The sequence below is a fragment of the Dama dama genome, chromosome 5 (assembly GCF_033118175.1).
Source record: "Dama dama isolate Ldn47 chromosome 5, ASM3311817v1, whole genome shotgun sequence".
Taxonomy (NCBI): domain Eukaryota; kingdom Metazoa; phylum Chordata; class Mammalia; order Artiodactyla; family Cervidae; genus Dama; species Dama dama.
The window spans coordinates 78,309,298-78,380,497 of record NC_083685.1 but is presented as its reverse complement, the minus strand read 5'-3'; the positions used below and the strand labels follow the sequence as shown (position 1 = coordinate 78,380,497).

The 71,200-nt window shown below is 51.2% G+C and overlaps 1 protein-coding gene across 2 annotated transcripts; it reads right to left on the bottom strand.

Moving 5' to 3' along the window:
* Window positions 1-31,921: 31,921 nt before the first annotated feature.
* Window positions 31,922-65,904, bottom strand: AKAP1 (A-kinase anchoring protein 1). 2 transcript variants are annotated; one of them, XM_061142596.1, is made up of 11 exons: window positions 65,765-65,904; window positions 46,482-47,994; window positions 44,044-44,177; window positions 41,997-42,123; window positions 41,365-41,492; window positions 39,663-39,840; window positions 38,257-38,407; window positions 37,802-37,869; window positions 36,913-36,986; window positions 36,663-36,725; window positions 31,922-36,291 (listed from the first exon to the last, which is right to left on the bottom strand). In XM_061142596.1, the coding sequence occupies exons 2-11, from the start codon at window positions 47,968-47,970 to the stop codon at window positions 36,217-36,219; spliced, it is 2,487 nt and encodes an 828-aa protein (XP_060998579.1). In that variant the 5' UTR covers window positions 47,971-47,994; window positions 65,765-65,904; the 3' UTR covers window positions 31,922-36,216. The 2 variants fall into 2 exon arrangements, with proteins under 2 accessions (XP_060998579.1, XP_060998580.1); XM_061142597.1 differs by lacking the exon at window positions 65,765-65,904 and adding an exon at window positions 53,589-53,866.
* Window positions 65,905-71,200: the final 5,296 nt, after the last annotated feature.

Sequence of the window (71,200 nt, the reverse complement as noted above, 5' to 3'; positions counted from 1 at the left end):
AATACAGCCCACAGACCTATTTGGCCGACACAGGATTTATTGTATTTAAGCAAGTCTTTGAAAATTGAGAAAGTTTATATTAAAGCCTTGATCTCTGCCTTATCTTGAAAACTTGAGTGGTTTGGCAGCTTTGGGCCTCTTTCATGGATGGAGCAGTCAGATGCCTCCCTAGGTCGGGTGTTCATTGGTCCCTCAATCGTCTAGACTTCTGAAGGCACCGAACTTGAGTCCTGGGCTAGATGCCTTCTGCAGCTCCAAACCTGAGGCTCCACCACCCCCTGTTTCCAGTTTCTCTTCTTTTTCCTGCATCCAGTCAACATCATCACTTTTTTTAATCTTGGTGAGAGCCAGTGAATTGAGACCTTCAACTTGCCTTGTTCTATTTGTTCATCTGTTTACTGTCTTTGTACTTTCAGGCAGTAGTCACAGGCCTCCCTGTTATTTCCTAAAAATTAATCACCAGATACAAGTTAATCATCCCTGAAAACCATTAATGCCAGTCCTCTAAAAAGCACTATGGCTTTTAGGTTAAAAAGCACCCTCTTCTTCCCCAACACTGAACTGGGAGCGGTAAACGCCAATTTCCAAAGCACATTTCGAAGGTAATCCAACTGAATATGGACTTCTTAAAAGTACCTCAAATTCCTGAGCAAATCCTACCTATATATAATCACTTAAGCAATTTCAAATACATTTCCATTGCATAATTATGCCAGGGCTTTGGTCATAAAACATGCTGCTGCAAACTTGAATGAAATCATCAGAGATTGTTACTCATAAGAAAAATGCCCAGTTGCAAGGATACCTGTCATCAATTCCTCAATGGATTTCCATCTTGTCATTTCCCACCAACCGAGTGGCCCCAATCAGCCCACACTCAGGTCGTTATAAAGGCTGTACAGAGTGAGCGAGCACCCAGCCCGCAGAGGAAACTCAATTAGCATCTAGCTGGGCCTAAGCAGATTGGCTCCTAATGCTGGGGATTTTGAGCTTGAAAGCACAAGTCATTATGTTTCTGTATATTAGTGAAAAGGGACCATTCTTTCCTCCAGAAACCTGCTATTCCTCCTGCATTCCCTATCGACAGGGTTTAGAGCAGCGGTTCCCATCCTTAGCGTACATTAGAAACACTCGGGGCTTTTTTAAAAAAGCTGAAGTTTGGACACCGCTGATGACCAGCTCAGCCAGACTTTCAGAGGGAGCCAGCTGACGTCAGGATGCGATGCTGATCCGGATCCCAGAGCATGGCCTCATTATTGGGCTGCTGTTATTGTGGTCCCTGCACCAACTGCCTCAGCATCACTTGGGAACTTGATAGAAATGCACAATGCTGAACCAGGAACTCTAGTTCTGGGCCCAGTCATCTCCAGCGGAACAGGCTTTCCAGGTGATTCTAATATATGCTAAGGTTTGAGGACCGCTGGCATCATGGATTCAGTCAGGCTCGGGTTTCTCTCAAACCCACCACTTACTCCACGACCTGAGGCAAGTGCTTTCCCTAGCTGAGGCTCAGTTTTCACATCTATAAAATGGGTATAATGAGGATTTAAATGGGACAATGCACAGAGTGCATTTGATATGCTTTCTATTATAGAATCAACCCCCAATTAAATGTCAGCTGATATTATCCAGGTCTCCAACTTGGAAGTTTGTTTCCCATTTCCCTTCCCCGTCATGCCCCCTCCCAGAACCAACCCTTAACCAAGTCTGAACATCTCTCATGCATTTTTTTATGTTTATTTATCTGGCTGCAGCGGGTCTAAGTTGTGACACAGAGGATCTCTGCTGCAGCGCGTGGGAACTTTTCGTTGCAGTGTGTGGGCTTTTCTCTCGTTGTGGTACTTGGGCTCAGTATTGCAGCACTCGGGCTTAGTCACCCTGAGGCAGGTGGGATCTTGGTTCCCTGACCAGGGATCGACCCTGTGTCCCCTGCATTGGAAGGCAGATTCTTAGTCCCTGGACAACTAGGGAAGTCCTCCGTCATTCGCTCTTAACACTCCTTCGCTTCTCCACTCCTGCCACCACTGCCTTGAAGTCTCATCAGCCTGCACAGACGGGAGATACAGGTTCTGCACAAGGGCCGACACCAGCAGAGATGACCAAGGAAAAGGGATAAAGGAGCCTGTGGACCCCAGAGGCAGAGTCACTCCCGAGGAAGAGGTTCAGCCACTGCTGGCCGATTCTGTCAGTCCTTTCCTTCTGGAATTTCACACTGGGTCACAAGTTCGGCCCTGAGATTTTAAGAAAACCCTTAAGCCTGCAGACCTGCTGCCCAAGCCGCAGAGTCAGAGCCGGAAGTTCCTGAGTTACTTGTTGGAGCCCCAGGCAGTCTTGAGACCCGCTGAAAACCTCTCCTGGTCTCTTCTCAGCAGCTCCCCCGCGCCCCCAACCAGGAAGTGAGAAAGTCACGTGGAAGACCCTGGCCAAGGAGCCTCATTTCTAAATGAGTCTCGATTGATTCATCCATGAATCCCACCTCCAGGTGGGCCCTCATGCCTCCGCCTCGAAGAGCAAGATTGCCTGTTGGGAGAAACGGCCCCTCATCTGTTCTTCTGGGTGACTGTGCAGAAACTGTCTCCCCAGGCGACACTCTCATGGATGGAATAAACAAGAAAATGGGGTTGGGGTCCAAGGCTTGGTGAAACAGCGGATGAGACTTCACCGTTGCCATGTGTATCGGGACCCCAGGGCCTCCATTCTGTGCCTCAGGCTCACTGGGCACCTTCCCACCCTCGGGCCTCAGGCTGGTCCTTGCCTGCCCTATGGGTCCACAGAGCACCCCCCATCTCCTCCAGCCTTGGGTTCAAGCATCGCCTCTCACGGAGCTGCCCTTGACCAGCCTGTTCACAGCAGAGCAGCCCCCACAAACCACACATGCACACCCTCTCCATCTCCATATCCTTCCCTCACTGTGCCCCTTTTTTTGCTGTTAGCTACCATCTTTGAGCTCAGAGCATCTCAAGCTTGAATTACTTCAGCGTCATCCGGAGGGCTTGTTAGAACACAGGTCCTTCCCCCAGAGGGCCTAAGAAGTCCTCGAGCGACACTGCTGCTGCCCATCCAGGGACATGGCTGATGTACCACAGACCCTGCTGGATGCAACCCCACGGCGGGCTGGAGAGGATGGTCTTGAGAGTCAGACATCCCTGGATCCAAGTACTAAGCCCACCGCTTCCCAGCTGTGACCTTGGGCAGATTAGGGACGGTCCTTGGGTTCCTTGTCTGTAAACAGGATGGCCAAGACTGGTACCAAACTTGCAGGGCCCAGTGTAAGAAACACACATGGAAACACACAACGCCCTGCTAAAAAATGATGACAGATTTCCAGGTGTTGACGACAGAGTGTTAAACTGAGTGCAGGGCCCCTTCTGAGCCCAGGCCCTGCGTGCCAACACCATTTGCATGCCTGATAATAAACAGTATCCGGTTTATTAGGCTGCTGTGAAGACCAATCAGCATAGGTAATGGGGAAGCCCCTTATACAATTCCTGGTATAGAGTAGATGCTGAAAAACACGAATGTTCCTCCTTATATAATTTTTAAATTTTATGTATTACTTGTTTACAGCTGTGTGGGCTTCCTCCTGTCGTGGAGAGTGGAGACTAGTCCCTAGGTGCGGTGCCAGGCTTCTCTCTGCAGGAGCTTCCTTTGTTTCGGAGCACAAACAGGCATGCAGGTGCCAGGCATGCAGGCTCAGTGGTGGTGGCCCACGGGCTTGGTTGCCCCAGGGCATATGAAATCTTCCCGGACCAGGGATCGAACCCGCATCCCTTGCATTGGCAGGTGGATTCTTAACCACTGGCCCACCCAGGAAGCCCTCCCTCCTAAAATCTTACCTTTCTTTTCCACCATCTGTTACCTCTCGGAGGGAGCTTTCTGGGCACGTGGCCCCAGTCCTCGCCCTCGAGCTTGGTCCTCCTGGGAGCTGGCAGCAAAGTCCTCCTGGGTAGTCCCAGTGGGGACGTTCTGGGAGGTGCAGTCTGGACCACGGGAGAGAGCAAAGGCCAGAGCATGGCTGGGCCTCTGGCCCCAGAGTTGCTCCCTGGGAATGAGGGCAAGCGCACAGGCGGGCAGGGTGACCGCTTAGCTCCCTGGGTTGACTGAAATCCATACTGGGCTGGTGGCTTGCTCCTCCCACCCATCCGAAGGAACAAACCGAAGTACACACTTTTAGACCTGGAAACACCCTCTTGTCTAGCTTTAGTATGTTAGCTCACCTTGCAGACTTGGAAACAATCAGACCGGGCACAAAGGACCAGCTCCTCTGTGGGTGCTGAGTTGGGGGGCTTGTTGAGCAGTAGGGAGAAAGCAAAACCGTGGCCCCCGTGCACCACCTTGACCCCAGTCCTGAGGGCTGTTGATGCCTCTGACTCCCTGGCCTAGGCCAAGAGCCAGCTGAGGGCCTTGCCTACTTGCTGCTGCTGCTGCTGCTGCTGTCACTTCAGTCGTGTCTGACTCTGTATGGCCCCACAGATGGCGGCCCACCAGGCTCTGCAGTCCCTGGGATTCTTCAGGCAAGACCACTGGAGTGGGTTGCCATTTCCTTCTCCAATGCATGGAAGTGAAGAGTGAAAGTGAAGTCGCTCAGTCGTGTCCAACTCTTCGAGACCCCATGAACTGCAGCCTACCAGGCTCCTCCGTCCATGGGATTCTGCAGGCAAGAGTACTGGAGTGGGTTTCCATTGTCTTCTCCACTTGCCCACTTGAGGCCACTGCAAACAATAGGACACCCAGCCTCCGCAATGGACACTCGACGGCAGCAAACAGGGTGGGTGGGAGGGGCGGGGAAAAGGTAGGGCCGTGCAACTCCTGCTTTAAGTAAAACCTCAACCATAAAAACCTACAGCTTCACACCGAACACAAGGTCACATTTTCCAACAGCCTCATCCTATTATCGCCTACTAAATTTTTTTTGAAGTCAACTCCCCAGGTAAATAATGTAATTCAACTCACAGAACATCCCTTGTGCTTCGTCTTTCAGAAAGAGCCATGCCTGTCATGGGAAGTAGTGCGCACACACACACATCTGTGTTCTGGGTGCACGTGTAACTCACAGTAAGGGGGACCCGCTGGCCCAGGAACTGAATGGCCTCCCTGCTGCCGGGGAGGGAGCGGGGCTCCGGCGCAGGCCCTGTGATGGCACTCCCTCATTCTGTGACCCCGCACGAGGTCCTCGTCTTTCTGCTGTGCCTTTTTCTCTTTTGTGCCTGGAGGAGTCGTGAAGACGGGTGATAATGAAAATTAACGAGGTGCCTGACTCAGGGCAATAGCTAATCAGCGCAAAGGTGCAAGGTAGTTAGAGTGGCCACATCAAGTAGCACACTCACCTAGCACAGGGGATCTGCCCCCCAGACGTCCGCTGAGAGGAATCGAGGACCCTGAGTTGGATCCCATGTGGCTTTGCCTGATCCCACATGGAGAAATGGCAAAGCGGGATTGCTCCCACTCCCTCCTTCCCCTCTGGCGGTCTCCTTCTGGAGTTTGTAGCCCTTTCCCGACCTCAGTAACTGAAAGAACACCTCCCTTACCCCCATCATTTGGGTGGCTGGAGGATGAGGAAAGTTGAAGTACAGCAGTGTGATGGTTAATTTTATGACTCATTTTGCCCGGGACGAGGGAGGCCCAGGTAACTGTCTGGGGACTTCCCTGGTGATCTGGTGGTTAAGAATCCTCCTTGCAATGCAGGGGATACAAGTTCAATCCTTGATTCAAGAGGATCCCACATGCCACAGAGCAACTAAGCCCATGCATCACAGATACTGAGCCCCCACACTCTGGAACCCGCGAGCCACAACTGGAGAGTCTGTGCACGGCAACGAAAGATCCCGCAAAACACAAGGAGGATTCCACACGCCACAGCTAAAACCCTACACAGACAAAGGAGTAAAGTTGTTGTCATTGATCAGTCGGTCAGTCGTGTCCGACTCTTTGCGACCCGATGGACTGCAGCACACCAGGCTTCCCTGTCCTTCACTATCTCCCAGAGTTTGCTCAGACACATGTTCATTGGATCGATGAGGCCATCCAACCATCTCATCCTCATCTCACCCCCTTCTCCTTCCTTCAATCTTTCCCAGCATCAGGGTCTTTTCCCAATGAGTCGGCTCTTTGCGTCAGGTGGTTAAAGTATCAGAGGTTCAGCTTTAGCATCAGTCCTTCCAAAGACTATTCAGGATTGATTTCCTTTGGGATGGACTGGTTTGACCTCCTTGCTGTCCAAGGGACTCTCAAGAGTCTTCTCTAGCACGACAATTCCAAAGCATCAGTTCTTTGGCACTCTGCCTTATTTATGGACCAACGCTCACATCTGTATGTGACTACTGGAAAAACCATAGCTTTGACTATATGGACCTTTGTTGGCAGAGTGATGTCTCTGCTTTTTAATACGCTGTCTAGCTTGGTCATAGCTTTTCTTCCAAGGACAAGTGTCTTCTAATTTCATGGCTGCAGTCACCGTCCAGAGTGATTTTGGAGCCCAAGAAAATAAAGTCTGTCACTGTTTCCACTTTTTCCTTATCTATTTGCCATGGAGTAGTGGTCCTGGATGCCATGATATTAGTTTTTTTTAGTGCTGAGTTTTAAGCCAGCTTTTTCACTCTCCTCATTCACCCTCATCAAGAGGCTCTTTAGTTCCTCTTTGCTTTTTACCATTAAAGTGGTATCATCTGCATATCTGAGGTTGTTGATATTTCTCCTGGTAATCTTGATTCCAGCTTGTGCTTCATCCAGCCTGGCTTTCAACATGAGGTACTTTGCATGTTAGTTAAATAAGCAAGGTGACAATACACAGCCTTGACATACTCCTTTCCCAGTTTTGAACTAGTCATTTGTTCAACGTAAGTTTCCACCTGATGCTTCTTGACCTGCATACAGGTTTCTGAGGAGACAGGAAAGGTGGTCTAGTATTCCCATCTCTTTAAGAATTTTCCACTGTTGTTATGATCCACACAAAGACTTCAGCATAGTCAATAAAGCAGAAGTAGATATTTTTGGAATTCCCTTGCTTTTTCTATGGTCCAACAGATGTTGGCAATTTGTTCTCTGATTCCTCTGCCTTTTCTAAACTCAGCTTCAGTCAGTTCAGTTCAGTTGCTCAGTCATGTTTGACTCTTTGCAACCCCATGGACTGCAGCACGCCAGGCCTCCCTGTCCATCACCAACTCCCAGAATTTACTCAAGCTCATGTCCATTGAGTTGGTAATGCCATCCAACCATCTCATCCTCTGTTGTCCCCTTCTCCTCCTGCCTTCAATATTTCCCAGCATCAGGGTCTTTTCCAATGAGTCAGTTCTTTGCATCAGATAGCCAAACTCAGCTTATACCTTTGGAAGTCCTTGGTTCATGGACTATTGAAACCTAGCTTGAAGGATTTTGAGCATGACTGTGCTAGCATGTGAAAAGAGCACACTTGTATAGTAGTTTGAGCATTCTTTGGCATTGCCTTTCTTTAGGATTGGAATGAACTGACCTTTTCCAGACCTGTGGCCACTGCTGAGTTTTCCAAATTTGCTGACATATTGAGTGCAGCACTTTCACAGCATCATCTTTTAAGACTTGAAATAGCTCAGCTGGAATTCCATCACTTCCACTAGCCTTGTTTGTAGTGATGCTTCCTAAGGCCCACTTGACTTCACATTCCAGGATGTCTGGCTTTAGGTGAGTAACCACATCATCGTGGTTATCTGGGTTATTAAGACACTTTTTGTACAGTTCTTCTGTGTATTCTTGCCACCTCTTCTTAATCTCTTCTGCGTCTGTTAGGTCCTTGTGATTTCTGTCCTTTATTGTGCCCATCTTTACACGAAAAGGTCCCTTGGTATCTCCAACTTTCTTAAAGTAATCTCTAGTCTTTCCTTTATCTGCTGTTTTCCTCTATTTCTTTGCACTGCTCACTTAAGAAGGCTTTGTTGCCTCTCCTTGCTCTTCTCCAGAACTCTGCATTCAGTCGGGTGTATCTTTCCCTTTCTCTTTTGCCTCCCACTTTTCAGCTTTTCCCAGCTATCTGTAAGGCCTCCACAAACAACTACTTTGCCTTCTTGCATTTCTTTTTCTTGGGGCTGGTTTTTGTCACTCACTCATGTACAGTGTTACAAACCTCAGTCCACAGTTCTTCATGCACTCTGTCTACCAGATCTAATCCCTTGAATCTATTTGTCACCTCCACTATACAATCATAAGTAAGTAAGTAAATAAATATTTTTAAAAACCACATTATGTCTGGATGTGTCTTGGAAAAGATTAGCATTTGAATCAGTAGACAAGAGTAAAGAAGATCCCTCTCCCCAGTGGAGGTGGGCATCCTCCAATCCATTGAGGGCTCTAGTGGGGCAAAAAGGCAGAGAAAGAGTGGACATACTCTCTCTGCTTGAGTCAGGACATCCATCTTCTCCCGCCCTGAGACATCAGTGTTCCTGGGTCTCAGGCCTTCAGGCTCAGGTTGAATTATACCACCTGCTTCCCTCCGCCTCCCGTAGAGCAGACAGTGGTGCTTCATGGGAGCTGAGTCCTATAACAAACATGGAGCAACATCCGTTCAACTCTGTTTCCCGGGAGAATCATAACACAGGCAATTCCTAAAACAAAGCACTGCCTCCATGGAGTTTTCTTACCAGACAGGGACCCAGTGGGGCTCCTTGAGGCCCAGGCCTCAAGGAAGTGCTGTGTAAACTTGGACATCTCTCCAAAATATTCAATTCAAATCCTGACACTGAAACGACCAAGGACATGACATCCGCCCTCCATCTCTAAACATCTCTTCCATACTCGTGTGCTGCTGACAGAATGATAGGGCCGTACACGTACCACTGAACACACACATACCCTGTTCAAGGGAAATGAGTGCAGAGAGCCACCAAAAAGGCGGGCAAGAACATCGTCTTAGTCTGTCAAGCCTCTGTAACACACGCCACAGACCAGGTGGCTCGTGAACAACAGAATTTTTTTCTAATTGGAAGATAATTGCTTAACAATGATGTGTTGGTTTCTGCCGTATAACAAAGTGAATCAGTCATAATTATATCCATATATATTCCCTCCCTCTTGAGCCTCCTTCTTCCCTCCCATCCCAGCCCTCTAGGTCATCACAGGACGCCAGGCTGGGCTCCGGAGTCACAGAGCTGCTTCCCACTAGCCAGCTCTTTTACATGTTGTAGCGTTTATGTGTCAGAGCCACTTTCCCAATCCTTCTCACCTTCTCCTTCCCCTGCTGTGCCGTTCTCTACTTCTCTACTTCTGCGTCTCCATTCCTTCATTGCTCATTATTAGAGAAATGCTAATCAAAACTACAGTGAGATATCAGCTGACACCAATCAGAATGGCCATCGTCAAAAAAAGCCCACAAAAACTTCAAACAATGAATGGTGGAGAGGATATGGAGAAAAGGAAACCCTACTGCACTGTTGGTGGGAATATAAATCAATATAACCTCTACGGAGAACAGTATAGAGATTCCTTAAAACACCAGGGATAAAGCTACCGTATGACCCAGCGATCCTGCTTTTGAGCATACACCCTGAGGAAGCAACAGAAATTTATTCCTCACGGTTCTGCAGACACGGTGCCTGGTAAGGACCTGGTTTGTGATCAGCCATCTTCTTGCTCTGCCCTCACAGGGTGGAAGGGGCAAGGGGACTCTGGGGTCTCTTTTATAAAGTCACTAATCCCACAACATAATCACCTGCCAAAGGCCCCACTTCCAAACATCACGATGTTGGGGATTCAGTTTTAGCATAGAATCTTTGGGGGAAACAGACATTCAATGTATAGTAAGTGCTCATAATAGTTTATTTGTAATAGTTCCAAAATGGAAATAACCCAGATGCCCATCAACAAGAGAATGGGTGGATAAATTGTGCACTTTCATACAATTGGAATGCTAACAATAAGAATAAACCACTGCCTCACACAAAGACATGGATGATCGCATTCATTATGTTCAGTGAAGGAAGTCAGAATGGAGAATATACATTGCATTGCTCAATTTATATGAAATTCAAGAATAGGCAAACCCAGCCAAAGGTGATAGAAGTCATCATGGTGGTTATCTCTTGCAGGGTAGCGCCTGCCAAGGGGCACAGAGGCCCCTCTAGGTGCTGTAAATATCCTGATCTGGTAGGGTGATAGGGATGTGTCATGCTCACGCCGTCACTTCAGTCATGTCTGACTCTTTTGTGAGCCCCATGGACTGCTCCCCACCAAGCCCCTTTGTCCATGGGATACTCCAGGCAGGAAGACTGGAGTGGGTAGCCATGCCCTTCCTGACCCAGGGATTGAACCGGCGTCTCCTGTGTCTTCTGCTTTTCAGGCTGATTCTTGACTGCTGAGCCACGGGGGATACATATATCCACGCGCGTGTGCATGCGTGTGTGTGTGTGTGTGTGTGTGTGTGCGCACGCCATCAAGCAGTATGCGTCAGATTAGTGTAGTTCACAGATACTTTGCTGTATGTGTTATATTCCAATAAAGATGAAAGAATACTTATATTCCTTTACCAGATTCTACTGTCTGTGTGAGCTGTGAACAAATAAATCCAGTAACTGTCTTGGAAAAGCACTTTTAAATTGCTTTATATTATTTTTTGTGCTAATGGGCTTAACTTTAAACATGTTTACATTTGAAATACACTACAATGTTTACGAGCCTTTTTGACATGTCTTCATTGGGTGGTAAACCACAGCTTAAAGAAGGGGCCCCTGGGAACCTCTGGGGGGTCTGTCCTGGATGCAGACCGAGGACAGGCGAAGGTGGCGGGAGAGGTCTGTGGGCTTCCAGGACACAGCCTGGAGATGGGGGGCCCTGTGGGGCAGGAGGGTGGCCTGGGGTGCCAGTCTGGGCTCTAGTCCCAGCTCAGCCCCTTGCTGTCTGAGGCCTCTCAGCTGAGCTGTGAACCTCTGTGCCTCAGCTCCTCAGCTGCAACGTGAGGGTAACAGTAAAAACAACCCTGGAGAAGGCGTCAGGTTAGTTAAATCCACCACCAGCACCCTGCCTGGCACATTACAAGTGCTCAGTAAAGTTTCCTGATTAGCCTTAAGATGGTTGAGGGTGGATTATTGTGGGTGCAATCTTGCCTGGACCTGCCTTAGAAATGCCTTTTCTAAAGGCAGGAGCCAAAGAAAGAAGCTTTAGGATTAACTCTTCCAAAATAGCAAACGTTCTCTCTTTAGCATTAGGTCTAACTCTGGCTGCGTTATTACACCCCAGGAGAAATGTGTCCTCATCAAGTCACAAAAGCCTGGCTTCAACCCGCAGAGGGAACAGGAAAAGAAAAAAAAAATAGCCTGAAATCCTGAAAAAGCCACTAGCTCCAGGTACACGTTATCCAGCCCATCTCTGATTTGGAGGTTCGCTGAAGCATGGCGGACACATGGTTATCTTGGGTCCTATATGTCGCTTCTATAAATAGACTTTTGTTTTTAAAAAAATGACTGACTTGGAAAAACTGAAAGAAAGACGAGGAGCGGGGAGACATGGTTTTTCTCTCTAATCTCTCCCACGAAACTGATGGGTCTGAGAACTCCAAGGAGCCCGGCCGTTCACACGTTCATTAACCTCTTGTAGCCTCTGCTTCTCCCCTTGTAGGAGGGACTCACACAGCGGAGACTGGGAATGCAGATGCTGGAGTCAGGCTCCAAGGGCTGTCTTCACACCATCACTTCCCAGTTGCTGGACCTGGGACCAGTCACGAGCTCCCTGTATTCTGCTTCCTCGTCTCTAAATGGAGGAGATAATGACACCTGTCTCCTGGGTTCTTGTGAGGATGGTAATGTACGTATGGTGTACGGAACAGTGCCTGGCATAGTAAGTACTCGATAAACGTTTGCTGCCGAGCACAAGCATAGAGCACCCAGACACAGTCTTGCAGAATGATGAGGCCGTAGTAGCAGCGTCGGGCTCCCCGGGTGGCTCAGCGGTGAAGAATCCTGCCAATGCAAGAGTCGCGGGTTCAATCCCTGGGTCAGGAAGAGCCCCTGGAGAAGGAAATGCCAACCCTCTTGAGTATTCTTGCCTGGGAAAGCCACGGACAGAGGAGCTTGGTGGGCTACAGTCTGAAGGGTTGCAAAAGAATCGGGCATGACTTAGCGGCTAAACAACAAATAAAAGTGTCAGCTGCTGTTATTGCCCTTTAGGTGGCCCCAGGGCATCTGGTCTTGTGGATGCCGGTCTCTTCTGAGAAACACAGCTTCAGAGGACGCACCAGTGATGGTTCAAGGTCTGGGAGAACACCTCCAGCTACCTGAGATCGTCCCAACCTCCGAGGGCAGCAACCTTGCAGCTCAGAGGCATTTTAATGTCAGAGTGGGAAAAACAGGACTTAGAGCAGGGCTTGCCAACCTCTGGGATCTAATGCCAGATGGTCTGAGGTGGAGCTGATGTCATAATAACAGAAATAAAGTGCACAGTAAAAGTGATGTGCTTGAGTCATCCCCAAACCACTCTTCACCCCCTCAGCGATCTGCAGAAAACTGTCTTCCAGGAAACCGGCCTCTAGTGCCACAAAGGCTGAGAACTGCTAGAAGGGCAGTGAGTCCACAAGAGGAACCAAGGCTCAGAGAAGGCAAGCAACCTGCCCAAGGTCACGGAGCAAACTCGGGGCTGAGCTGGGCAGGCAGCTCGGGGCTCGAGACTCTCTGCAGTCCTGCGCGGCCCAGCCCCGCCCACAGAGCTTCTGTGTCCTCTTCCGGTCCTCCCCTCCTCCCCATCTCCTGGGCGGGCTCTCCATCAGGTTATGGGCTCATCTAATTCTTGGCCACATCCTGCTGAAGACCCATTTTTCTTACTGAATCAGGCCGCCATTAGGTCCTGAAAGCCCCATAAGTCTTCTATGGATGAGCAGATCCCTTAATCTATTATTCCACAGTCCTATTTATATATATTTATCCATATGGCTATATAAATAGGGCTTTGAGACATATACGTGGCAGGTTATTGCTGTAGCGTGGCTGTTCTCCCCAAGAGGAAAACAAAAATGATGTATGGCTGAGGCTCTTGTCCATGCAGAAAGCGCTCGTCTGATTTATTAAGGGTTAGGTGGCAGCCACATGCTCCGGAGGTAGAGAATCTATTGCAAAGTTATCTAAGAACAGGACACTCTCAGCTCCAGACGCCAAAAGGCAAGGCTGGGGTGTGGCAGGTGCTCACAGAGGCTTGGAGCGCCTACTCACCAAGCCCTGGCTGCTCCTGGTCTGCTAACTAACTAGGAGTGCTTTGGGTGCAAATTGAAGCCAAAAGGGAGATTTTGGTCTAAAAGTACTAGGGTCTCCAGGAATCCAGAGAGGAATGTGGCCGGATCTCAGGAGTGGCTGAGTCTGGAGAGATGACACCAGCGTGTCTGTCTGTCTGTCTCTCCTGCTCCTCTCCATGACTTGCTTCCAGGTCCCTCCAGAGTGACATTCTCCACACGCAAGAAACCACCCCAAGTTCTCCTCTCATTGCTTCAGGTGCTGACTCTTGTTTCTCTGATCCCAGGTCCAAAACCCCATGGACCTGAGCTCCTGTCCTCTGCCTTGTCCAAGGGCCAAAAGCAGGACCGTGAGAGACCAGAGCAGCTACTGCAGGCATCACACGGACGGACTCGGTGTGAGAAGCAGTTCCCAGGTGAAAGTGAAGGGATTTTACCTTCTTTCTTACTCAGAAAAGGCATTTAACCTCCCTGTGCTCCAGCATCCTTAAGTGTAAAATCGGAATAATGGTATGCGCCATCAAGGCAGAGATTGGCGACTGTTTTTGTTCCCTGATGTATCTCCAGTGTGTAATCGAAGCCTGGAACCCGGTCACGTTTAATAAACATCTAAACAAATACATGAGATATAAATCTCCAAATAAATGAATGAATGGTAACTCCCTTGTAGGGTTGTTGGGAGGATTAATTGCAATAATAATAAGAACTAGCATTTAGAGAGCATGGGGTCAGGGACTGCTTTCAGCGTGTAATTTAGTGCATGACGTGTGCTCAGAATAGTGCCCTATGCATGCACGCACACATGAGAATAAACTAAGGCCCCAGGAAGCTAGGCGACGTGGTAGACGGCAAACGCAGGATTCAGGTCGTTTCTGAAGAAACGAGGCCACCTTCCCCGTCACTGAAGTCTCTAGTCCAATAGTTTCCAACCACGGATGGAGAGGTGGCTGAGGACACTGGCGCAGGGGTGCGGGTGTGTATAAAACATGGTGATGAAGAAATAAGTTGATCACAGATACCTTTATGACCATTTCAAAATGTAATGCACGTTGCAGTGTTTAATGAAATACAAATTCATTGTAAATCATTCATGAGCTCAGAGTAGCCTAGGATGATGTATTTTCTCAATCATGGAAATCTGTAAGTATGTCTGTTTTTATGGGGAAGGTGGTGAACTTTTAATTTTGAATAAAAACAGATTAGGAGCCTCTGAGCTTGGCCTTCGTCCCCACATCACAGATGAGAGTCAGGCTTGGTTTGGGGGGCTGGGAAGTGACTCACCCAAGGCCACCCGGCTTAGGGCAAGAACCCAGTCCCAGGACCATCAAGGTTTCCAGAGGGAAGAGTATCACACTAGAGGGATGGGGGGTTCCGCTCCCTTCTTTCCCGAAAACTCCAATATAGGTGGGATGAGGAGTCACAGCGGGTGTGCTCTGCTCTGGAGGCATGTGATTCTTTTCTTCTTAAATTTGTATTGAGTTATAATTTGCATACCATACAGTCCACTTGCTTTATTTGCACAATTCTATGATTTTGGGTATATTCACAGACTTGTGCAGCTATCACAACAAGCATAGAGTTTTGTTTTGTTTTCTTTTGCTTTATTTTGTTTTGTTTTTGGCTCTACAGCATATGGGATCCTAGTTCTCTGATCAGGGACTGAACCCACACCCTCTACACTGGAAGCATAGAGTCTCAACCACTGGACGGCCAGGGAAGTCCCGAGGTGTGATTCTTACAAACACTTAGAGAATGATCTGGCATTTTCTGGTGAAGTTGAGGGTATGTATATCCTGCAATTTAGGAACTGTGTCCTACAGAAAGAAGCTCTATCCCTGGTGGCTCAGATAGTGAAGAATCTGCCTGCAATGCAGGAGACTCGGGTTCGATCCCTGGGTTGGGAAGATCCTCTGGAGGAGGAAATAGCAACCCACTCTGGTATTTTTGCCTGGAGAAGTCCCCGGACAGAGGAGCCTGGCAGGATACAGTCCATGGGATTGCAAAGAGTCGGACACAACTGAGCAACTAACACATACCAAGGAGCTCTAGACATGTGAATAAGGAAATATGCTTAAGATGTTTCACTGCAGCTTTGAAAAAATGGAAATAGAGTCAGTTGAAGCATTCAAAGACTTTCCATCCAGCAGTTAGAAAGAATAATCCGGTTACATCCATCCACAGAAGTAAACCTCAAGGCTGGAAAAAGGAAAGCCTGGACTGGCCCTGGACTTGTGAGACCTTCATCCTTTCTCTCCAGGCTGCAGTTTCTTCTGTAAAATGGGAACTTGAGATTAGACCTGCGGTTTTCAAAGTGTGCTTGGCAAAGCCCTGGAGAGGCTTCACTGAGGGCTCTGCAAATTTAGATGCAAATGTCACCTTTCAAAGAAATTTTAAACTCTTTTGAAACTGTAGGAAACAACATGCACACCCCAATGTGCTTTGTACAAAATATTAACCCCTCGCAGACCATTGGTTCCACAGACCTCAGAGTGAGCTCCCCACCTTCCTTCTTTCAGCCCAGTGCATCCAGAGACCACAGGGCAGCAGCTGTTAAATCTGTTGCCGTTTTCAACTGCTCCACTGAGGAAGTTAAGGTTTTTTTCCAATGCTGTGTAACCAAAGCAACACATAGCAATAAGTTCCCTATTGTAGAAGATAATGGTCGCCCATAATTTCAAATTTGTATTTTTTGATGAATTTAATTTACTAATGCTTCCCTGGTGGTTCAGATGGTAAAGAATCTGCCTGCAATGCAGGAGACCCAGTTTTAATCCCTGGGTCAGGAAGATCCCCCTGGAGAAAGGCATGGCAACCCACTCCAGTATTCTTGCCTGGATAATCCCGTGGACAGAGGAGTTTGGCAGAATACAGTCCATGGGGTTGGACACGACTGAGCGACTAACACTCACTCACATTTACTAATGCAATAAAAAATTTTAAAATAACCTTTTTCTTTTGCTAATTTTATATTCACAGAGGACTTATAGTCCCAAGAGTTCCTGAATATGTGCATCCAATTAATTTCATTTTCTCCTAATATTTGCCATCATGCATTTCAGCGCATATTTGTCAGAAATAAGAAACCAACCTGGGTGGGTTACTATTAAGTGAATGCTAGATTTTATTCAGGTTTCACTGTTGTTTTAAACAGTTTGCAGACACCTGGAGGAGCTGACCCATGGAGTTGATTCAACCCTGACAGCCCCAGGGGGCAGAGTTCCCACAGTGTTGGCTCTACCAGGACTTGCTAAAAAGAGCCAAGTCCTCAGCTCTCAGTGTGGAAGCTTCACACCCTTTTTAGGTTGAAATTGCCTCTTCAGGCTATTCGTCCTGAAGGGACTGGGATACTCTTCTCCAATAGAATGGAGATGAGCCAGGCGTCCACCTATTTGTTCGTTCTTCTGACAAATATTTAAACACCTGTTATGTGCCTGGCAGTCTAAGAACTAGGGCTACTGACGGATCAGGTAGACAAATTATTGCCCTCACAGAGCTTAAAATCTAGTGGAGGAGACAATGATAAACAAGAGAGAGAAGTCAACTATATGAAGTGTTAGATGGTGATGCCTAGAGGGAAAAAAGGTGGGAAAGGGGATATGAAAAGCTGCGGGGGTGAAAGTTTAGGTAAAGGAGAAGCAGATGTCAGGGGGAGAACGTTCTAGCAGAGGGAACAGCAAGTGCAAAGGCCCTGAGGCAGGAACATGCCCGTGTGCTTGAGGAACGACAAGAGAGTTGGTGAGGCTGCAGGGAGGGTGGGGGTGGAGAACCACTTAAGAGACTGGATGGAACGTGAGGGGCTGCCCGGAGCCTTCCAGAAACAACAGTTAGAGACTCTTGGGCCGCACTGAGGCTCTAGGTCAGCAGCAGGGGCTGAGTGTGAGTGTAACCACGTGTGACTCCCAGGTACTGCCCAGAATACACCCCGACACTCAGTGGGGAGTCTCAGATGTGTCCCTGCATGAAGAGAACGGGGAAAGTAGAACTGACCTGGGTACCATGCCAGGGCAGCTACTGGCCTCTCTCCTGACCCAGCTTCCTGAGACCGAGGCGCCGCTGACACAGGGAGTGGTGTTAGGCAGCCTCCCACGGCCAGCCTGCCCCCGGGAGGAGCTGATGGGCGTGGGGTGACGCGGGGCACCTCCCAAGCAGGTGTCCTGGTGCTGGCGGCAGGCCCTGAGCTTACCTTGGAGAAATGAACTCTGCACCTCTTCAGGCTCTTGAGAAATAAAGAAAAACTTGGGAAACAAGAGGAGCTTCCTACAATTCATTGCATGGTGGGGTGGGGGGGGGGGGCAGGTAGAGATATTTTCACGTGAATATTAAACCCAAGTGTCCTTTTGCTCATGACTGAATAAACAAAGCGTGGTCTGTCCGTTCAGTGGATCTCAGTGATAAAAAGGAAGGAGTCCCTGACACTGGCACCAACACGGTCTCCACAAAGGAGACTGAGTGAAAGAAGCCAGGCAGAAATGAGCACACACTGTAAGATTCTGTTTATACAAAGCCCCAGGAAACCCAAGCTGGTCTGCAGTGACATAAAGCAGGCTGCTGATTGCCTGGGGATGGCAGGGAGGTGGGGAGTGAGCCAAGGGCTCACACAGGGACTGGAGCAAATTTGGGGAGTCATGGGTTTGTTCATTATCTTGGCTGCCAATGGCTTCACAGGTGTGTACATGTCAACATCTATCTGGTTGTGTGCTTTAAATATGTGCAACTTATTGTGTACCAATTATGCATTAATTATACTCAAAGTTGGAAAATGTAAATGGAGTAAACACTCCAAATAAAAGTTAGAGATAGAAGGGGAAAAACAAAAGGTGTGACTTTATTTTATGGTCCAAGGTTTTATTTATATTTTATGTATATATGTACATTTATACATATTTAAAACATGATTACACATTCTGTATTTCATGTATAATTATATACATGATTATATACTACAATATATATACTTTGATGTATTTGTATTATACAAATAAGTTTGATTTTTATGTATTTTATATTTTATCATATATGAGTTTATACACTTATATTTAACATATTGTGTATAATTTATATGTGGTGGTGGTGGTTTAGTCACTAAGTCGTGTCTGAATCTTTGCAACCTCATGGACTGTAGCCTGCCAGTATCTTCTGTTGATGGGATTTCCCAGGCAAGGATACTGGAGTGGGTTGCCATTCCCTGCTCCAGGGGACTCTTCCTGACCCAGGGATCAAACCCAGGTCTCCTGAATTGCAGACGGATTCTTTACTGACTGAGCCACCAGGGAAGTCTTAATTTATACATACTGTATGTTATATAGGGCCTCCCAGATGGTGCTAGTGTACCAAGAACCCACCTGCCAATGCAGGAGACATAAGAGATGTGGGTTCAATCCCTGGGTTGGGAAGATCCCCTGGAGGAGGGCATGCCTGGAGAATCCCTATGGACAGAGGAGCCTGGAGGGCTACAGTCCATGGGGTAGCAGAGTCGTACACAACTGAGTGACTTAGCACGTGTTATATAAAATTCTGCATTTATTCATTTTCTATATTATGAACGTATTCTGATGTGTACACATGTGTTTATATAGAGCATCCCAGGCTCCCTAAGGGGTGACATTGATTCAACCTCCTCATCGCACAGGCCAAAGCTCTCACCAAGATTTCTCAAAATTCCCAGCTGTTGGAAGTTCTAGCCTTCCAGCCCTGGCAGTGTCTGAATCCGCACCCCCGCACCAGCCCATAAATGAGACACGTCTTCTCTGCACACACGGCTACCCTCCAAGCAACCTCAGATACAAAGCTGCTGCTCCCCAGTCTACAGTGAAGGTTGCGGCGTCTCAGTAGCACCTCCCAGCAGGCAGCTTAAAAAGGCCTCCTCTTCCTCGGGCCACCCCGCCCAGCCCTCCCCCCTCACGGCTCCCCACTCTCCTCTGTGCCCCTCCCCGTTGGACCACCTCGGCTCTACTCCAGAGCAGGGCGAGGCTGCCTGCCCAGAACCCCTTTCCAAACTCCCCAAATGCTGGGCGGAACAAAAGACCAACCAAGAGGCACTTGTGGCCACGGACAGCTATGCTTTGCAGCCTCCTACACATATACACAGGTTTGTAACTGCACATGCGTGTGCATCCATATGCATCCGCACACATGCTTACACCCTCACCAGCCACCGGGATGCTAACCCTAAAAGCAGAGCCTGGGCCCATCTCCCCGCCCCTCGCCCGCGTCCAGGGGCCCGGAGCGCCTGCCTCACCCCCCTCTGTCTGAAGTGTCTTTCCTTCCTGTCCTAAAGTGCCGTGCAGCGTCCCCACTCTCTCCCTCCAGGGGCTTCGCTTCCTGAGTAAGTAGCAAGCCCGCCAGTACAAAGGCTGAATAAACAGTCGGTAGAAATTAACTTGAACGTTCAGGGAGAAGAACAAAGACTTCCGACGTGAGCTGGGGAGGGAATCGTAATTGCCGGAGAGGGGGGAGCGGCGGGCCGGGGCTGCAGTCGGCGCACAGGCAGCGATGTTGACAGTGGTGGAGACAGGCAGGTGCGATGCTGACTTGATAAGTGGAAGGGCGAGAATTCGAATGTAATGGAGATGCTGATGGAAAGGGGAATTGGGACTGAGAAAGGGGAGGCTTCTGCAGGCAGCCAGCTGAGGACCTGTGCCCGGATTGGGGTGGGGGGGGGGGCGGTTCCCAGCTGAGAAGGAAAGGGCATCTGGAAGCGGGGGCCTGGGCAGCAGGCGTTTTGACAGCGGGGTCCCCCTGGAGCCATAATTACGGCCCAGGAGGCATCCCACAGTGGTTCAAGGGGAGAGTGGCGAGGGGACCGGGAGCTGGGTCTTTATTGCGGAGGAAACGATGGGTCCCCTGGATCCAGGGAAAGGGGGTGGACCCCACCCTGGAAGAACCCACAGAAGCAGATGACAATGGTGTTGTCTTCCGAGAGACTTCTCCAGAGAACCACTCAGCTGATGCTGCCTGTATACCATTTAGCAGCTGAAGGGTATAAATAGTAAACAAAATATCAAGTGCACCCTAGATGCCAGAAACTTGACGTTAAACTCCCCACATTTGAGAAGGCACTGTTATTATTGATCCTAATTCAGCAATGAGCAAACTGAGGCCCAGGAAGGTTGAGTAACTTCCCAAGATCACACAGCTTTTAGCCAGTCTCAGCCAAAAAAACAAGGAAACAGTCATGGAATTCCCTTTTGAGGGTTCCATCCTCTGTTAACTGAGTTTCTATAGTATCGACTTGAGGGCTGATGCACTTCATCATTTATTCATTCAACCAAACATTTTTGAGTGCCAATGACGTTCTGGGGCCTGTTTCATAGGCCAGTTGCAGAAATAGAAGACATGCCCTGCTCCCTGCTGTTGCTACTGCTGCTAAGTTGCTTCAGTCGTGTCCGACTCTGTGCGACCCCATAGACGGCAGCCCACCAGGCTCCCCCGTCCCTGGGATTCTCCAGGCAAGAACACTGGAGTGGGTTGCCATTTCCTTCTCCAATGCATGAAAGTGAAAAGTGAAAGTGAAGCCGCTCAGTCGTGTCCGACTCTTCGCGACCCCATGGACTGCAGCCCACCAGGCTCCTCCATCCATGGGATTTCCCAGGCAAGAGTACTGGAGTGGGGTGCCATTGCCTTCTCTGGCCCTGCTCCCTAGGGGCTCACAAATAGTAGGAGGCAATGTCTCAGCAGAAGGGTATTCCAAGTACCTCGATGGCCCAGCAGGGATGGGAAGGCCACCATTCCATATCTGGGTAGGAGGCTGGGGGTCCGGGGGTGGTAAGAACTCAGAAGCACTTTCCTCGAAGCGAGAACCTCATGTATTAGGAGACAATCAGCAGTGGAGATGGTCTTAGCAGAGGAACAGAGGAGAGGGAATGCGCAAACTTTCCAAAGCTTGGAACGACCGATGCAGGTTATGGGTGGTGGTGGGCTCAGAAGCTCCGGAGGCCACGGGGTTCTGGAAGCCTTTTGGGGACACACCAGGGGTCTCTCCCGAGGGTGGTGAGAATGGTTGGTGCCCCCATTCAGCCTGGAAATGAGGATAAAGAAATCTTCCTGGGGAGGTTTCCCTTCCTGCGAGAAAGGGAGGCAGCTCCCCAGGACGTGTGGCCCATCCGCTCAGGTTAGTGGGCGAAGGGTCTGAACATCAATCCCTGACCTTGCAGAGGGAGACCTCGCCAGGCCTCCTCCCGACACCCAGGAAACCCCAGGAGGGACCCACGATGTCCCAGGGCTAAGTCGCTCCGTGTTCTGTATGTTCTCAGGACTGAGAACAGACCATAAATATTCATGGCTGGAAACACGAGCGAGATCTGCCTGCTCCGGGAGAAACCGCCAAGGGCTCCTGGCTTCCCTCCTCCCGCCTTTAAATGCCAGGTCAGAGCCCAGGAAGAACTACACCTTCTAAAACCCAGCTTCCTTCATTTGTTTAACAAAAGACATCTCCATGCTCTGTGGCCTCTTAATTTCTGCAGATGTTAAAGTGCAGAGAATTAAAGAATCAATGGGCAATTAAGGAGGCACTGGCAGGTTCTGGCCAAGAGCATATTATTTATTTATTCAGCCAGCCACGCTCGTTTTTAAAGCGCCAACTTTCCATTTTGTTTCTGACATCAAAAATAAATCAAACTAAACTGTACACGTCACAGCTGAAAAAAAATTATTTGCATGATGCATTGCTCCTTTGAAAGAGCAGGAACCACCTGCGAGAGGAATTTTTGTCTGTGTTCGAAAAAAAAAAAGAAGATATGAATTAATTCTGGCACTGGCCTCCCCTTAGGACACAGATAGGCTTGATAGAAACACGATTTTAATACACTAGTGATATTTCCCCCTAGTCTCAAGGTTCTTTTTGATTTCTGAGCATCTATCTTCGTGGATCATCTTGGGAGGGTTCCAAGATTTTAGTTCATTAACAGTGGTTGCTTTGGTGAAATTTCAGAATGGGCAGGAACAAATAACCATCCATAGTGGAGACCTGGGCTGACCAGCCTCTGTGTTTCTTTTCCTGATTCAGGACCTTTCAGATAAGGTGGGGGTTCCCTAGTGGCTCTCCCTTTCTACCCCCATCCAGCTGACACCATTTGACATGCCTAACCCAAAAAGAAAGATATAAAATCGCCCCCCACTCCCTTTTCCTTAACTGTTCCCCTATTTGGACCAGCCCTGTCCAAATATGGACAGTGTGGACTTGTCCCTGCACCAGCGACCTTCACTGTCTCCCTCCCCAGCCTCCCCACTCTCCCAACTCACCTCACCCTTCTCCAGCAAGGCCTCTATCCACTTCCACTCACCTTCATTCACCCAAGCTACCTCAAAGGTCATGTAGTGTTGAAGCCTGGCTTGGAGAGTTTTGAGCATAACTTTGCTAGTGTGTAGTCTTCTCTTGTGTTGTTGAAAGAGGGTGTTTGCTATGACCAGTGCGTTCTCTTGGCAAAACTCTGTTAGCCTCTGACCTGCTTCATTTTGTACTCCAAGGCCAAATATGCCTGTTACTCCAGGTCTCTCTTGACTTCCTACTTTTGCATTCCAGTCCCTTATGATGAAAAGGACATCTTGTTTGGGTGTTAGTTCTAGAAGATCTTGTAGGTCTTCATAGAATTGTTCAACTTCAGCTTCTTCAGCATGACTGGGAGCTGACTGTCACTCATATCATGAACTCCTTATTACCAAATTCAGACTTAAATTGAAGAAAGTAGGGAAAACCACTAGACCATTCAGGTATGACCTAAGTCAAATCCCTTGCAAATATACAACAGAAGCGACAAATAGATTCAAGGGATTAGATCTGATAGACAGAGTGTCTGAAGAAATATGGATGGAAGTTTGTGACATTGTACAGGAGGCAGTGATCAAGACCATCCCCAAGGAAAAGAAATGCAAAAACGCAAAATGGCTGTCTGATGAGGCCTTACAAATAGCTGAGAAAAGAAAAGATGCAAAAGGCAAAGGAGAAAGGAAAGATATACCCATTTGAATGCAGAGTTCCAAAGAATAGCAAGGAGAGATAAGAAAGCTTTCCTCAGTGATCAATGCAAAGAAATAGAGGAAAACAATAGAATGGGAAAGACTAGAGATCTCTTCAAGAAAATTAGAGATACCAAGGGAACATTTCATGCAAAGATGGGCATAATAATGGACAGAAAATATATGGACCTAACAGAAGCAGAAAATATTAAGAAGAGGTGGCAAGAATACACAGAAGAACTATACAAAAAAGATCTTCATGTCCCAGATAATAACGACCCACCTAAAGCCAGACATCCTGGAATGTGAAGTCAAGAGGGCCTTAGGAAGCATCACTACGAACAAAGCTAGTGGAGGGAATGGAATTCCATTTGAACTATTTCAAATTTTGAAAGATGATGCTGTGAAAGTCCTGCAGTCAATATGCCAGCAAATTTGGAAAACTCAGCAGTGGCCATAGGACTGGAAAAGATCAGTTTTCGTTCCAATCCCAAAGAAAGCAATGCCAAAGAATGCTCAAACTACTGCACAATTGCACTCATCTCACATGCTAGCAAAGTAATGCTCAAAATTCAAGCTAGGCTTCAACAGTACCTGAACCGTGAACTTCCAGATGTTCAAGCTGGATTTAGTAAAGGCAGAGGAACCAGAGATCAAATTCCCAACATCCATTGCATCATTGAAAAAGCAAGAAAATTCTAGAAAAACCTCTGCTTTATCAACTATGCCAAAGCCTTTGTGTGGATCACAACAAAGTGTGGAAAATTCTTAAAGAGATGGGAATACCAGACCACCTGACCTGTCTCCTGAGAAATCTGTATGCAGGTCAAGAAGCAACAGTTAGAACTGGACATGGAACAACAGACTGGTTCCAAATTGAGGAAGGGGTACATCAAGGCTGTATCAATATACAACCTGCTTATTTAACTTACATGAAGAGTATCATGCAAAATGCCAGGCTGGATGAAGCACAAGCTGGAATCAAGATTGCTGGGAGAAATATCAATAACCTCAGATACGCAGATGACACCACCCTTATGGCAGAAAGTGAAGAAGAACTAAAGAGCCTCTTGATGAAAGTGAAAGAGGAGAGTGAAAAAATTCGCTTAAAACTCAACATTCAGAAAACTAAGATCATGGCATCTGGTCCCATCACTTCATGGCAAATAGATGGGGAAATAGTGGAAACAGTGACGGACTTTATCTGGCAGAGGGGGGGGTCCAAAATTACTGCAGATGGTGACTGCAGCCGTGAAATTAAAAGACACTTGCTCCTTGGAAGAAAAGTTATAACCAACCTAGATAGCATATTAAAAAACAGAGATGTTATTTTGCCAACAAAGGTCCATCTAGTCAAAGCTATGGTTTTTTCAGTAGTCACGTATGGATGTGAGAGTTGGACCATAAAGAAAGCTGAGCACCGAAGAATTGATGCTTTTGAACTGTGGTGTTGGAGAAGACTTTTGAGAGTCCCATGGACTGCAAGGAGATCCAACCAGTCCATCCTAAAGGAGGTCAGTCCTGAATATTCATTGGAAGGACTGATGCTGAAGTTGAACCTCCAATACTTTGGCCACCTGATGCAGAGAACTGACTCATTGGAAAAGACCCTGATGCTGGGAAAGATTGAGGGCAGGAGGAGAAGGGGACAACAGAGGATGAGACGGTTGGATGGCATCACCTACTCAATGGACATGAGTTTGAGTAAACTCTGGGAGTTGGTGATGGACAGGGAGGCCTGGCGTGCTGCGGTTCATGGGGTCGCAAAGAGTCGGACACGACTGAGCGACTGAATTGAACTGAACCCCAGGGTAGATTCTAGGACAGTGAGTCTCAATCTTTAGCGCAGAGCAGAGCTACCTGGATGGTACGTTAGAGCAGATTCTGACTCAGTGGATCTGGGGTAGAACCTGAGGATTTGCGTTTCTAGTAAATTCTGAGATTGAGACTTTACTTGAAGAAGCACTGTTCAGAGACAATCAGTTGGTAGAGCAAGTAGGAGGGAGCTAACCCTTTCAGAAACTTGTGCTATGGTGCCATCTAGTGGTCTACAACCACAGTGGCCGCAATCTGTGCCGGGTGAATTGCAGACCCTAGTAAATGACTCAAGAAATTCATGATTTCTGTGGAGTTTATTTCCCTTGGTTAACTCTTCTTTCTTTCTTTCTTCCTTTTTTTTTTGTTTTTTTAAGGTAAACTTCTTATTGAAGTTAAATGATTCTTTTCATCCTCTGAACAACCACAGGCAGAAATACAACGGGAAGACAAGTCTTTTGAGGCCAGAAACACAACAATACAAACTTTGGTGCTTGTCCCCCAGATGCTTCCAACCTAAGGCATGACAACTTTAACATACTGGCAGACAGCAAAACAGCCACCCAGGTTACACAGGAATTAATTACTGATTTAATTTAACCCAAAACAGTCCTTAGCACTTCCTGGCAGTCAAGTCAAAGTAGGAAATAAGAGTTCCATCTTTTCACAATCTGAAGCAAGGGAGCATACCTGTTAAAGAGGAATATTGAATACCCCAAGTTCTAGGAGAAGTAGATCTCATATTTAAGAGGGTAGGAGTTAGCTGAGGAGGTTGTTGAAAATGCAGATTCGCAGCCTTACTCTTAACAAGAGTTTCTGGTTAGGGCCCCACACATTGCATTTTTAAGAGTCACTCCAGAAAAACACTGAAGCAAAAGACATGAGCCCCTGATTTGAGAAACACTGTATGAAAAAGTGACCTCCTGTAACGACGTGCTTCTCCCCAGCGCGGTCCAACAGGAACCTGTGAGCCACGTGAGCCATCTTCACGTGCCCATCAGCCATTTAAAAGCACAAAGAAAGAAAGAAAAAAAGACAAAAAGAAAAAACAATTAATTAAAAAATTAAAAACACCAGGCCTTCCCTGGTGGTCCAGTGGTTAAGAAGCTGCCTTGAGGTGCAAGGAATGCAGGTTCGATCCCTGGTCTGGGAAGATTGTACACACTGCGGAGCAACGAAACCCATTCGCCACGACTACGGAGCCTGCGCACCCTGGAGCCCGCGGTCCACCACAACAGAAGCCACCGCAAGGAGAAGGCCCTGCACTGCGGCCGGAGAGCAGCCCCTCTCGCCGCAACGAGAGAGAGCCCGCACGCAGCAGCAAAGACCCAGCGCAGCCAAAGATAAAGAAACAAAAAATGTTTAGAAAGAATAAATCAAACAATTATCCAACTTAAAAAGAAAAACAAAAAAAAAATTAATTCTTTAAGAAAAAAATGTCCAGGGTGTGTATTTTCTTTAACCCACTATATTCAGAATATTATTTCAACAGGTAATCATTTTTCTCATAAAGTATATATTTTACAACACACCACTCAGTTTGGACAAGTCACTTTTCAAGAGCTCTTTGCCTGTGGTCAGAGGCTGCCCCATTGGACAGTGAGGCTCTCGACGCCATACTGTCCATCAAAACTTGGAGTGAGGATGGAAATGTTCTGTTATCTGCATTTGGGCATCATTTATTGTCCACCAGGACCTGTGCCAAGTGCTTTATAGGCTTTATGCCTGCTCACCCTCTTGTCAACACAGTGTTAGGACTCTCAAGACAGGGAGGGTGCTGGGAATCGACAGATACCACGTCCCTGTGGTCGATTGCTACTGTGTCCATGCCTAGAGGGCCCAGGAGGAAGAACTGGGTCAAGAGTCTGAGCTAGGCTGCTGGCAGGGAGATACCCGAGTGAGGCTGGATAGAATCCTGTCAACAGGGGTGATGGGGAGAGACTTAAACCCTGAAGGGGATTCAGGGGTGGGGTGGGAACTGTCCAGTGTCTGGTAGACAGGGCTTCCTGGTGGCAAGAAACAGAGGTGGATGAGGAATTTATTGAAAGGTGACTAGGGAAACTGACAGAGCAGCAGCTGGAAGAAATCGACAGCAGGACATCAGAGTCACCCGCTGAGCATTTTAAAGTCCCAGTACACAGGTAACTCCTGAAGTTAAACCTTGTCCTCCCCCATGGCCCAGCAAGCCCCCTCCCAGGTGCGGGCTCAAGAGAAATGGATACAGGTAGCTAGCCACTAAAAACACAAGAAGGAATCGCAGCGCTTTAATTCATTACAGCCTGAACGTGGAAACGGAAATGCCAATCAGCCAGAGGCTGGATCAGAGAGCTGTGGCGGGTTCATGAGGAGGAGTTCGCTCAGCAAGACACCACCGAGGCACATCACTGTCACACAGCCCTGTGAGCTCACACACCTCCTGGGTGATCCCGTCCATGCGAAGCCCCCACAACAGGTGGAACAAGGGTGACACAGGAGTGGTGATTACTTGGCAGGGGGGTCCCGACTAGAAAACGTCATGAGAGGAACCCGGAAACGTTCCTCTTCCTTCACTGGATGATGGCCACCCTAGGTGTAATTATGCAAAAAAATGTGTACGTTCTCTACTCAAGATCTGTGCACGCTACACACAAATACTCCAAAGGTAATCATTTATACATGTGTGTTTGTATATTATATATATTTATATGACAAGTGAAAGTGTTAGTCACTCAGTCCTGTCTGACTCTTTGCAACCCCATGGACTGTGGCCCGCCAGGCTCCTTTGTCCAAGGGATGTCCCAGGCAAGAATACTGGAGTGGGTTGCCATTCCCGTCTCCAGGGAATCTTGCTGACGCAGGGATCGAACGTGTGTCTCCTGCATTGCAGGCAGATTTTTTACCAGCTGGGCCACCAGGGCAGATTTTACATATACATATATAAAATCGATGCCCAGGCTGTTGAGATCAGTTAGATCTGCATCTCTGGGGACTGCCCTGGTGGTCCAGTGGTTGAGAAGCCACCTTGCAATGCAGGGCATGAGGGTTCGATCCCTGGTCGGGGAACAAAGATCTCATACGTTGCAGAGCAACTAAACCCGCAAGCCACAACGGGAGAGTCTCCGTGCTCTGCATGGAAAGATTCCACATGACGCAACTAAGAACCAGTGCAGCCAGATAAATAATTTCAAAAAATCTGCATCTCTGAGAACGGGTCCCAGGCATAGGTGGTTTTTGAGGTGATTCCAAGCACACAGCCAAGGTTGGACATGACTGACAACCCCTGGATCAGTGTTTCTCAGACCCTGCGATACACACAAATCACCAGGAGTCTTGCTAAGATGAAGACGTGGGTCAGTGGGGGGCCTGGGAGTCCCTTCAGCTGCTGCCAGCCCACTGGGCTTGGGGCCCACTCTGCTGCCCCCACAAGGGCTTTCCTGCTTCACCCCCGGCTCCGGCCTGCTCACCTGCTCAGGAACAAGGCCTCCAGCAGGGGGCCGCCGCCAAGACACCAGCCCAAGGAACCTGAAGTTCTGGAATTGCCAACAAAGGAATTTCTGGTTGAAAGAGGCAGGACATACTGACGTTTAAATTTGGGGGAGGAGGGGAACAACGCACAAATGTTTACAGTGGGCAGTGGTCAGCCAACTTTTTCTATAAAGGACTGGGTATTTGGGGCTTTGCAGGGTGGCCTCTATCCAAGGTGCTCAACTGCATGGCTGCAGCACACACGCAGCCCAGACAGTATATACACACAGCTGCTGCTGTGTGCAAATAACACCGCTTACAGACTCAGGCCTGCTTCGTGACTGTGGTTTGCATCACACTATCACCCACGTGTGCTGAGCAGGAACAGGGGAACCTCATAACAGTCCCCCAGAAGAGGAAACGTGTGTCTGGGGGACAGGAGAGGAGGTGGCCATGCCCTCTTCTCTTCGTTTTTCTTTGGGATCACGTGTTATGTTCATCACCTATTAAAGAACAAAATACAAAGAGACAAGACGTGCACACAGGACGTACTTGCAGACTGCCTATCGTGAGGCCTCATCTGCTCTCACTTCTACCAGCTCTGTTCCACGTGCCAGGGAGCCAGTCCCGCAGGCCAAGCCCCATCTCAGCAGAATGCCTGGCTTCTCCCCCACCTCCCTGAGCCTCCTCTTCCTTCAGTGGAGCCCGCTGGAGGCTGCCTCCTGCTGGGGACAGGCAAGTTGGCCTCATAAAGGGAAGCTGAGGCACCACATGCAGAGAAAAGCTCAGCCTGGAGTCCGGAAGGCCTGGGATCCAGTCCAGCTCTGCTGACTCTCAGCCCCCTGTGCCCACCTCACCAGCAGTTGCCAGGATCCCACAGGAAGTGCGGGAGGGCGGCTCCAGGCGAAGCACCAGCTGAGCGGACTCACCAAGCCCATCTCCCCAGGTAGAGATGCCTCCAAAGGGCCAGGATGTGCCCCATCTTCGCAGCCTCCCTGCAGGATGCTTGGGCTTATCTGGCAGCTCAGCTGGTAAAGAATCCACCTGCAACTCAGGAGACCCCAGTTTGATTCCTGGGTGGGGAAGATCCCCTGGAGAAGGGATAGGCTACCCACTCCAGTATTCTTGGGCTTCCCTGGTGATTCAGTCAGTAAAGAACCTGCCCACAATGCGGGAGACCTGGCTTCAATCCCTGGGTGGGAAGATCCCCCGGAGGAGGGCCTGGCAACCCACTCCAGTATTCTTGCCTAGAGAATCCCCAAGGGCAGAGCAGCCTGGAAGGCTCGCAAAGAGTCAGACACAACTGAGCGACGAAGCACAGCACAGCAGGACGCTTGGTATACAGCAGGTGCTCAGTGGAGAGGAGAGACCAATGGGAGCAGGCAGAGCTTTTGTCCATCACCGAGTCAGGGGCGGGGCAAGACGAGACAGCCATCCCAGGTCGAGATAGAAGGGGGCCATCTGTCCCCACCCTGTTAGCTGGGCCTATTGCTAGCAACAAAGAGCCAAGATCTGTCCTAGATAATGTGCTTTGTAAAAATACAAAATAAGTTAGCCTCCTAAGAGGAATCGCCAGGAAGGCCCTCAGAGATCAGTGTAAAGTCAAACCTGGCAGACATCTCTGTGCTCACCTAATTCAGTGGTTCACAGACGGGGGCTGGGGAGTAAGGAAGTTGCCCCCAAGGCCATGGCCAGAACTCGGGGTCCTCAGAGGAAAGTCTGGGGCCCAGAACGACACCATTGATCAGGATAAGCCACACGTAGCCCCCACACCTCATGACTCACGACAGGCCTGCTTGGGATATCCCACACCCCCTCTCCAGGTGACTGCAGCTCCGTTCCGCACTGTCTTCCCATGGGGACCTGGGCACACAGTCTAATCTCCACCCAGAACTCAGCGGATGCTGGGCCAGCAGGGCACACGCTGCCTCCTGAAGCTTCAGCCTTGGGACCAAGGACCCTTTACTAACGGTGCCTGGTGTCAGAATGTGTGATCCTGCTGTGTGGAGGGGGAGGGAGGGCAGTTTTTTGGCAGGTGTCAGCTCCAGCAGACACACTAAGCCTGACCTCAGGTCAAAAAGACCAGGTTCTAGATGGCCAACGGTTCATACGTGTTCTGAAAACACAGAAAAGTCAGAAGAAATACAACAAAAAGAGGTGAATCAAAAGCACTTCCCCGGTGGCCCAGTGCAGGGCACACACGTTCCATCCCTGGTCTGGGAGGACCCCAGGAGCCTGGGTACCAGCAGCTGTGCTGCAACTGCTGAGGCCCACGCACCCTGGAGCCTGGGCATTGCAAAACAGGCGAGCCCCACTCTGCAACTGGAGAGCCCAGTCACCCCAGCCAAAAGCCAGCACAACCCAAAATAACTTTAAAACTGAACCCAAGTAACTCAGGAACAGGTATGTAAGAAATAGCATTCTGCCTGTTTTCCTCTGATTATTTCTGATCCTACATTTAGGTCTTCAATCCATTTTCTCTTTGTGTGTGGTGTTAGGAAGTGTTCTGATTTCAGTCTTTTACAGGTAGCTGTCCAGTTTTCCCAGCACCACTTAATGAAGAGACTATCTTTGCCCCATTGCATATTCTTGCCTCCTTTGTCAAAGATAAGGGGCCCATGTGTCTGTACTAATGAGGTGGATGAACCTACAGCCTATTATATAGTGAAGTCAGAAAGTGAAAACCAAATACCTTACATTAACCCATATATATGGAATCTAGAAAGACGGTACTGATGACCTACCTGCAGGGCTGCAACGCGGAGGAGGGTAAAATGTGGGACGAGTGGAGCGCGCAGCTGGAAACACACACTGACGTGTACGACGGCAGCGGGAACTTGCTCTGTGACTCAGGGAACTGAAACGGGGGCTGCAACAACCTAGAGGGCTGAGGGGGAGGCTCAAGAGGGAGGGGACACGTGTACACTCGTGGCTGATCCGTGCTGGCACAGGGCAGAAAAACACAATGTTGTAATCATCCTTCAACTGGTAACACATTTTTAATTTTTGGTAATAAAATTTTAAAAAAAGAAACAGATGAGCAATAAAGCTCCAAACAGTGAGTTGGGCAAAAATCTTTGATAACATGGCTGAAGTTCAATGTCACCATTAAACCATTCTTGAGATAGAGGCATATGTGAGAAGTTTATAATTCTGAACTGTCTTCTAGATAATTTCAACACAACTCAGGGGACATAGAGTGTGTGTGTGTGTGCGTGTGCACGCACGTACTTGTAGGAAGGGCAGAAATCTGACATTCTGCTGAGTTTCTTCTTGTTCAGGGAGAAAAGTGCGTAACTTAAACTCACTGATAGCACAGAATCAAGATGTTGAATACTCAATTTACTACAGGGAAAATTTTTGACCAAGCAAATAATGATGAAAGCAAAAAAAAGAGCCAATTAGAAAGCAACAGGAAAATGAACTAAACACCAAATAATATTACAACAGGGATCACAATCAACAAGTCAAATTCACCTGCTGACTTTCCAGATTTCACCAAAAAGGAAAGACAGGAAAACACAATGCCAATACATACAAAAATCCTTTAATGTAATTCTCTTAGAAATGGGTAGTACAGGCAAAAAAGAAAAAAACTGGGGGAGGGGGTGGAGGCAGACAGCAAAAAAGGAAAACAGATTTAATTTACAAGCTGAATTTAATAATTACATAAAATTTTAAACCAAATCAACAATAATGCATTATTTTCAGGTGTGGCAGAACATTTTCCACAATCCCCTCCCCCCCCAAAAAATCATTCTAGTTCATCTGGAGAAATAAATGCACCAAAGAACCCAGAATTTCTGAGTAAGAGTTTACACATGAGGCTGTCGTTACTGGAGTGATAGTGATGAAGGCAACAGTCCAGCCCTGAGCTGCCCAGACCAGCAGCCGCCAGCCCCCCTTGACTGCGGAGCACCTGAGGTGCTGTGAGTGCACACACACATGGGATCCCAAAGACCTAATACAAAAACATCTAAATACCTCAGCATTTCTAACACCCATTACACGTGGCAATAGGTTAAATAAACTTATTAATTTCATCTGCTCTTTCCTTTTAACTGAGACCCCTAGAAAATGTCAAACTATACTAAAATGTCTCACACTCCATGTCGCTGGACAGAGCCGGTCTAGAGATGGGTCTGGGTTTTCAATTTTCTGTCCACATTCTTTGACGCCCACGGAGACTGTTTTCCTTTTAGATCAGATTTTAAATGTTTCCTGTCTGGCCTAGGTGCCACGAGTTTCTCCTGGGTTTGTTTACATAAATTTTAATTTTTCTAAGCGGTAAAGTGATGTATCTCTCCCATCTGTGTTTTTCCAATTCTCAGTTCTGACTCTCCTAGAGGCAGGTCAGTGAGCCACTGTGGTGTCTGGGGACACAGGAGGACGAATGATCCTTCTCACACTGCCATAGAGGAGTTGGGGTTGAGAACCTGGCTTTCAGCCTCAATCTGCTCCACCTGCAAAGCGCAGTCCCCACTGTCTATCTCTGTGGTCAGGCCCTGGCTCACCCCACAGGTTGTCAAGAGGACCAAGTGTTGTTTAGTCGCAAAGTCATGTCCAGCTTTTTTGTGACCCCGTGGACTGTAGCCCACCAGGCTCCTCTGTCCATGGGATTCTCCAGGTAAGAACACTGGAGTGGGTTGCCATTTTTTCTCTCCAGGGAATCTTTCCAAGACAGGGATGGAACCTGGGTCTCCTGCATTGGCAGGTAGATTTTTTACCAGTGAGCCTTTTGAGGACCAAGGATTACTGTAAAGCAGCACAGCATCTGACAGTAAGTTCTCCGTAACTCCAGCTCAACCCTGACCTGAAGCCTACAGTGGTGCAGCAGTAACCCCAGAACTCTGACACCGACAGCCTACGAGGCCCCGAGGACCAGAGGGGCTACAGCCCACACAAGCAGCTGCAGTGAGAACAGGCTAGCTCTCCGGCTCCTGCGCTCAGCCATCCACTCTCCCCCACACCTGGGGAGATCATCCCTGTCCTCTCCAGCCCCAGCTTCTCCCATTTAAGAGTTCAAGTTTACACTTAAGCTGGCCCCGGGTAATTCCAAGCACACACCACCAACCAGAGGGACGCCATCTGGCCTGGCAGAGTAAGGACCTCCATGAACCTGGAAATCCACTCCTCAGTAAAGGCAACACGAGTACCAGCAAAATGGTCAAAATTAACTTTTTTAGAACTCTGGAAATTAATCCAAGGCCCATGGCAATCTGAACAGCGTTTATCCAAAGCATATAGGCTCCTCAGTAACTTACGTTTCTCCAATACTCCAGCCCTGAGACACCAGGCACCGCCTCCCCTCCGTGAGCCTGGGCCCTCGGCCCTGATCCCATCACTTCTCAGCGCCAGAGCCTTCCCCGAGGAAGCTGTCTTGGCTGGGCCGCTCCGGTTTGGCCTCCGCTCCGTCACCTCCCCTGCCCCCTGCCCTGCACAGAATCACGGGCTCCGGCTGTCACAAACCCCGCACTGCTTCCCAGAGAGAAGCCATGCCTCCACCCCCAGCAGGGAGAGCCCTCTTCAGACCAGCCTAAAGGCTGCCTCACACCACTTCCCGCTCCAGCAATGCAAACTGTAGAGAAAAAGCTTAGCCTCGCGTATAACCCAACTAGACCAAAGTCACAACCCACTTACGGCTGGAACTGAGGGCTATTGGCAGACTGAGCTTGCTGAGGGCCAAGCTCCATTCCAGCAGGGATATTTCCATTTCATTGCCTTATGAGGCTGATACCAAACAGTGGCAGAATTTTTCTTGGGCTCCAAAATCACTGAGGATGGTGACTGCAGCCGTGAAATTAGAAGACGCTTGCTGCTTGGAAGAAAAGCTATAACAAACCTAGACAGAGTACATGAAAAGCAGAGACATCACTTTGCCAACAAATGCGCATATCGTCAAAGCTATGGTTTTTCCAGTAGTTGTGTACAGACACAAGAGTTGGACCATAAAGAAGGCTGACTGCCAAAGAATTGATGTTTCTGAACTGTGCTGCTGGAGAAGACTCTTGAGAGTCCCTTGGATGGCAAGGAGATCGAACCAGCCCATCCTAAAGGAAATCAACCCTGAATATTCATTGGAAGGACTGATGCTGAAGCTCCAATACCTTGGCCACCTGATGCAAAAAGCTGACTCACAGGAAAAACCCTGATGCTGGGAAAGACTGAGGGCAGGAGGAGAAGGGGACAACAGAGGATGAGATGGTTGGATGGCATCACCAACTCAACGGACACAAGTTTGAGCAAACTCCAAGAGAGTGAAGACAGGGAAGCCTGGTATGCTGCAGTCCATGGGGTCACAATGAGCCGGATGCCACCAGTACCACAACCATTATCTGATCATGGAAACTGAAGCCTGCATTTTATCCACTCGGTGCCCAAAGCCAGGGTGAGAGGCTGCAGCCCTGGGGAGAAGACCTTCTGTGTGAAGGGCCCTGGGGCTCTCTTAGCTCTCCAGAAACCCTGGAGGGGTGGGCAGGCCCAGAGGCCGGGGCTCACGGCCCTGAGCCGACCTTTAAGAGGAGAGGCCTTTAGATCAAGACTTGGTTCTGCTCTTAAATCACTTCACAGGTTTATTAAAATGCACAAAGAATTTGGGCAACCAGTGCTCTCTCCTCAAGCCTGGCTGTCTGAGACTATCACAGGAGGAAGCCAAGGGAAGGCTGGCCGCCACCTTGTGGAGCAAAGGGGAGGAAAAAGCCAGATGGAAATTTTTGACTAAATTGTCTTCAAAGAGCCATGAGTCTCCTAGTTTAAGTGGTTCCCTAGAGCCCGCCACACTCACAACCACCCCACGACTCCCCAACTGTGTTCACCATGGGAAAAAAACAGAAGCTACAGTGTATAAAATTTGAGATTTATATGTTTGTGTGTTTAAGTTACTTAAATTGCACAATGCTGCATGAAATCAGTCTAAAAAAGAATCAACACACACCACTGCAAGGTAATCCAATGAGTTTTTTTTTTTTTTTTTAAATAAATTTGTACAGAAAAAAAAAAATCCCCGGGTCACACCCTATACCATACGCTCACCCTGTCCGGCTATGCAGGAGGCGATGGGAGCTGGGACAAGCAGCGGCCACAGATGACATGGGATGTGGAAAAACTGCAAGTTCCCTTTGTTCTCCAGTGTATCTTGTACAAAATAATTACATTTTTTAAACATATTTACAGAGTTTGCACAAATAGAAAATGGTTACAAATTACAACCAGGCTTGGCAAGATAAGATCCCCCTCCTCTATCACTGACTGAGGCCAGAGGTACGATTGCTTTGTATTTACAGGTGCATTAAAAAGTCTGTCTTCTTAGAGACCTAGATGGAGTTCATAAAAAATGGTTAAATCATAAATTCATTCGTAAGCTATACAAGCAATTGATGCCCATCAGTCAGTTCATGTCTTGCTCCCTGAAGAAAGACTTGAAGGTAAAAGAATCCCTTCCCCAAAAGCAAGCAACACATCCCTTGGCCTGTCCGCTCACAGGGGTTTGGGTTTGGGAGGAAATAGGATGGAGGCAGGAAGGGAATGGGGGAGGGGGGGCCGGACAACCTAGTTGAGACAGTTTTCCTTTCATTTTTTTTTTTGTTTCATAAACAGCTTGGAACCAGGTTAAGCCGACAGGCTTGTTACTCGCCATCTGATGGCTTTGAAAAGAACCACAATTCTCTCGTCTCAGAGACGGAAACAGCTCAACATGACCACAGTACGGGACGAAAGGACTCTCTGGGGAGGACAAATGTTTGTAATTCTGCTGTAAAGTCTCTTCCTTGAGTGCCAAGCCCAATTTCAACAGTGCAAAACAGACTCCAGAGGCAGTGTGGGGTGGGTCAGAGGCTCGAGTAGTAGCTGTCCACCCACTGAGCAAGTCCTCGCTCCACCAGCGACCGGTTTATCAACACCACCTAGGAGAGAGAGGCCCTGGAGAGCACGGCCGTGGCACCGGGCCAGCATCTGGGCCGGCGCGGTTCCCCGCCTCAGCCCTGGCCCCACCACCAGCACCTGAATGACTGGGCCGGGCCCGCCAGGGCTTCATGGACAGGCCCTGCCAGCAGGCGAGCAGGCTCTCCACGCTCTAGTACCAGGAGCCGAAGGGGAAAACCCCAAGGGACAAGGTCCGAGAGCGCCCAAGGATGTCCTGCCACGGGGGCTGCCACAGCTCTGTGGGGGTTCAGCTGCACCTCCGGCCGCCACCCCTGGATGACAGCGGCATCCCACCCTGACTGTGGCCACTGAGCGTCCTGCGCGTGATGGGGGAGAGGAGGCCCGAACTTACTTCATCTCCAACCACGCTCCACAGCTGAATCAGAGGCAGGCCGGTCGGGCTGTAACTCGTCACCTGAGAGAACAAAACCCCCCATGGTGTTTGTAAGCTACCCCAGGCCCTTCTCCAAGACTGCTGGCCAACCCAGGGCGTGGGCCACGGGCAACAGGCGCCCAAGGTCCGCTCCCATGCAGCCGGGAGCTGAGAGAGGCTGGAGGTGCCGGGCGGGAGCTCCCGGGACAGGCCCGCCCGCCCCACATACCTGAGCCAGCAGCGCTGTGTTCCCCGTCATCTCGCTCATAGCCGCGTCCGCCTCAGGCGAGAAGTGGTCATCGTCTGAGGAGAGGGAAGAGCAGCGTTCAGCTCTCACCGAGGTGGGGCACGCGTCACAAAACTCGCAGGTGTTTTCTAGCAGACTTCACACGCTGCCACAGACTTACAGACCTCACAGGACAGAGCCACACCTGAGCTGGGTGCAGAGCCCCAAGGCCTCCCTGGGAACGCTTGGGGTGCCTGCTGCATGCCACCCCCAGGGGCCGGAGGGGCACAGGGACAGAGACTCTGCCTCCAGTGGAAGCATCGCCGCCACCAACACTGATCCAGGGGCTGAACGGACTGCTATCTCACGGAATCAGGAACACATGTTACAGGTGAGAACATGTGAAACACAGGTCAGTGTCTGAAGGTCAACCCACTGCCACAGTGAGGCAGGTGCCATTCAGACCCAGGAAGTTGGCCACACAGTCCACTTTGGGCAGCGATTCCAAGCGGGCGGGGTGCGCGGACAGCACTGTCAGATCATACACGTCCAGAACAAGGACACACCCAGGGTGAGAGGCAGGGAGGACAGGGCTAAGTCTGGGAATATCTAGGAACAGAGACGTGTCTCTAGGAAGCCTCTCAAAGCTGCAGGCCTGGGTGGAGGCTAGAGCAGTGGGCCTGAAAGCAGGGGTCTGGGGGTCCAGGGACCAGCACCACGGGAGAACTTGTTAGAAATGCATGTTCTCGGGCCTCCACCCAGACCAGTCCATTGGAAACAAAGTGGTCGCAAGCTGTGCTGCTTAAGCCTGGAAGGTGAGGACAGGGTCCCACAGAGAAGACCGGCTCGCCCCGGCCCAGGCCCAGGCCCAGGCCCAGGCCCCACCTGTTACCTGACAGAGGCATCACGCTGTCCAGAAGCACCTCTGCCCCCTGGAACGGCAGGGTCACAAAGTCAGACCTGAAAGACAGGCCAGGCCCGAGCTCAGCCTGGACGCCACGCTGCCCACCCCAGGCCGACGTGCCCCTCCTGCTCAGCGCCGTGACCCTGAAACCCAGGGAAGCCACACAGCGGCGCACACGCCAGGCACCACACCGCTCCCAGCTCCCCTGCACAGGCCCGGCCTCTGAGGCGCTGCTTGCATCGCGCGCCTGAAGCGAAGTCACCCCCTTGTGCCGAACGACACCCAGGCTTCTTCCACCAGACGGGGCTCTCCACTCTGTCTGGCTGAGGCGGGCATGGGGTTCATTTGCATCATCCTCTCCCAAACAGAGTGGGCAGCAGCAGGAAGAACCCACCCACGCTCCAGGCGCCGGCTCTGCAGACGTCACGGCTGACTCGACTCACCGGATCTGCCGCAGCATGTCGACTTTCACCCTCTTGTAGCCGCCGTAGTCGACGTAGCGAATCTCAACCTCGTTGGTGTCCTCATAGGCGGCCACCACCTGGGCTCGCCACCAGGCCCCATCCGCGCCGGGGGCAGCGCAGATGACCGTTACTGTGGGCAGATGAGAGTGTGTGCCCAGAGCCGGCACGGGGCGGGGCGGCCACAGACCCTCCCCGGGCCCAGCATGGACCAAGGGCAGTATCCGCCAGCCATGCATCTCTGCTGCCCCCAACACCCCCCAGACAAGAAAGCACCCACCCACACCTTTCTCTGAGACTTAATGAGGCCAGAGGTGGACACAGATTACCTGAAATAAGCCAGGTAAATTCCAGAATTCAGGGAATGGACCAGCATCTGCCTTATACTCTGAAGGGAATGTCCCAGAAAGAATCCAGAGCCTCAAGGGCAGCAGACCTCTGGCTGGCTGCCAGGGCCTGCTCTGGCCCACCGCAGACCAGACCGAGGGCTCCCGAGCCCAAAGCCCACTTCTTCTGGCCTTTGCTTCAGGACGGTGCTGAGAGCAGTATACTTGGGGCCGCCAACCAGGCCAGAGCAGGTGGCCCTGAGTGCCACCAACCCCAGCCTGGGGCAGCAGGGGCGGGGGCCTGTGACACGGCTGGCCACACTATATCCTGACCCTTAAGGGCAGGCCCCAGTACAGTCCAGTCACCTCCTGGCCTCCAGTTCTGTCTTCACTTCTGGGTAGAAGCAACACCAGAGAACCTGACAATATTCCTCCAAAATGAAAACCTTAATATAAAATGCCCCCCAAATTTCAAAAGTTTTCCTTATGTCTTAAAGCCCACTGGGGGCTTCAGGTTAGGACTCCCTGATATGGTAGGTTAGCGACATCAGATCTCTGCTAACGAGGATGACGAAGATAAAAGAGCTCCGGAGCAGGGGCCACCTGGGCAAGTCACTGACTTCAGAGCCTTCGTTTCCTCACCTGTTAACTGGAGATGCCCCAACCCACCGTCACCGGAAACCGGGACCATCTTCGGGCCTGGCATCTGCAGCAGGCACTGTGCCTGTCTGACATACACAGTAGCCACCCCAATTCCCAGACCACGTGGGCACCCCCCTCCCTCAACAGGCGGGCAGCAGAGCTGGGATCTGAACTGCCGTGCCAACTCTGTATTCTGACCCCTTCTTTCCGTCAGCCTATGGAAACACCAGCTTGAGCTAGCCAGGAAATGGGAGCCCAGTGCACCCCATACCAAGAACTCAGGGATGCTATTCCCATGAAGAGCCCCAGAACAGCCTCCTGCTGGTTAAAACCATGGGCAGAACAAGAGGAGACCCTCAAAACTTCTCCCCGAGCCTGGCCAGAGCCCGGCGCCCCTCGGACCTCGAGGGCAGCACTTACTCTCCACCGGGGTAGGCAAGGTGGGGATCCCAGGCTGAGAGTAGCAGAGGTACATCTGCTGGTCCAGGCTACGCAGCGCATGGAAGGTAGGGTGTGTGTGCTGCTGCACAAACAGGTGCCCGGCGTTGACCTGGTTGACCACGATTACCTCCACAGTGACGCCATCCGGGAGCATGAGCTGCGGGGGGGGGGCACGTGCATTCAGCAACCCTTCTCACACCTGGGATAAACTCTGAGGCCCCAGGGCAAGAACCCAAATTGGCACATCTTGGAAAAAGGCATAGCAAACCAAAGCAACACGGCTCCTAGACAGCACAGGTCCAAGGAAAACTCTCTTAAGCTGTTCAAAGTGTTTGGCTCCCCTGTGGCCCTGGCCCTGCAATGCCCCAAGTAACCATGAGGGGTGGCCTCAGTTCAGCTGGGCAAGGAGGCTCCCAGGCATCCGCAGTGGATAGATTATCTGGCTGCCCACAGGCCTGGGCACAGCTTCTGCCCAGGCCACCTCGTCTCAAGGCTCTTTAAGACCCAGGGACGGCAAATAGGAATGGGGAGGCCACTAAGAGCAAGAGGAAGGGACGGTCCAGCCTGAGGGCCACCCTGCCAGCTCCCTGCAACGGCAGCTGACCCCAGGAGCTCCAGCGCGACCGCTGACGTCTCTCCAAGCTAAGGCAACAACGAGGCGCTGTGGACACAGCAGGGCATCCACTCCACCTCCCAGCCAGGCAGCCACAGAAAGAGCTTCGGGTGAGAGCTCCACGCCGACCCCCGGCCCTGCGGGCTATCTCCAGCCCCACCAGCCACTCACAGCACAAGGAGAGGAGGCCTCACCAACCGCTCAACCACTTGAAAAAGACAGAGTGGGTCTGGGGCCACGCCTCACGGGAAATCCCGATGATTCAGAAGTGAAGCGTGGAGTGGCGGTCAGCCCACTCCCGAATATCCACAAGAAGGCAGAGGACATCTACCCCTTCCCTCAAAGCACAAGGGTACTGGGAGGGAGGAAGACACAGAATGAAAAGGCCAGCATCCTAAACACTTTCTTGGAGCGCACACCCACCCTACGTGTGAAATGTAGTGTTCTTAGCCTTTAGAAACCTACAGTTCTGCTCCCAGTGAGACTAGGCTCATAGAGCTGAAGGCACACAGCAGGATGGGGTGACAGGCCCCAGAGACCCCACAGCCCCAGCACACAGGCCCCAAAATGCCAGCTCCTCCTCTGCTAGGGCTCCCAGGGGTGGAGATGGAGTGGGGGTTCTTTCCCTTTATGACCCAGGTGTCCCTTGTGAGGATGGAAGGGGAAGAGCCTCCTTCACCAGGGGCCACCGCTAGACCCAAATCCACAGCCGGGGTGGGGGGGTGTCCCCGAACCAGGTCCAGAGTTGATCAGGACAAGGCACGGCTCTAAGGCGTCCCGAGTCAGCCTGCACAGCCAGTCAGCAGAGAGCAGTCCTTTCTAGGCAACTGCCTTGAGAACAGACTGCCCAGGTGGCAGAGGTGGGGAGAGTGGTCCTTCCAAGCAAGGACTGAGAGGCCTCTGGCTTCCTACAGCACCCTGGCCCCCAGCCCAACCCAGAGAACTAAAAGCAGAGCTGACCGCTGGCCGGAGGTGACAGGCGAAGGCCTCAGTGTGCCCCAGGCCTTCCTTGCCCACAGCCTCGGGAGCTTCCATCTGGGGCTGGCAGGGAGGAAGGGGCATGCTCACCCAGGAAGTCATTGGAAGAGAAGGCAGCGCCAGCGAAGGCAGCGGGGGGGCATAAATGTTGGTGAGGTTCAGTTCTTTGAACTTCTTGCCAATCAAGCTCAGTGCCTTGTCCACGTGCTGCTGAGAGCCTGCGTGTGGGGCAGACCACAGTCACCGGCTGAGACAGGGAGCAAGCTGAACTCACGCCCACCCACACCACACTCTCCCCAGAGCTCAGGCACACCTTTAAGGTGCCGAAATGCCAAGCCTCACCTTAAGGTGAGCCGCATATAAAGCTGGAAGCCTGTGGTCCTTTCACACTGGGCCTCTATTGTCTATGACTCCACCAATGCAACAGGAACTTAGCTGACGGGGAGGCCCAGCCTTCGTCCACCATCAGCCCAGGATCCCTGGCCAGTCCCCGAGTGCCCACCCCTTTCCCGCCAGAAGATCTGGGGGATCCTAAGTCTCCTTCAAGTACTGTAAGTGAAGATGAGGCTACAGGGAAGACTCACCCACTCCCTTCACCAAGCAGGGCTTTCTATTCAGAGACTTAGATTCCAAAAGGGAGCAAGTGGGACTCAAATGCTTCAAGTCACTTACGTTCCAGGTAAGAAAACTGTCATAAAACCCAGGCAGCGGCTGCCACTGACCTTCGATGTGGCAGACCTGGATGTTCTGGGTGTAAGGCAGGGTGGAGATGTAGATCTTGGCACCAGATGTCTGCTTGAGAAAACTCACATAGCGTCCCTGCTTGCCAATCAGCCGACCAACCAGGTGCTTCGGGAGAGAGAGAGGGGTGAGAGGGTTAACAAGCCAAACCCGAGCATCCCCAAGACCCACCTCTGCTTCACACCAGGTCAGGCTCACACATATTCTCGGCACTCACTCACCAGGCACTGTTCTGAGCACTTACTGTTACTCAGTAAATGCAGGAAACAAACAGCATCTATTTATCACCATTTTACAGTTGACGGAACAAACTCAGAGAGGTTAAGTTAATTTGGCCAGGATCTCACAGCTACTGGCTTCCCTGATAGCTCAGCTGGTAAAGAATCTGCCTGCCACGCAGGAGACCTCGGTTTGATTCCTGGGTTGGGAAGATCCCTTGGAGAAGGGATAAGCTACCCACTCCAGTATTCTTGGGCTTTCCTTGTGTCTCAGCTGGTAAAGAATACGCATGCAAAGTGGGAGCCCTGAGTTCAATCCCTGGGTTGGGAGGATCCCCCGGAGACGGGAAAGGCTACCCACTCCAGTGTTCTGGCCTGGAGAATCCCATGGACTGTATAGTCCATGGAGATACAGTCCATGAGGTCGCACAGAGTCAGACTCAGCTGAGCGCCTTTTCCTTGCACACAAGCTACTAAGCAGCTGCGCCAGGCAGTGGCTCCAGGACGTGGCCGTTTCCATTTCCCCCGCCAGCGATGGGGCTCACGTTCAGAGGCTGCAAAGGCAGCATCTTCTCCTCCTAACCACTGGGATGTTTCTAAGCACAAGGTTGGATTTTTGAGTCCTCTACCTCTCCAAGTCTGCTCAGGTCCAAAGAATGGGCTCAGTTTGAAAAACCACTACCATATTGTAAAGTAATTAGCCTCCAACTAATAAAAATAAATGAAAAGAAAAAAAGAAGAGAAAACAAAGGTCTAAGAAAGAACCCTTGGGTTCCTGCTGCCAACTCCAGAGCACACGTCCCCTGCGGGCCAGAGGAGCCAAACGCAGCCCAATATAAGACAAACCCTAAAGCAATCCCCAATAGTGGAGCTGCCAGGGACACGGTCACTCTGTACCCAGAGCTGCCTGGGTGTGCCGTTTGCAACCTCTGAAGCAGAGAGAAGAGGGCACCTCTGCCCTCAGGGTCACTGGGGGAAAGACATAACCAAGGGAGCCAGCCACGCAGGTCAGAGCAGCCCACCTGACCTCGAGGTCACACCAGGCCAAGCCTCCACCTCAGCAGGAGGCTAAGAGCCCAGGAGAATGCAATTGGCCAATTATTTCTGAGTCCCTGAGACAAACATCAAGATCAAGCTAATAAGATGTAAGTTAGAAAAGCAAGAAGCTAGAAATCACTTAAGCACCCTGGAATTGGGGAACTGGTGAAGTAAACTGACATTCACACAATGAATCATGCAGTTAAAATTCCATTTTCAAAGAATAACACAGGAAAATTAAGTTGTTAAATATTTAAAAGCATTAATTAAAGCAACATAATCTTAGTTTTGTTTAAAAACCACACGGTGTAAGATGAGAAGGAAATAAAAGTCTTCCTAGTCACTCTCGGGGGTAGGATTAAGCTGATTTTTATTTTCTTCCTACACTGCTATATTCCTCAAGCTCTCTAAAATACGGATTTATGCTGTGCTCAATTATAAAATACAGTCGGCGTTGGGGAGCGGGAGGAGAGCATGCTGAGGGGACTCCTGGCCAGCCCCTGCCTTCAGTCTGCTTTGCTAGCATCTCCAAACTGATCTGAGCCCCGCACTCCAAGAAGAGTCCCAAGGAGGGGAGGAGCCGGGGAGTGTGAGGACGCAGCTCCCGAGGTCAGCTGGAGGGATTCCGCTCTACGGGAAGCTCTCCAGACTTCCCACCCCTTCAGCCTCCAGCGCCCTAGGGGCTTCTCCTCGTTTAGGTCCCCCCGCTTGGCCCCCTCTCCCAAGCCCATTGACCCTGGGCCCGGGGTCACTTAGTGCTCGCAGCCCTTACCTTTGGCACCTCGATCTCCCAGATGATCAGGTCGACCTTCTTGGGGTTGGAGCCTGCCTGGGCATTCTGGAAACCGTCAGGCTTCCTGAGGCCACAGCAGCTGTCCACCGAGTCCATGCTGTTCCCGTCTGAACCTGCAGGGGTGGAGGCAGCGCGCAAAGACACGGGCCCAGAGCAGTTAATAACGGACAACTTCCAAACTCGCATTCCCGGGAAGCCCCCGCCCCTCGCCCCCTCCTCAGGCTTGGCAGGTGACTGTCAGCTCGCAGTCTGGAAGGCTCGGAACAGCCCCAATGAAAGGCGGACTGGGGGTGTAGATACACCTAATTTTAGCCTGTCACTTACAGTCCCACTTGCTGAACTGGCAGCCGCGCCCAGCACAGCTGCTGGAGCAGAGACAAGGGGTAGACTGGGAAGAAACACGTCGGCTCAGCAAGGGGAGTCCACGGGCGGGGAGGGGCAGGCCAGCCGGCCCCCAAGGCCTCAACAGCCTGTGCCTGGTGTGGGTCTCGGCAGATCTCAACTGGTTGCAGCCGGGCCACATTCAGCTAAGCGGCCCCTCCCACGAAGGGCCCTGGTCCCCAAGGCCCCACGCTGGGGCACTCAGGCGCAGGCCTTCAGCTGAGCCCAGGAAAAGGGGGCGCCAAGAGGAGGCCCCCTCCCTCCCTCTGCTGAGGCCTGACTCGCGCACCGCTGAAGGCTCTCAGGGCTCCCGGTGGGTCTTCAGTCCCGAGAGGACACCCCCACTCAGGGTCTGCCAGGGGGCCCACAACCAAGACACAGGGGTCAGACGGCTTCAGAGAAGTGGCTCTGGCTGAAATATGGAAGGCTCGACTGCCAGAAATAGATCACTCCTGAGATGCTACTAACTAGGTTATTTTCCACATGGTTTCTCTAAGCCCTGGACGTAATCCCCTACCGAACGAACCCGGCCCTGCCTGGACAGAGGAGGCAGGGCCTCCTCCCAGCTACGATGAGGCACCTCCCTCGACGCTAGGGGCTCAGACAGGCTTCATGCGGGGAAAACTGCCCTTCTGGAGAGAAGTCTGCTTGGCCAACCTGGCCGATGCGGGCTCGGCTCATGCTCGGCCCCCAGCTGCCCCCAGGACCAAGCGGGATGGGCCTCCACCCTGACGGCACTTAGAGGGGGCTCAGACCACACTGCAACTCCACAGGCTCCCCTCAGCCAGTGGTCCCTGGGCCACTCGGAGCCCTGACTTCCTCAGAAGATGCTGTGTGCGGCTCCCACCAGCCCCCACCTGCCATCCCCAAGCCCCCCACCCACCACCCCTCCTTTGCGGCCTGGACTCATCCCAGCAGCCACCACTGCCAAACTGGGGTCTGCATGATGAGGCTGAAGGGCTCCTTTATTTCCAAAGGATTTCCGTCCATTTTAAGATGCTTTAAAATAATAAAAAAATAATTTAACATCCCTGAAGTTGGGTGCATCTTATGGCCTCTGACTTTTCTACACTCATGATTGGCAGCACTTTTTTTCTATCACAGGTACACACAAAACAGCAGTGTCTTAATCGGTAATAGCATCTTACAGGTGACAACACGTGGTGCACACCAGATGCTGCTGAGAGCAGTAAAATTCCCAAGCAAGAGCCCAACCTTCCTGGGGCTGAAATGACAGGGAACACCTCCAGGACAAGCAAGTTGGAGACCCACAGAGGAACCTGTGGCCTCTTTCCATGAGATAAGTGGGAATACCCCAGGGAAGCTGCAAAACCAGGGTCAGGAGCTGCTGACCTGTAAGTTAGCGGTCTGAACTGTCTACGCTGGGGTCAGCACTCGAAAAACCCATTGGACACTTCATTACCAAAGTGCCCCTTTCCCGGGGGCGGAACTGCAGCTGCACAGAAAGAAATGGCTGAGGCTCTCTTGAAGGAATAGGTGACAGCAACAGGCGGAAGGCGCGAGCCTCCCGCAAGGTTCGAGGCTGTGGCCACTCTCTGGGCACTTACCCCGAAAGAGCTTCTGGAGAAGGAAAGCAGGTGAAGACATGGGAACAAGCACATTATTAAAAGGAAATAAACCACTGAAAAAGCTCACCCATTCTTGGTACTCAAGGGGATTAAAGCTAAAGGGGCCTCTCCGTCTTTAAAAAAGCTATTAGGAAGCTAGTGTGTAAAGACAGATCAGTACACTTAAGTTACTGGATGAACCCAACTTTGAGCTGGTTCCTTCAGAAGGGCTGGGGAGGGTCCCTGGCTGTGGAACCAAGTTATAGCTCCCATGGCTTTGGGGTTCAGGGCAGTGTTCACTTCTCAGTTGCCCACCAGCTCTCTGCTGTACCCCAATTTCTGCAAGCCGCTGGGACACAGTATAGAAGAGTATCTGACTACAGAAGCAGCAGAGCAGACCAGCCGCCTTTCCCAGCTGAATGAGGGGAGACACCCCGCTCCTCTTGGGGATACCCCAGGCCCGCCTACCTCCCGAATGGTCTGCTTCCACATCCATGGTCCATCCGTCCTCAGTCCCCAAGTCCGACAGCTCCCCCTTCAGCACCCCGTTGCTGACAGGCACAGTACTTTCGGGCAGCGGTGGGGTGGCAGCCTCGCCCCTGGGGCTGGAGGAGGTCTCCGTACAACAGTCTTCAAGCCCTGAGGTGCTGGCAGAATCTGAGCGCTGCCCGGAGGCGGCCCCGGAGGGGACAGCCTGGCCGCTGTCAGACATGCAGGGGACAAGGGTGGCCTCTTCGCCCGGGCCGCCTGCCTCATCCAGCAACTCGCCCAGGGGGGTGGCCAGTGGCGGGCAGGGGGCCAAGGAGATGTGGTGTGCAGAGTTCTTTGGCTTTCTGTCCTTGGTGGGGCTGGACAGAGGGCTGCTCAGGCAGCTCACGTAGGTCTTTGGTGCTGGCTGGTCTGCCATCGGTGGCTCTGCAGAGGGGAGGGCCGTGTCCCCCAGGGCCGCGGCCGCCTCCACGGCAGCCACGGTGGGCTCGGAGGCCTCCAGGCCCAGGGGGGCTTTCTGGCTGGCGGAGGCACAGCTCTCCTCCTTCGGCCCTTGGGGCTGGGCGGCTGAGGCCTGATACACCCGGCCCGCGATCCTGCCCACGGTGGTGGCCAGCACCTCCTCGGTGGCCTCCAGGATCACTTTGGAGATGATCTGGAAGGCAGCCTGCTCGATCTTCTCGCTTCTGTCCCAGGTCTCCTCCCCGCCCTGCTCCCGGGGAAAGACTCCATCCCAGGCTCCGGCCGCCCGGCCTCGGGGCGCCAGCGGCTCCTCGGGCGCCACCTCCGCCACGTCGTCGTCCAGCGGGCGGCCCGGGCCCTTCTCTCCCGCTCCGGCCGCCCGGCCACTCTGTAACTCTAACTCGGGGGCCGGCTCCCAGGCCGCCGGCCCTTCCTCCAGCACGTTCTCTCCCAGCACCGCGTCCCCGGTGCCTTCAGCGCCCCCCGTCTCCCGGGCCTTCTCTCCGGGGCCTGCAGGCCGGCCCAGCACGGCCTCTCGCTTACACACCTCGACCGCCTCGTGGGGGAACGGAAGGCCCTTGGGGGCTGGCAGGGGACACTCCAGAGGGACAGACTTGGCTTCGTCGCCCGCGAGGGCGAGCTCCACCTCCTTGCGCGCTCCCGGGCGTAGTCTCGTGTCAGTGGGGTTGGGAAGGCTGCCCGAGGACTCGGACCTCCGGCAGACCGGGTGTGCTCGCAGCAGGGCCGGCGGCTCCAGCGAGGGCCTGCCGCCGCCGCCGCACAGCTCCCTCTCGGGCAGTGGGCTGGCTGCTGCAGGCCGCGCGTCTTCCACGGGGAGCGCCTCCTGGGTAGCAGGGCCGGCTCGCAGCACCACCGCGCCCGCCTCCACTGCTCTCTCGTGGCTGTCGAGGGGCTCTTTTTTACGGGCGAAAAACCACCACCAGCCGAGGAGCGCCAGCACTCCAGGCAGGGCCAGGGGGAAGAGTGAACGGAACTGGATCGTCATCCTGGAGGCGTGGAGTAATTACACCTGCGGGAAGAGGAGAGCGAGGGGCAGCCGTGAGAGCTGGCGAGGGCTCCTAATGGGACTCACCGTCCAGGAAGGCCGGCCGCGCCCCCTGGCCCTGGAAGGCGCAGCCCGCCCTCTGGGCACACCCGGGCTGGTGACCCACGGGGGGGAGGGGCACTGCCCCCAGCCTTCTGTTCCCTCATTCAGGCACACTCCCCTGAAACACACGGAGCCCGCTCCTGAAACCAAATCCCTTCCTGCATCACTTCTTGATGTCCAATTGTCCCTAGGTTCCCCTGCAAGGGACTAGCTGTGTTTAGTGTCTTCATTCTCTAAACTCCCAGAACACCTGTCTATTCAGGTGGTATTGGAGCACTTTTAAATACCCATGGAAATCCATGTGGACACATCCCTTGCAAGCATCCCCCAAATCATCAGTCAAGGAAACAGTAGTTACACCACAGTTAACTCAGAGCAAAGGATGAGTGAGATCTTTCAAGGGATGGGGGTGCCCCAAGGGGAGGGACCAGCAACACACACAGGGCTGTGGAAATCGAGTTGTTCGAGAGTCAGGCTGTTGAGCAGGTTCAGTGAGGCTCCTGCACCCACGGCAGAGGCTGCGCTTTTTTCTGCAGTCAACAGAGAACCAGGTTTGGTTCGCAAGGAACACACACTCCCAAGCTGTGCTTCCAGCTTATTACAGGAGCACGTCAAATGAAAGGAAGCTGAATACCTAGTCTGTCAGATCCAGGCAAGGAGGAATAAGAACCCAGGAGAAGGCAGTAGACAAAAGACAGGAAACAGCTTTCTCCACCTGTAAGATGGGGACACACTTTGTAAGGAATGGCTGGTATAAGATCAGTTGACACATACATGAAGTGCTGGTAAAGCAGGGTTAGCTCTCATGAGAGGTATGTGATGAACGTATTCTAGAATACACACTTGCATGCATTGCCTCCCTACCAACAAAATTTATTTTGTCTGCAAAAATGACAAGAATCCTTAAAATGAAAAATCCTCCACTGTTATGGTGAATTATTCCTTAATGTGGTTTGTGCTTTGTTGTGGATATAAGTGAATGCTTTAACAATTCTTTAATTGTTAAATTTGGACCAGTTTAATTTGGGCTCCCCCTGTGACTCAGCAGTTAAGAATCCACCTGAAATGCAGGAGAGGTGGGTTCACAATCCTTGGGACAGGAAGATCGCCTAGAGAAGGAAATGGCAACCCACTCCAGTATTCTTGCGTGGGAAATCCCAAGGACAAAGGAGCCTGGCGGGCTACAGTCCATGGGGTTACAAAGAGACAGACACAACTCAGTGACTAAACAACTAGTTGAATTTACTCACATCAGTGCACTCTGGAAATACCAGAGCATATTCTTGTTCCCTAGGTGGCTTTAATGCTCAGCCAAGGCAAAAGAAAGTTCAACCACTGCAAAAACAGTCCTGGAAACTTTGCTTCTCAAAGTGTAGTCTATGGACCAGAAGCACTGAGCATCATCTGAGAACTGCTACCCACCCCAGGCCCACTGAATCACATGCTGCCATTTAACAGGACCAGCAAACGATTCCCCAGCACATGGCAGCTGGTGAAGGGGTCCAGTAGAGTGTTCTCCAAAGTGAAGGGGTTGGGGAGGGGTCATTTCCAGAAACTCCCTTGTCTGTAAAGAGAAACCTTCTTGCTAATATTCAAAGATGAAGCAATGGTACTGGAAAATACAAAAGCAAAGCTAAGCAATGGCCGGGGCTCAGAAGACTGTATTAATCCCTTCAGGCAGAAAGCTTCAACGATGCTACCTTGGAGCTTCAGATTCAAACACAACCTCATGAGATGCTTTCCCTTGCATTGCTTAATCCTCAACTACCTGGTTTGGAATACATATTACCATCCTAAAGGTTAAAATAACTCAAGGGGCTGAACTTGGGTCTACTCCACATTAAATCCAAAACCCGAGGGTGTGTGCAAACAAGGCACTGTACAGAAGAAGGAAAGAAGTTTGTACTTCTCTTAAAACTTAATGATCCTATCCTATGATGCTCAAGTCCCACACCCAGAATCTTTCCTTTAAAAAAACATCAGGCAGACGTCTATATGTATTAAGAATGTTCATTGGAAACTCAGGGTTGTTGGGAGGGAAGGGTGGGAGGAAGAGAGAGTTTGGGATAGACATATACACACTGCTCTATTTTAAATGGATAACCAACAAGGACCTACTGTATAGTACATGGAATTCTGCTCAATGTTATATGGCAGCCTGGATGGGAGGCACATTTGGGAGAGAATGGATACATGTATATGAATGGCGGAGACTCTTCACAGTTGTTCAACTGAAACTATCACAACATTGCTTGTTAATCGGCTATACTCCAATATAAAATTAAAAATTATAAAAAAAAGAATGTTCACTGGGGTATCATTTGAAGCATAACTCAGAGGAATGACTGCTAAATATACTGCAGAACCTATGGACATACCAGTGTTGGAGAAGGAAGCTGATCTCACGTATTGACATGGGAAATTCGCAGTGATACAGAAAACAAAAGCTGTAGACCACTGTGCATTTGTGATTACGTTCGCATAATCCCAAGGAAAAACTGGGAAAGATCCATATCAGGCCTCTCAGTTGTGGAAGAGGGGGAGGTTTGCACATTGATCTTGCATCCTGCAAATCTTCCCAGACTTGCCTATTTATTTATCCTTATCTGTAAATAGAGAAAGTCTTCTTTCTTTCAGGAAGAGAATTTTAAACTTCTTTAACAGGGATTCTCCAACTTAGCTGCCTGTTAGTATCATCTGGGAAGCTTTAAAACCCCAAGGTGGCACCCAGATCAATTCAATCAGAATCTCGGGGTGAGACCTGGGCGTCAGGTTTTTTGTTTTTTAATCAACCCAGGTGATTTCAATGTGCAGTCAAGTTGGGGAATCACTGTTCCATAACAACCTGTGCACACCCCAAAAAAGGTGAGAGATTAAGGAGACTTGCTTTGTGTTCAATGTCTTTCACATAAAAAATTTAAAAAATGAAATTTGAGAAAGAAAAGTGGTTAGGGGGGAAAGGGGCACTCAAGATAAGGCGGCACGTCCCTGGCCTGTTATCAGATCACATGCCACAGGCAGTGGGGCTCTGGGGCTGGGGCATGAACCAGGTTTTCTCCTCATCAGCGAATTCATACTCCACTACTTCATTAATGCGGCAACCCCAGAGTTGACAGCTGAGTCCCGTCGCACTCTAGTCACCCCTACTCTCAGGTGAGGGACGAAATGGGATGGGACGGGGAGGGAGAGAAAGAAGCCCATGTCTTAACAACCCAGAGCGGGCAGTCTCCTCACTCTACAATCCAGGGGCCCAACTTCTACAGTCTTAAAAATTAGGGTGTAAGTGGTGAGCTGCTATCCCAGACACAAACAGCTGGGAGAACCTGCCCCCACCCTCTAGAACTAAAGCTGATGGCGGGGGTCTGCGCTCCCGCAGGCCCCGCCCCACTCCCAGATCAGATCTGTGCCACCATAAGGCGGGGTCACAGACACAGAGCCCCGCCGAGCTCTGGTCTTGCACCGAGGACACGCACACCTCAACCCAGCCCGTGCCAGGCCTCCCCTGCCGCCTCCCCATTCTGCTCCCATCCCAGTGCAGACTGGGGCCACGACACATGTCACCTGCCCACCTCGCCCCTCAGCCCAGCTGGGTCCGCACAAGCTGAGGCTGAAGCTCCCAGCGAGAGTCACCACCTCTAGCCCCACCCAGCCCAACAGGGCACTCAGTTAATGACAGCTCAGGAGACACTTTCTCCATTGCCAAGCCGGACAAATACCCAAAAGGGCCTCAGAGAAGGCGGGTAACGCTGCTCCCGTGAAGCGATGTCACCCACCCCACAGGACCCGGGACGTCCCAGCAGACCTCTAGCGCCCACCACTCACCCGGGCACTCAGCCGAGGAGCAGCAGCGGCTGGCCCTGTGCTGCCCGCCTCCCACAGAACTGCCCAGCTCCTGAACTAAGAGTGGGCAGACCCCCAGGCAGGAGGGGAGCGCAGAGCAGCAAGGGCACCGGGACCAGGGCCAGGAGGCCCTGGGAGGAGCAGCCACTCACCCAAAGGTGCGTGGGCACTCAGGGCATCTCGCAGGGAGCCCCGCTTCCCACCAGTCAGCAACTGCGCCTCACGTCCTTGGCTCTTCAGTCTGGGAGGGCCCTACCTGAGCGAACGTCACTGGATAGACTTGCGAATCAGTGAGGTGCCCATCTTCCCTGCTTCACAAGGTCTGACGGGCCTGGACAGGTGGTGCAGGAAGCGCCCACCGCTCCTTAACCCCGGACACACACACACACACACACACACACACACACACACACACACACGATCACGCGTTGCTCTCTTGGCCCTGGCACACACAGACACACACACACACACACACGATCACGCGTTGCTCTCTTGGCCCTGGCGCGCACACACACACACACACACACGATCACGCGTTGCTCTCTTGGCCCTGGCACACACACACACACACACACACACACGATCACGCGTTGCTCTCTTGGCCCTGGCGCACGCACACACACACACACACACACACACACACGATCACGCGTTGCTCTCTTGGCCCTGGCGCGCGCGCGCGCACACACACACACGATCACGCGTTGCTCTCTTGGCCCTGGTCCTGTGCATGTGTGACTTGTGTTCTAACATGACCCTCTGAAGATACAAGCGGCATTTAGCACCACAGGTCTGAGGGCCTCACACTCACTGGGAAGGCAGGTTCCTCCCCGAGGGCCTCCTACCAGGAGGCCAAGGACACTGCCTCCCACTGGGAACAGCCTGGCAGAAGAATGCAGAAGGGACCTTAGCACTGGTGGGGAGGACGGCCTGGCTATTTTGAATCTGGAGGAACTGAATAGCTGCCTGTTTATTTTTAGCAGGTCCATTTGCTGGGGAATAGATGCAGGCTGGCTGGCTTCCCAGTGGTCACACAGAGCCCGAGGCTGGCACGTGCCACAGCCCCCCAAGGCTGCAGCATTCACCTGGACTCCCCAGGACCTAAAGAGAGTTCTTCCTTCTCCCAGAGGCACCTGCAGCTTGTCAGAAGAGCTTGTTGCTGCTGCTGTGAAGTTGCTTCAGTTGTGGCCGACCCTACGAGACTCCACAGACAGCAGCCCACCAGGCTCCTCTGTCCCTGGGATTCTCCAGGCAAGAATACTGGAGTGGGTTGCCATTTCCCTCTCCAAAGCATGTATGCATGTTAAGTCACGTCTGACCCTGTGCGACCCTATGGATAGCAGCCCACCAGGCTCCTCCGTCCACAGGATTCTCTAGGCAAGGATACTGGAGTGGTTTGCCATTTCCTTCTCCACAGAAGAGCTTACCCCTAGGGAAATACTGATCTCACCCCCAAGACTGACGACCAGTCCAGTCACTGCAGTCTACAGCCTTCTGCTAAATAAGAAGGCAAATTTCCAGGAGCTTTGTTAAACAAGAAAACAAGTGTTGGTCCCAGTAACTAAGTCAATTTGGCTGCAGTTATTGTTAGAAAAAGAGTGGCATGTGACTCATGATGGGGTGGGGCGGGGGAACTGATCGTAACACAAGAGCTGAGGGAACACCAAGAGACTCACAAGTCCAGTGTGGGCTTGGGCCTGGATCCACTCCTGTGTTCTGAATGGACTTTCATACACTCTCCAAGTGGAAATCGGAACGTTTCTTCCATTATTCCAGCATGATGTGTTCACTTTTGCTGAAGATGATCCCGGGGTGTTTACCAACAGGGGGCGCAAGACACCCCATCTCGAGAGTGTCCAGCACATCAAACTCTTGCTAAGGAGCTTCTCCTCTTAAGGGGGGCCTTCCAAGGACAGGAAATGGCTACGTGACCCAGAACCTAAAGCCCAGCATTTGCTGCCACCGCCTTCAGAAAACAGCAGGCTGCTGGCTAGGCCAACTTCACCCCCACCGGCCCACCCCCCCTCACCACCCTCCAACCCGGAGGAAGGTCACACACACAGAGGTCTCTGCATAGGACTACCAGGGTGTCTCTGGATTTGTACAGGATGCATTTACCCAATTCCTCATCAGGTTGAGGTTATGCACATACATTTAAACCATGCAAATGAAAGCTTCCTGTCACCAGAAGCTGACAATGCCAATGGAAGACTCTGGGTGTCTCTCACACACAGAACTGCACCAAGCTGAGCCCACCTTCGGAAGTGGCAAAAAGAACTCACCCCAGGAGGCTGTCTCAAAGAAGGCCAGGGTCTCCTTAGGTTGTAATGGGGCTGAAGACAGAAACTGAGCTTCTAAACCAAGATGCCCTGGGGGGCGGAGGGGGCAGCAGAGAGGAGGAGAGAGTCGGGAGCCGGAGCCGAAGGCTGGTGGGGGAGGACAAAGCAGTGTGACCTCTGCCATGATGGCGGCAGAAAGAAGTTGTGGCAGCTGAGACTCAGCCAAAGCAGAGCAGGTCGCCAGACGCAAAGGCCTGGGCCATCCCCAAGGGGCGACCGCAGGCTAGGACTAGAGGCCACTTAGTCACAAGGGGCTCCTGGGCACTGGCAACAGGACCAGGGTAACAGAGGAATGGAACCTTAAATTTAATGTTAACTTAAAGGTACAGCCACGTGCAGCGAGTGGCCACCTAGCGCACGGAGCACAAACGCAGTGCCAGAGGGCGTTCTCAGAGACCTGGAGGAGACACGAGAGTGGACAAACGCCGTGATGGCCAGAGCCTACCTGGCCGGGCAGAGTGTGGTGCTGCCCCTGAGGGTGCGGGATGGTGGTGCGCTGGGCCGCGGACCCTCAGCAGCATGACTGAGGCCCCGGGATCACAGTGCCGCGGCCATCCTCAGGCGGTTGGTCTCGCCCAGCCCGTGCTCACAGGGTTGTTACCTTCATCCTTAGGGGGCCTGGCTGGGCTGTGACTCGTGTAAGCACCCTAGAGATTCCACACTAGCTCACAGAGGGGGCTGCTCCACACCCTCCATTGTGATGGCCCAGCTCAGCAGCAGGGCAGCCAGCGCGGCCAGCCCCGCCACGCTGCCCACCTTGGCGGGACCCACAGTCTTCCCAGCTGCCCTCCAGGAGACTGGAGGCTTCTCCCAGTAATGTCTGGGTGAGACGATCTGCTCAGGGAAGCCTTCTCCTGCTGAAGCAAAAACTTGGGGTCTGGTACCAGAGCTCCAGGTAAGAAGCCAGAAGCAAAACATCCCATCTGGACGTGGTCTCAAATCAAGACCTCCTCCTCCTCCGGCTCAATTCAAAATTAAACTTCCAGTTTGGAAAACTTCAGAAACCAGAAACTCACACAAGGACACAAGGAATGCCCCGAATCCCCCCATTCCTCCGACTAAACCCACAACCATCTAGCCTCATTCAGCTTCAGGTGATAAAAACAGCATCTCCTACAAAAACCCTCCCACTGCATCCCCTGAACGACAATGTCACATCCATCCTGCCCCTCATCCCTGGCTCCTGGCAACCTTCTTGCTTTACCAGTGACTTCTGACAGGTCTCTGAGGACGGTGACAGATCAGGTGCCAGGGAAGTGCTCCCAGGCACATGGAGTTCCCACCCATGACCATAGAACACAAGACTGCCCCAAAGATATGAAGGTGCGCCTGGACAGCAAGCTCACCTGAAAGTTATTAAGGACGGCACATGCCTTCCAGAGGAATCAGAAAAGATGCTGAGGAGAGGCAGAAGGCACGAAGAGGTAGTCAGACACTGACTTCCCAAATGGCAGACAGTGCAACAGGACTAACTCAGAAATGACATAAATGCATAAGGTAGTTTCTACTCAACAAAAAATTCATTGGTGCCAAAGGTACACTGATACAGTGGGGCACAGACATGAACCAGACAGAAACACGGCCCTCTTTCAAGCCCTTCCGTTTCTCTGGGGGAAAAGCCCCCAATGACGTCTTCCTCAGTTGGCCTAGTCCTGCCACTGACCAATTGACAAGTTCAGCCCAAGAGTCAAGCAAGTGTCCTGGTTGGGGGGGAGGGATCTGGCCACCAGATGTCCCAAATCTGACTGTCCCGGGTAAGAGAAGACATGAGCATGAACGGCAGCACTGGGACAGTCAGGTGGGGTGGGGGTGCCTGTTCAGCACGCAGACTTTCATTCTTGCCACTACCTGGTACCCAAATCTGGATCCCCTCTCATTTCAACTACTCGGAGAGTAAAGCCGGTCTTTTGCGGGCATGGTGTTGATAGAAGGGATCTGAGGGCCTGGCATTCTCTGCCGTCTTTCCACCAACCCTTCGCCTTCGGCCACACAGCCCTAACCCGTGCCTTCAAAGGGACCTGTCCTTGTGCTCAGAGCGGCTTGCTTCTGGCTGGCTGCCCACCTTCGCACACGTCCAAGGCAAGACTAGGGAGTGAAAGAAGAAAGGAAGGGAAGGAAGCAACACAAGCGAAGGGGAGCAGGAGGCTCCAGGTCGCAGGGGCCCCGGGATGCTGAGCACGCGGTGAGCACGAGGGGCTCCCACCAGCGGACTGCAGCGGCCAAGGCCCGGGGAGAGCCAGAGGCTGGAGAGAGAGTCGGAGAACACCAAGCTAAAGAAACATAGGAAACCAAGGAGGGCAAGAGGAGGAAGGGGGAAGACCAGAGCGGAAACTCGGAGAACCAAGAACTCTGCAACCATGACAATGTAAATACCACAACCCTGTAACGTGACCAAATGCTGAGCTGCCCCTCTACTGAGACAACGAGGCAGGCGGGTGCGGGGGGGCGGCGGGGGGGGGGATGGGTAGGAATCGGCCAAGTCATTATCTTCCAGAGTAGAAAAACAAAACAGACAATACTTTTTAAAAGGAAGGACGGGAAAAAAGAAAGAAAGTAGTACACTACTTAGAAACACAGCCGGCCCTCCTTACCCATGGATGCAGAACCCGAGGACAGAGCCTATAGGGCAGTGAACATGCGCGGGTTTGGATATGCGGAGGTCTGGACCTGACCCCCCAGGAGACCCAGAAGTACTCGGGAGGGAGGCCAGACCCCTCCAGAAGGGGTCAGGACAGGTGGGCAAACACTCTGGGCAAAGGGCTGTTCTTTCAAACCTTAGCAGAGTCAAGTCAAATCTTTCTACAAGCAACCCTATGATAAAAAATTAATACATTCCTAAGTATTAACTACAATGGATATTCTATTACGAAACAACTTTTACCTATATGATTAATACATATTAGCGCTAATCCATCTATGTACAAACTTATACTGCTTTATTTTCAAATAATAACTGATAGCAATCTTGCTTCAAGAAACCCCCAACCACCCCTCTGACACACAGCAACAATCAGAAAGAGAACATGCTTACTGAGGTCAAGCTAGCCTCAGGCAGTAGAACCCCTCAGAGCCAGCAGTTTAATAAAGATTAAATACCCACAGGGAGCCAGGTTCCACCGCAGATGGGGAAGCCCTCAGGAAGCAAAGATGGAGGGGGGGTAGGGAGTCACATCTCAAGTAACAACACTGCAGAGATGGGGAACCCATGTAAGAAACCCGCAGCCTCTCAAGTTCAGAGCACCAAGCCCTGGGCAACCCCTCATGCAGTGGATTAACTATGCTCCTGTGCAACCTTACTGCCACCCTGCTTATTTAACTTATATGCAGAGCACATCATGAGCAACGCTGGGCTGGAGGAAACACAAGCTGGAATCAAGACTGCCAGGAGAAATATCAATAACCTCAGATATGCAGATGACACCACCCTTATGGCAGAAAGTGAAGAAGAACTAAAGAGCCTCTTGATGAAAGTGAAAGAGGAGAGTGAAAAAGTTGGCTTAAAGCTCAACATTCAGAAAACTAAGATCATGGCATCCGGTCCCATCACTTCATGGCAAAGAGATGAGGAAACAGTGGCTGACTTTGTTTTTTTGAGCTCCAAAATCACTGCAGATGGTGATAGCAGCCATGAAATTAAAAGACGGTTACTCCCTGGAAGGAAAGTTATTACCAACTTAGACAGCATATTAAAAAGCAGAGACATGACTTTGCCAACAAAGGTCCATCTGGTCAAGGCTATGGTTTTTCCAGTGGTCATGTATGGATGTGAGAGTTGGACTATAAAGAAAGCTGAGCACCGAAAAATTGATACTTTTGAACTGTGTTGTTGGAGAAGACTCTTGAGAGTCCCTTGGACTGCAAGGAGGTCCAACCAGTCCATCCTAAAGGAGATCAGTCCTGGGTGTTCATTGGAAGGACTGATGCTGAAACTGAAACTCCAGTACTTTGGCCACCTCATGTGAAGAGTTGACTCATTGGAAAAGACCCTGATGCTGGGAGGGATTGGGGGCAGGAGGAGAAGGGGACGACAGAGGATGAGATGGCTGGATGACATCACCGACTCGATGGACATGGGTTTGAGGGGACTCAGGGAGTGGGCGATGGACAGGGAGACCTGGCATGCTGCAGTCCATGGGATCACAAAGAGTCGGACACGACTGAGCAACTGAACTGAACTGCATCCTGAACGGTACCATCTGGGAGAGCTGAGAAAATGTGTAGTTTAAACGAGGAGCCTGGGCCAAGGAAAGCCGGACGAAGCCTGCCGGGGAGAGGGGGAGCTTGAGCTCCAGGGAGCACAGTCAGTGAAGGTCTCTGCAGAGGTGGCAGCAGCGTGAACACCAAGGAGCAGCTCTGCCAAGACCTGAGAGGACGGGAAAGGAGGTGGAGAAGTTCCAGCGGGGAGAAGCCAGGCCAGAGTCCTGCAGCATTCACAAGGCTGGTTGACTCAAGAGCCGGCAGAGGCGGAGGTCAGGACAGGACTACGGGCTGCTGCCCAAGGAGCCGTTCCTGGCACTGTTGGGCAGACGCTGAGCTAAAGGCGAAGCACCTGGGGGAACAGGCTCACCCAACTCCCTTCAGAGAGGGTGCCCCAAGAGCCAAGGGACTGCAGGTTCTTAATAAACAGAAGCTGACTGCAGAATCCACTCCAGGACAGAGCGCCTCTGCGGCTGGTGGCACAGCAGGGACACACAGGGTGAGACAAGAGGTTCCCTGAGCAAATTCATCTGCCAGGAAGCCCCGGGGGCACACCCCTCATTAGCCTTGGGGAACTGTAGCTAACTGTTACCCTCAGCCCTTCACACCTTCAAACGAATCTGTCAGAATAACAGGGCCCAGGCCCCCTCCACCAAGGGGGGTTGGGGACAAAGGGCAGCAACAGACAGACAGACACACACATACATGCAGCCCCACAGAAGCCCTGGCCACTTCTTTCAATCAGACTTTGCGAAAACAATCTTGCTCTCCAGCCAACATAAACCATAGGCAACAGAGGACCTTATAAGGCTTGAAGCTTCCTTAATCAGAAACAGGGAGAGGGGCTGGAGCTGGCAGCTCCGAGTTACAGGAAAGAAGGAACGCGGGAGGGGCAGGGGGAGAAAGGAGGGCAATGAGGAACAAAACGTATTCGTCAACCCCCTTTTTCATCTCTTTTGGGCCTCAGTGACTCCCCAGGAAGAATTCTCCGTGAACGGCATGAGTTTCCCTTCTCTTGTGGTTTTCCTTTGGCTTAAGCCAGAGGACGCCGGTTACCAGGCTGCGGTTCTTTAGTGGCCGGTCCTCAGGCTGGGTGAGTTCCATGGAAACAGAACCCAGCCGCGGGGTCGTCTTTCCCCAGGATGGCAGTCCTGACCTACAAGCATCTGCTCAGAAGGCTGCCTTGGTCACATGTCTGCCTGCCCAGGAGACAGGGCTGGGTCCCTGCCACAGGTCGCAACAGGAGTGGCAGCCCCGGGGACCTCATGAGTGGACACTCCCACACCCACGGCCCCCACGACGGTCTCCAGGGGGGCTTTCTTCTCCTCCCTCCCTGATTAAGAGAGGTGGCGGCTTTGGCGCTAGGACCTGCCCCACACACTGAAGCCGCATGCACTTGGCCCTCCTAAAGGAACCACCTGCTAAAAATAGCATGACAGCACATGCTTTGGCAGGGCAGGCCGCACCAAACTCAAAGGACAAAGCGAGGAGGTTATTCTCAGGCCCAGCCCATGCAGCTCCGGGTAAGCCACTCCTTTCTCTCCGGAGGGACAGGAAGGGGGAGGTGAGTCGGGTGGAAATCCACAGGGCGGGGGAGGGGGGTGGAAACCTGTCCTCCAAGCCAAGGCTGGAGGGAAGTGATGGGGGCAGCAGGGAGGCCTGGGGCAGAGGGCTGGGCCGCCTCCTCCAACAGGGACCAAGCTGCTCTGGGCTGCAGCCTGCTGAGGGCCAGGGGACTGTCCCGTGACCCTGTGCGAGGTCTGACAGGCCACACTATTATTAGCCAAGGACTGAGTGGCTTCACAATGGCCTCTTCAGCCAGGTGACCAAACTAAGCCATAGAGTCTTCACAGCAGTTTTCCTGGCCCTAAGGCAGGGCTACCTCGCTTAGGAGGCTGTCTGCTCTTAGTCACTGCCATTATTGTGCAGATAGAAGGCACTGGACGGTTGCATAATTCCGATGATAAAAACACTGGAAATATAAGGGCGTTAAAGATCCTTAACTCCCGTTTCCCATAAAATAACACTGAAAGAAATGAGATACAAATACCTCCCTCCCAGGGCTGAATGAGGCTGGAATGATTTAACAGTCTGACTCAGTTTGCGGGATAAATAATTTTATGTTTCAAAAGCCTGGTTTCACTTTCTGGATGAGGATGGAAGGGTAACAGGGCAGTTAATAAGAAAAAGCCTCAAAGGGCCCGACCTAGCCCAGCCCTGTGTCCTGGAATCAGCTTCCTTTTCGCAGGGCCTTGGCTTCCTCATACACAAACTAGAAATTATTAACCTGATAGGGATGAGAGAGAATAAAAAGGGAATAATGTGCAAAAACCCTCCTAAGTTATCACGTATACAGCAGATGCTCAATAAATGTCTTAGAAATCTTCTACTGTCAGGCTCCGAGAAAAGAGTTCATATTATACGCCAAAGGCCAGTCTAGCAGGGTTCAAACTAAGCACACCCAGGACTAGATGAGGGGCATATGGAAATAAAGCCCACTCCCCAGAGCCAGACCCACACCAACACTTGGGGATGCCCACTGGGAACCAACTCTGCCCAAAGCCTTCGGTAAAGACAGGCTTCCTGCCGCTGAGATGGCCTGCAGGGACAGAATGAAAACGATACTTGTCTGTAAGGTGTGCGCAACCTGGCTTAGAAAGGCCACGCTGGGGTCCTGCAGAAGTCACCAGGCGACTGGAAGGACCAAACAGCAAGTCTGCTGACACGACGACTAAGGCCAATGAGCACAGGCCTCAGAGAACCAGCGAGGACCTTTACAATGATCAACACTCTCTCAAGCCAAGATGGCTTTCCAAAGGCTTAGTGTCTAGCCCTTCGCTTCTCACTCCCATCCCCAGACCCCTTGCTACACGCCTTGCTCAAACCGTTTCATAATTGATCACTGCCCTCCAAACTGGCAGACCAGAACTTACTTCTGGACATGCCATGGAGAGAGCTGATAAATAACTTGTCACCAAAGATGTTGGGTTTGTGCAATAAAGAAGACTAAGGTCAAACACGTGATGCTTTATAAGGCGAGACAATGAAGCTTTTAGAGTTGGGCAAAGAACTAAGACTATCCAACAGAGCTTTCGGTGATGATGTAAACATTTCTGATCTGTACTGTCCAGTACCGCAGCCTTGGGCCACATGAAGCTATGTGAGCATGTGAAATGTGACTAATGTCACCAAGGAGCCTAATTCTTAAAATTTCCTTAATGCTTTAAAAAGCTTAAATTTAACTAGCTACCCATAACTAGTAGCTATCTATAGGACAAGGCAGCTCTACACCCTCAGCCCTAAGGATGGATTCAGGAAAATAAAGATATAGTAAAAATAAAAACATTTAATACGGTAGCACCTGAGAGCTAAGTGAACTTTAAGTGCACTTAAAACAGTGGATTGACCTTTGGCTTGTACTATCCTGGCATCCCTGGCCCAAACACACCCCACCCTGCAGGCAACTCCACCCCCCAGCAGTTGTAAGGGGCAGACTAACTCCAGGGCTCCCAGAAGCACAATCTGAATGCATTTTATGCTGACTAACTTTATTCCCCCAGCTGCAGAAACAGACCTGCCCGGAACTCAAACCAGGTTTCAGCCTTGAAAGCTGTAGAGACCTCAACCTCCACCCCACTCTGCCATCCCCAATCAAGACTTCTGTTAGCTAAACCCTCAGGGATGAAACAAGCCCCCTCAGCCCTCAGCACACCACAGCTTTACTTCCAGAACTTTCCTGGGGCTCTACTCTGTTCCTAAGTGCATGGGCCTCAGTGAGGACCAGCTAAGTGGAGGCAGCCAGCCTGTACTGCCAGATGGGGACAGAAAGTTTAGTATCAACTTCTGCAAATTTATCAAACTGAAGCTGTAGAAACATTCAGATGGCAAGAACTGGACAGAACAAGGACCACTTAGCAGAACCATACAGGAGGAGGAAAAGGACACCTTGAAAGGTCCTTAAGACTGAAAGCCAGTCCTTAGAATGCTGAACGATAACGCACACTCCTTTTACTGCAATAATCTGCTTAGGAAGCAACAGAAAGAACAGAATCATGGACCTGATGACTCCTTGTTCTCCTCACAAAAGCCCTCCAGAGGGCTGAGTGTAAGTCCAAACCCAAATTAAGTCAGTTTCTCTATCCTTCAATTTGTATTTTTATTTGCCACTGAAACAATTCCGAGTGACCTCCAGCATCACCCTCACCCTCCTCAACTGTACTCAGAAGTGTGAGGACTAACGGATTAGGGAGGCGTCTGCTTGTAACTCACCTCGAAGAGTAACTATCAAGGAAAAGGCGTCCCCTAAATTTTAGCTTCTGTCTCCACAAGTGACTTCTTCAGCCACTCTGTCCTACCCAAAGCACTGTTCTTGTTCTGCACTGCCCAAGTTTAAAATTAGGTACGAGGGCCAGCAGGCCAGTGAAAATGCCACACACAATCGGTACTTGATGTTAATAACTGAAGGTGAAATCTGTGTGAGGCATTACACCAGAAAGGGATGTAGAAGAAACGATGTGCCCTAGGAATGAAGATCTGGGATTAAAATATATCCCACACAGATCAGCAACTCAAATAACATGAGATGATTTCAATGGGCTAAGAGGCCCATAAAGACCGGCCTCCTCCCCAGAGGAGAGAAACCCTAGATGGCAGGCTGAAGGTATTAACTCACCCCCAAACTTCCCCACCAGAGCACAACAGTCCACACTGCAGAGAAGCCCCCTCATTCAAGACTCACAGGGAAGATTAGGAAGGAAGCACTTGGGGAGAATGGGCTGGAAAGCACCAGCTCACCAGGCACGTGGCTTGAGCCAGGAAGCTGGCTGGCAATGTGTAGGAAGCCAATTTTTCCTCCTTCCAACCAAGCTTCCAGGTGAGAGGTTGGGGAATAGGGTCCATTTATTAATATTCAAGTCACTTAACAGATTCAAGAGAAACAAAGTCAATCTCAGAGACTCTTTAGAAGGGGGGAAAAAAATAATCTGTGAGTACCCAACATGTGCCAGGCACAGCGCTGCACCCCACAAATATCTCAATTTGTCTTGAGGATGAAAGAAGACTGAAAAGCTTAAAACTAACCTACACCCACAAACAATGATTTTGACCTGGCCTGGGCTCAACGCCCAAGAATAATTTGCATTACTAGGTAGAACAAATTACTTTAAAATATTGACGCCGAGCAACCTTATACTGGAGACATATCTCCTTGGCACCTGAGCAGCCATTTCCAACAGACAGCCTCACTGACACCCTGCAGTGGTCAAGTAAATGTACTTCCTAGAAACAGCTGGGAGGAAGAACTGGTAGTCAAACCAAGAGGTAGACAGTAGACCAGTCCCACTCACAGGCTGGGAGGGGATCAGTTATCTGCAACTTCAGGGGCCATCACCTGACAAAACGTGGGACAATAGAGCCTATTTAATTCAGACAGGCACCAAGGCTTCAGTGATTTGCATACCTGTAGGATCCAGAGAACCTACTACAGCCCAAGGCCATTCTTCATCTAAACACACAGCCAGGAATTACTACCCGGAACCCGTGAAACAAGTTCAGAAGTTAAAGAGGAAAGGTTCAACACAAGTCAAAAAAAGCTCCCCCGAGACTTCTTCACTTGTCTCCAGAGCTAAGAATGTCTTAAAACATCAGCAGGTGAATCCCTTGGACTTCAAGAACAGAAGAATTTGACAGACGGGTACATCATGCTCCCCTCTCTTCACTTCAAAGATGCTCTGCACCTTTAAGAGCAAAGGGGATGGGCACTGCTAAGAGCTCAAACTTCTAATTAGAATTTTAAAAAAATTATTTGGGAAGGACTTAGTTCCAAGAATACGGCAGCAAGGTAAGGTTACTAGTTCCCAGAATTGATTGCTTTTTGTGAATGGGGTTTCTTAATCAATCATTTCGACAAAGGAGGTGGGGGTATTGGAAAGCAAACCAACCAACAGATATGACTGTACCGAATGTCCAGCCACCCAGATTAACCTACAGGAGATACATTTAAACACCAGACAGCCTGTACTTCCGCAGGGGAAAGACAGCTAGTTCGACCTCACGGCTCTGCCCATACACCCGACACGACTTGAGAGGCCGCCTCTGACACCTGTAGTTCTGTGCACCGGGCTGGCGTTAGGGGAGGACGAGGGGGCAAGAAGGCGCCTGCCAACCTCGGCATCTCCGCGGGAAAGGGGGACGGCGAAACGCGCGGTCTTCCCAGCCAGTCGACAGGGCACCACCTGCCACCAACAGCTCCTGTCCTTCTCTGGGCCTCCTCCGGGGGAGGAAAATAGGAGCCACCGTACCCACGGTGGCACAAAACAGGAGAGCTGGTGAAAGCTCACCCCCGAAGCATCCAGACCAAAGCCTGCCCACGCACACTGGGACCTGGGACCCCGAAACCAGCGTGCTCCCACCGGCCCGAGCGGGGCGCGGGCGCCATGCGGCTCGGGAGCCAGGCGCCCCGGGGTGCGAGGTCAGCGGGCGCCCGGGGCAGTACGGCCTCCCCCTCCCCGGACACCCTGTAAAGGGCCTGGGAGAGCTTGTCTTCGAGAGACACCAAGCCCTCGATACCGGGACCCTAAACCTCCCTCCTCCCATAACAAGGTTCCAAGCACAGCCCATCTCCGAGCTCAGCCTCGCGGTCCCGCAGACGGAGCCCCCGTGCCCTGAGTTCGCTGCGTGCCGCTCCCAGGGGCTGGGCTGCCCGCTCGGGTGTGCCACCGCCGGGCCTCGGTGCGGCGCAACCCGGGGCACGACGGGGGAGCCCAGAAGTTGGGGGAGCTCTCTTTAGTGACCAGCTCAGCTCCAACCCCGGAGGGGGCGGGGGAACGGCGCCCGCGGGCCTTCGGACACTCCCGCGCCCTTGTGAGCACCTGGCCTTGCCCCCCGCCGCCGCCTCTCCCGGCGCAGGCCGGGCGCAAGCGACCTTTGAAAGGGAAACGCGCGCGAGGCCGGGCGACCTTGGGTGGGACGCACTGGCGTCCGCGCCCCGGGAGGGTGTGAGCCGCAGCTCCGTGAAAGTTAAGCCGCGGAGAGGTGGACGGAACGCCGCGCCCGCGCTTCCCGCCCCCCGGGGACGGGGACGCGCGCGGAGGGCCCCGCGAGGCTGCAGAGGGCGGCCGCGGCCGGTCACCAGAGGGGCGTCAGGCGGGGCCCGGCGGGACGCGCGGGCGGCGGGAGGCAGAGGGCCTGCCTGACAGGCGGCGACGGCCCGGGCGCCTCCGCGCGAGCTCTGCGTCGGGCGCCTCAGCGCCGCCCCGACGGCGCCGCCCCCGGGGTCCCCGCAGGTGCTGCCCGTTTCACCGGCGGCCCCCACTTACCGCCCCTCGGCCCCCGTCGGGGTGCAGAGTCCTCGCGCCGCCGCCGCCCCCCCGGCCCCCGCCTCTGCGTGCGGCCCCTCAGCGGAACGCTCCGGCCGCTCCCCCACGTGCTCGGCCGGGCCGGGGGAACACAGACACATTAAATACCGAGGACGCGCGGCGACGTGCCCGCGGCGCGACGCAGGCCCCGCCCCCCGCCCTCGTGCCCCCACGCCAGCCCGCCGCCCCTGCGCGTGCGCGCCGCTCCCGGCCGCGCCAGAGGGGGCGCGGTCTAGAGCGCTCCGCCGCCGCCCGCCGTCCGCCGCCGCCGCCGCCGCTAGGCGCTGCCAGTGCTCTCGCGAGATGAGCTGTCGTCTCGGTGGGGCTCGGTAGACAGGCCGCTCTGGATGCTCTGGGACGCTTCTCGCGCGTTTCCGTCGGCGAAGCTCCGAGCTCTGCGCGCGTTAGCCCGCCTCGGCCGCGGGCGGTCTCCGGGGCTGCTGAGACCGTCTGCCTGCTCCGGGATAGGGAGGCCCCTGGAACAGGCAGAGGGGCAGCTGATGGGCAGCGCTCCCCTCGCCTTCACTTAAATAGATATATTCAGTGTGATTCATCATTGCATTGTAGGCATGATTTGGTGGTATTTAATAGTTGCACGATAACTGCATAGTGGGAGTGCCCGTCACAACTCAAATGTCACTCTTGCCCCTTTTCACAACTTCGTGATGTCGAAATGACACACTTTGCTCTAAAGACGAATGGGATTTGGAATAATTCTTGCCAAGAGGAAACAGGAAAATAAATTGCGCCTCCGGTAGGCTGCAGTCCATGGGGTCGCTAAGAGTTGGACGCGACTGAGCGACTTCACTTTCACTTTTCGCTTTCATGCATTGGAGAAGGAAATGGCAACCCACTCCAGTGTTCTTGCCTGGAGAATCCCAGGGACGGCGGAGCCTGGTGGGCTGCCGTCTGTGGGGTCGCACAGAGTCGGACACGACTGAAGCGACTTAGCAGCAGCAGCAGCAGCAGCGACTTAGCAGCAGGAACCCCCGGTACAGGTGGACAGGGTCGGGTTCCAGCTGGCCAGGGAGGTGAGGACAGGAAGTGAAAAAAGCTCATGTTAAGAACTATTACTTATGAACATGCTTAATCCTCCCTAGTTTTCAAGTGCAAATTTAAATGATGATGAGATAACATTTGCCTATTGAGTTTTAAGTATATATTCATATATATATGTAAATGTGAATTCCAATTGTATGATGTTATTAGGGACAGGAAGGAAACAATTAGGAAAGAAGTAATAGGAAGAGACCTATTTTAATTTCTGTGGTTCAGAAAGGCCTGAGGTGAAATTTAAACTGAAACCTGCCTGATGAGAAGGAGCTGATCTAGCAAATTGTACTTAAGAGTTGGATTGGGAAGTATTCCTGCAGAGGCAGCTACATTGCCTGTGTTGCAGGAAACAGTGTCTGACCAACTAGATTGGTGTGAATGGACTGCAGTGAGGTGGGGAAAGTGCTGGAAAAGTTTGGAGGACTGTCAAGGGAAGGGTTTTTTTTGGGAGGGTGGGTGGTGAGGGAACTGGGTCAGTTTATAAACCATAGTAAAGCTTTGATTTTATTTTACTCTGTTCAGCTGCCGGGCATGCTTCTATTCTACCCCAGGGCCTTTGCAGTAGTTGTTCCCTCCCACTGGAATATTCTGCAGAATTCAACTCTCTCACCTCTTTCACCTCCTACTCAGTCTCAGTGAAACCTTCCTTGGAGACCCTGTTTAATAGCTGTAAACACATACACACAATTCCCCGTCTCTTCACACCTTCTTTATTTTTCTTGACGGCATTTACCACAATCTCTGTACTATTTCTTTTCATGAATGGAGGCATTGTTGAGGGTAGAACACAGAGCCAGAGCCGGCACTCAGTAAAAATGTTTAGTGAATGAATGGGAAGCCATAAAGAGGATGAAGTAGAGAGCTACACTATCATTTCTGCTTTGAAATGGGAGCTGGAGCTGCTGCAGAAAGGACAGGCTAGAGCAGGGGGTCCCCAACCTCCAGGCTACAGAGGTACCTCCTGTCGGATCAGCGGTGGCCTTAGATTAGAAATAAAGTGCACAATAAATGTAATGCACTTGAATCATCCTGGAACCATGACCCCCCCGCCCCCACCGATTTGTGGAAAAGCACTCTTCCATGAAAACAGCCTTGGGTGCCAAAAAAAGTTGGGGACTGCTGGACTAGAAGATGACTGGCATAGAAAAAGTGAGACCAGTTGGGAGGCTGGTACAGAGGTTCAGATGAAAAAAGATGTGGCCTGAGGCAAGAGCCATGGCAGTGAACGGAAGTGAGACGCTTTGGGCTCAAGGTAGATTTCAGAAGTAGTAGCAACAAGACTGGCTCATGTTATGGACGGTAAACAAGAGGGAACCAGGCTTCCTCTGGCCTGGGTTACCGGTGTGAAGTGGGTGCAATTGAGCGAGATGGGAGCAGAGAATCACTCGTTTCCTTTTGGGCCCATTAAGTCTAAGGAGAGAAGCTGTGGTTGGACTGATGGAAAGTTCTGGTCCAACAAACAGGTAGATTTTTGTCACTGTAAATTATAAAAGTGGCCCTCTGGTTTTCTACATCTCGTACATTTTTATGAATGTTTCTTGTTTGACTCAGCTTTCAGTTCTGGGTCTTTGTTGTGAAGTTTCTGAGCCTGTCCCAAAACTGAGTGAGGGCTTGATACCTGACCATGGGGAATTTCGTCAAAACATCCTCAAACATGCTTTCATCAAAAGCAGTCCAGTGGTTAAGACTTGTGTAAGACTCCACACTTCCAATGCAGGGGGCATGGGTTCAGTCTCTGGTTGGGGACCTAAGATCCCACATGCAGCTCAGCTCTGCCAAACAAACAACAAAAAACCAAGAGCATCATCTTGTGAGGCTCTCTTTAAACATCAGTCAGTTGTCTTCTCCCAGCAGCCTCTCCGTCAAGGGCATATATTTGAGTAACGCCTGCCTTTCCTACTGGAAGCGTCTACAGAAAGAACATTTTCAAGTGCTAACAAATAATGAACCGTCTCCTTTACGGGCAATACAGTGAAGGAGTGGCTTTCCTCCTTCAGTCTCACTGAATGAACAAGTCAAACTCACCTCTCTGACTCTCCATTCTGCTCCCTGTTCCCGTATCTGCAGAGTATTTGATTCTGCCCTGGACCGTGTGTGTCTGCAGGAAAAAATAACCTATTTCCTTCCAGAGAAGTCAGTGGAAAGATTTGGAGGGTAAAAACACCGGCGACTGATACTTAGTGAGCACATAATGCCCAGCACTGTGCCCAGCACCTTTTTCTAACCTGCCCCAGCCTCATTCACACAGAAGCAGAGACTGGTTTTTTTGTTTGTTTTTTTTTTCAACTGGAGGGTCATTTCTTTACAATGTTGTGTTGGTTTCTGCCATACAACAACAGTGAATCCGCTTGAAGTATATACCTGTGTCCTCTCTCCTTGGAAACTTCCTCCCACCCCCCACCCCTTCTCCCTCCTCTAGGTTGACCCAGAGCACCAGGTTGAGCTTCCTGTGTTACATAGCAACTTTCCACTAGCTACCTATTTTACATATGGTAATATATTTGTCTCAGAGCAACCCACTCAATTCATCCCACCCTGTCCTTCCCTTGTTAAGTTCACAAGTCTCTTCTCTATGTCTACATCTATATCCCTGCCCTGCAAATAGGCTCATCAGTACCATTTTTCTAGGTTCTATATATATATGTGTGTTAATATATGATATGTGTTTTTCTTTTTCTGACTTTCTTCATTCTATATAACAGCATCTAGGTTCATCTACCTTACTAGAACTGGCTCCAATTCATTCTTTTTTATGGCTGAGTGATAGTTCATTGTATATATGCACCACAACTTCATTATCCATTCATCTGTTGATGGACATCTAGGTTGCTTCCATGACCTGGATATTATAAATAGTGCTTCAGTGAACTTTGGGGTACCTGTGTCTTTTTGAATTATGATTTTCTCAGGGTAGTAGTGAGATTGCCCGGTAGTGGGATTGTTGGGTTATATGGTAGTTTTATTCCTAGTTTTTTAAGGAATCTCCAGACTGTCTTATGTAGTGGCTGTATCAATCTACATTCCCACCAACAGTGCAAGAGGGTCCCCTTTCCTCCACATCCTCATCAGCATTTATTGTTTGTAGATCTTTGATGATGGCCATTCTGACCAGAGTGAGGTGATACCTCATTGTAGTTTTGATTTGCATTTCTCTAATAATGAGTGATGTTGAGCATTTTTTCATGTGTTTATTGGCCATCTGTATGAGAGACAAAATTTTTAACTTGACAAATCTGACTCGGAACCCATGGATTAACCAGTTCACTATACTAAAGGGAGATCTAGGAGTCCAGAAGGCAGTTTTATATAAGAACGTGTCTGCTATGAATTGAAGTGTGACCCCCTCCCCTCCCCAATGATGAAGTCCTAACCCCCAGTACCTCCAAATGTGACTTTATGTGGAAATAGGGCCATTGCAGATGTAATCAGTTGAGCTGAGCTGGTATTGGAGTAGACTGGACCCCTAATGCAATGTGATTGGTGTCCTTATAAGAAGATGGCCTTGTGAAGACAGGGAAACAGAGAATATCCTGTGACGACAGTGGATTGAATTTATGCATCTGTAAGCCAATGAATGCCAAAGATTGCCCACAGACCACCAGGAGCAGATAATAGCCAAAGAAGGATTTCCCTGCAGACTTCAGAGGGAACAGAGCCCTGCTACCATCTTGATTTAGGACTTAATCCCTCCTGGACTGTGAGACAATACATTTCCATTCTTTTAAGCTGCCCAGTTGGTGGTACTTTGTTCCAGCAGCCTTAGGAAACTGATATAGTGCCCTTCTTTCTTGAACCCATAGATGCCAGGTGGTGCAAAAGAATGTGATGTCATTCAGCAGGTGATAAAAGGGGGTTGTCCCCTTCTGCCTGTCTGGACCCATGTGCCAGGTCTTCACAAGGCAGAGGCCTCATCCAAATGGCTATGATGAAAGGGCCACCAATAAGTACTAGCCAGACCATTACCACTACATCATTCTTGGGAATTTTCCAGCTACATTTTGAAGCTCTTGATTCTGGTCCTATCCAGTGGGTGTCTGACAGGGCTATGGTGAGCCATTTCCCAGAGCCCTCTCCACTTTTCCCAGTTTTTTCCAGTGTTGAAGTGGAGCCTGAGGAACTCTGCAAGCTACTTCAGACAGGATGAAGTCCTACTCCGAACCAGTTTCGGTCCTTCAGCTCTAGCTCAGCTTGTGCATATAGAGCAGCAATCAGAGACTGTTCCGTATCTCATTTTATTCCATGAGAGGCATCTCTTTGGGGTTAACTGTCAGGATCCATGAGGACCCACATGCTAGGTGCTGTGTGGATATTGAATTGCTTGGACTCTCTAAAATTTCAGTGAGC

Bases quoted from the DNA above. Each gene is read 5' to 3' on its own strand.
- AKAP1 (XM_061142596.1), bottom strand. From the start codon at position 47,970: ATGACGATCCAGTTCCGTTCACTCTTCCCCCTGGCCCTGCCTGGAGTG. The intron at 37,870-38,256 runs GTGAGTCGAGTC...CCTGTCTTTCAG, and splicing joins GACATGCTGCGGCAGATCCG to GTCTGACTTTGTGACCCTGC. The intron at 36,726-36,912 runs GTATGTGGGGCG...TTGTTCTCTCAG, and splicing joins ACACAGCGCTGCTGGCTCAG to GTGACGAGTTACAGCCCGAC.